This window comes from Miscanthus floridulus, chromosome 8 (genome assembly GCF_019320115.1).
Source record: "Miscanthus floridulus cultivar M001 chromosome 8, ASM1932011v1, whole genome shotgun sequence".
In the NCBI taxonomy this organism is placed as follows: Eukaryota; Viridiplantae; Streptophyta; class Magnoliopsida; order Poales; family Poaceae; genus Miscanthus; species Miscanthus floridulus.
In genome coordinates this window covers 7,250,562-7,322,038 of record NC_089587.1, presented here as the reverse complement: position 1 = coordinate 7,322,038, position 71,477 = coordinate 7,250,562, and the positions used below count along the sequence as shown (strand labels likewise).

The 71,477-nt window shown below is 44.1% G+C and overlaps 3 protein-coding genes across 5 annotated transcripts; 1 reads left to right on the top strand and 2 right to left on the bottom strand.

The window, feature by feature from the left end:
* Positions 1–30,616: 30,616 nt before the first annotated feature.
* Positions 30,617–31,674, top strand: LOC136475608 (bZIP transcription factor 11-like). Its single transcript, XM_066473131.1, has one exon. It carries the CDS (start codon positions 30,750–30,752, stop codon positions 31,260–31,262), a length of 513 nt encoding a protein of 170 aa, XP_066329228.1. The 5' UTR covers positions 30,617–30,749; the 3' UTR covers positions 31,263–31,674.
* A 2,663-nt stretch (positions 31,675–34,337) lies between these two features.
* Positions 34,338–47,747, bottom strand: LOC136475607 (uncharacterized). Of its 2 annotated transcripts, XR_010763224.1 has the most exons (10): positions 47,328–47,747; positions 45,919–46,247; positions 45,719–45,804; positions 45,461–45,607; positions 44,948–45,050; positions 44,041–44,153; positions 43,792–43,904; positions 38,228–38,322; positions 35,587–35,692; positions 34,338–35,178 (listed from the first exon to the last, which is right to left on the bottom strand). XR_010763224.1 is itself a non-coding variant. In XM_066473129.1 (8 exons), the coding sequence occupies exons 2-7, from the start codon at positions 46,193–46,195 to the stop codon at positions 43,812–43,814; spliced, it is 819 nt and encodes a 272-aa protein (XP_066329226.1). In that variant the 5' UTR covers positions 46,196–46,247; positions 47,328–47,743; the 3' UTR covers positions 38,770–39,267; positions 43,792–43,811. The 2 variants fall into 2 exon arrangements, 1 of the variants encoding a protein (XP_066329226.1); XM_066473129.1 differs by lacking the exons at positions 34,338–35,178; positions 35,587–35,692; positions 38,228–38,322 and adding an exon at positions 38,770–39,267 and having other exon boundaries at positions 47,328–47,743.
* Positions 47,748–51,503: 3,756 nt separating this feature from the next.
* Positions 51,504–60,949, bottom strand: LOC136475606 (uncharacterized). Of its 2 annotated transcripts, XM_066473127.1 has the most exons (13): positions 60,499–60,949; positions 59,469–59,585; positions 57,352–57,416; positions 56,451–56,550; positions 56,292–56,363; positions 55,393–55,452; positions 55,107–55,236; positions 54,837–55,027; positions 54,540–54,724; positions 54,254–54,381; positions 53,726–54,069; positions 52,882–53,116; positions 51,504–52,492 (listed from the first exon to the last, which is right to left on the bottom strand). In XM_066473127.1, the coding sequence occupies exons 1-13, from the start codon at positions 60,790–60,792 to the stop codon at positions 51,726–51,728; spliced, it is 2,688 nt and encodes an 895-aa protein (XP_066329224.1). In that variant the 5' UTR covers positions 60,793–60,949; the 3' UTR covers positions 51,504–51,725. The 2 variants fall into 2 exon arrangements, with proteins under 2 accessions (XP_066329224.1, XP_066329225.1); XM_066473128.1 differs by lacking the exons at positions 59,469–59,585; positions 60,499–60,949 and adding an exon at positions 57,653–57,935.
* Positions 60,950–71,477: the final 10,528 nt, after the last annotated feature.

Sequence of the window (71,477 nt, the reverse complement as noted above, 5' to 3'; positions counted from 1 at the left end):
AAAAAACAAATTACTGAATCCGTTAGTAATCCGCGAGACGAATTTATTAAGCCTAATTAATCCATCATTGTAGCACCACATTGTCAAATTATGGACTAACTAGGCTTAAAAAATTCGTCTCGCAAAATAGTCTCAATCTGTGTATTTCGTTTCGTAAATAGTCTATATTTAATACTTCATATATATGTTAAACATTCGATGAGCAGAAGGTAGAATCAAACACCCTGCTAACACACGCACAACGAGAGGGGAAAGATGGATCGATCGCTACCGATGTCGACGAGCAGCAGAGGCAGAGCAATGGGCTTTTGGCGGCGACGGAGCAGCGGCTCTGCCTCTGAGCCGCCTCCACGTATGGTTGGCCTCGTACTCCATACGTGGGGTTGGGTACTTGGGTGCATGGTGGGGGCTAGCGGCTAAGTGGTAGCGGGTACGCGCGCCTTTGCTACACGGGTGGGGTCTCCGTCGGTCTCCAAGTCCATCTCCAGCCTCCAGCTCCAAAGGCGACATGGAAAGGGACGGACATGGCAGCATGGAGGCGCGGCTCCTACAGACCAGCAGCAGCTAGCGGCAAGCACGTCAATGGACCCCTGCCTGCTGAATCTCGCGCAGCAAAACATGCAAGCTGCAGACAGCTGATGCGGCATGCATGCACGGACGTCGATCGGAATACACACAGCGCACAGGCAGCGCAGACGCAGGTGCCGGCCGCGAGCGCCGGTTCGGCAAAAGCGGCGGCAGCGGCGCATGGGCGGGCGAGAGCTACGTAGCAACCTCCGTCGCCTAGTAGCTGCATGCGCTGCGCTACGGCTCCATCTCCATGCGCATCGCATGCATGAGATCGATGCATGCACCCTTGCTTTCCGCGACCGCGAGCCCTACTCTCCATTTATTTCCAGCTTCCTTCCGCGCGTCCGTCGTCCAAACACGAAAGGGTCTCGTCTCGTCACTCGTCAGCAGCAAAGAGGAGCGCACGCACCGGCCGGATCCGGATGATGAGAAAACAGATCGAGCATGCATAACTGACCAGCGGCGTATACGTGCCTGTGCTTTGGCCTTTGGGGATTCATGGGATGAGTTGCGCGCCATCCCAAGCAGGACAGGACCCACTACTACTATATATGCTGCATACAGTAGTGCATAATACTCCTCCGAGGCAAGCACTGGTTGCTTTCGTCGATCGCCGCCTATCATGCAAAGCATGCAGCGCTTCTTTTATTTTTGTCTAGCCATCTAGCAGTATATATATATATATAATTGCAACTTGGCTGTAGCGTATTTAGCACTGGTTGTAGCCTATCAGGCAAGTACTATGAGTTGCAAGCACTTCTACAACACAATTGCAACTTGGCTGTAGCGTATTTAGCATTGGTTGCAATGAAGGCAGTATTTGATGAAGTTTTCTTTTTCAAATACGTAATTGCAATATGTTGTACTATGAGTTGCAAGCACTTCTACAACACAATTGCAACTTGGCTGTAACGTATTTAGCACTGGTTGCAATGAAGGCTGTATTTGATGAAGTTTTCTTTTTCAAATACGTAATTGCAATATGTTGTATTATAAGTTGCAAGCACTTCTACAACACAATTACAACTTGGCTGTAGCGTATTTAGCACTGGTTGCAATAAAGGCTATATTTGATGAAGTTTTTTTTCACATACGTAATTGCAATATGTTGTACTATGAGTTGCAAGCACTTCTACAACACAATTGCAACTTGGCTGTAGCGTATTTAGCACTGGTTGTAACTCGTTACTACACAATTACTACTGGTTGCAACAAAGTTACTACCCGATTGCAAACCAATTACTACTGATTGCAACTAGTTACTACTCAATTGCAACACAGTTGCTACTCAGATATGATTGCAACTCAGAATTGCAACTTGATGTGATTATAGTGACCAGATACATATAATACACAATGTTATAACTAGTTGCAACTAGGTGGTAGATAGAGTTGCAATCGGTAGTACATTGACATGCAACTCGCTTAAAGGATAAAAAATATATCTATATTGGATCTAGTTTTGCTCAGAATATTTTTTTGAGTCGGATGCAACAAACGGTTTGTCAATCGGGGTTACGATTTAGAAGAAAATTTATTTCAAAGATTTAAACCAACAAAAAATTCCATGCATGCATGTATTCGCTTGGGCGCGTTGGTTGCTCCAAGTTGGTGCACCCACCGGCCTGGGTGCATTCTATATACAGGATGCACCCAGGTGTATTATACCGGTGCGCCTAGGCCAGGCCGAGCCACCGACCCATTTGCACCCAGGCCAAACGGCGTGCGAATTAATCAGCACCTCTTGACGGCGCCCCACCAACTCCCGCAGCAGTTCCTCTTTTTTCGCTAGTTCTTCTCTTCATGTCTTCGTCTTCTCTCTCCTGCTCTGTTTTTTATCTCTGCTTCTGTTTTTTCTCCGCCGCTTCGCCGCACGCGGTTTTCGGATTTCCGCCGCGCACTTGCTCCTCATTGTCGGAGAAACTTGTCGTCATTGTTGTTCGAAGGTCCACCCGGAGGAGGCTCTCGCGGTCGTGGTTCCCCTTCCTTCAACCCCACGGTTCGTGTAACTGCGCCATGGTTGGCACGGAACTAGCATCATGAGCAAGCGCCACCGTCGTCGTGGGGCGTCGTCGCGAGTTTCGCTGTTGTTGATGTTTCGATCATCTTCCTCAAGGTATTCCCCTTATTCTCCCTCATCCTGTGCGCATCATTCTGCCCAATCGGTACCTAGGGTTTTGAATAGGTTGCGAATTTGTTGTTCCTTTTTATGTGGATGTTCGTAAATTAGTCTCTAGTTTTAGTCTAACGGTACTGGATCCCTCCTTTTTATTGTCAATCTTAATGGTCTGTTCATTGGTAATTGTATGATGGGTACTGTATGTTTGCAATTTGTATGATGGCGCTGTGTGGTGTAGTGTTTTTTTTGTATGATTTTCCCCCAATGTGTTGTTCCTAAATTAATTTTCTAGTTTTATTTCTCTTGCTACTGGTTGCTTGTTTAGTTGCAAATGTAATACCATTTATGTTGCAATCTGTGTTGCAATTCTTTTGTACGTTGCAATGCTGTTGTCGTTAGTTTGCAGATGTAATTCCATGTATGTTGCCTGTAACACCCTCGGTGTTACGCCTTAATCAAAATATTAAACCATGTCATGAGCATCATGTTTAAGTATTATTGCATGTGGTAAATGAGAAATTAAATTTTATTGCACTAATTCTCAAATTGAGCTCTAATTTATTCCTTGTCCAAGTTGTCCTTCCAGCACGTCATCTCTCTCCACGTGAGAGCTCCATAGCCACAAAGTCAAATGATAAATTATTGTCATTCACTAATTATTAGCATACCACTTGGCAAGATTTATATCTCCATCAATCTCGCGACGCGCCACTGTCATCTATCGTTGTTCTAATTATCCCGCCTTTACTTCGCTTGCTAATCGCCTTGCAAAATTATCGGTGCACGCACCCTTTCCTCATGTTAGCTGTAGCAGCGAAGATTTTCCTCACGTCAGAACTGGAGCAGCGAAGGTTTTTCATACGTCGGCACTGTAGCAGTGCAGGAAACACTGTTCACGCGTGGAAAACCACTGTTCACGTGTGGAAATCACTGTTCACGCGCAGAAATTACTGTTTACCCGCGGAAAAATCACCGTAGCCGGTGGAACACGCTGTTTATCCATGCAGCACGTCGTTCCCGCGGCATTTTATTACCTTTAAGCAAGCTAGTTTAGCCACTAATCTTATGACGCGTCGTTGTCGCGTCTTTGTTTCTCCATTCCTGCGTTTCCTGTCTTTAAAAGGATACGCCGAGCTATTTCGCTCCGCTGCTCACTTGCTTCTCTCGAATCAAGTTTCTCTATTCTTACTCGTGAAAGCTGCGTCTATCGATTTCTCCTGAGCTGCAATAATCAGCTAAGGTAGCTAGTCTATAATTGATCTTTTCATTCTCTAATGTTTCCTTGACCTGTAATCTCCTCCTCAATTAATTCCTTGACCTGCATAAATAAACCAGCACCCCACCGCCAAGCACGTTCAGCCCCAAAGCCCACTCCAGTCCTGACATGCTCGTAAGTCCAAGATCACTCAAAGTCCATCATTGAATTAATTCTGTCATGACCAAGACCTCACCACCGCACACGGCACGAAGCCAGAGGACAACCCTGCCAACTCGTTTCATGCTTCCTGACTACTCATGACTACCCACGATCAGTGCTATATATGGCTCTGCTCCACTCCACGCAGGGCAAGCATTTGCTAAGCTTCCTGGTGTCTTTCCTCTTGCATTGCCTCCGCACATCGATCACCGTAGGTGGCACTTCATTCAATTCTGAGGTAGCTAGCCTGTAAGAATTCCTTCATTCTTCTTCTTATTTTCTTGACTCGCGGTCTCATCTAGTAATTCTAGACCCACAGTCATGTGCAAGTCAACAAGTTCAATTGCGTGATTAGCCTCCTCCAATAATATCATTTTCTTCATCTCTAGAGCTCATTTGAATTTATTTATTGATTGTGAAATAAATTTTGTTAGATTCCTAAATTCATGATCTATCTGTTAGTGTAATTAGTTCGTATAGTTCAGTGATACCTTTAGGATTACTTTATTATTTTGAAATGCTCGTTATGGTTATTTAGAGAATAAATTTTTATGATGCATGGTAGCTAGTGCACCTTGTTTTATTATATATATAGTAAATTGATATTAACAATAAGGATGCCTTTAGTTGCTAAGATAATACATGAAATGTTTCATACTTGTTTAGTGGGAATAATAGGTAACTTTGCGTATTAGTCATTAGAGTTAGCTTAGTAGCTTGGTAGATATATTCTTATTTTAAGAGTTGCGGTTGCCTATATATTAATTATTGCATCATCATCACTGCATACATATAGAGGACGAGCCACTGGAGATCGTGACATTCGGCGAGCAGGAGTACGACGAAGTCATCGAAGAGTACGAGGAGATCCTCGTACAGGAGGACGTTCCGGAGCCACCCGTCACTGACTTTGCTGACACCGCGCCTGCCCAAGGCAAGCCCCGGTGCATAACCCCTATTTTTAAATGATCTGAATATATTTATATGATATGCATTTACGTTACAGGCATTTTATGGAAGCTACATGCATAAATATATCCACCATGAGTCCTACTAGTATAGGTCGAGTAGCTGCTATGCTTAGGATGTCGGTAGCGTGAGTAACCTGTCGTTACTCGCAAATAGGTGTTTAAACTATGATATCATGATGAAATAATGGAAAGGAAAATGGTGACCGGACAGGGATGTGGATTTGGTACTGGTGGGTGTGAGGGGTTGTGTCCTACGGCCAACAGGGCATAGCCTGGTTACACTTTTTCCCTGTCTGTGTCGATTAAGGACCGGTCGTTGCATATGACTCTAGGCAAGTCACAGATTATTGTCCCGAGCACATACTTGGGTATGGGCGCAGGGAAGGCTTGCTGCTCTCTTGTCGCGGATCTGGCTCTTTCCGGACCGACTGATGGGAAGAGGAGGTGGTGGAGGTCCTTGCACCGCACTGAGTCCGGGACTCAGGATGTGGGGGCTTGGAGTCCAAGTTTGGACGGGGACCTGGACACCCGGGACAGGAGAGTGGTGGGTTAGTCCTGCTTGTGCCTGGGGTACAAGCGGGCGTGTGTCTTCGAGGCACCCAGCTGGGCACATTGATTCACGAATCGCCGGGTTATCCGGTACGGCTTGTCTGCGGTTTAGCACCATAGTAAGAACTGAAAGTTGAAAGGAGAAGAAATGGAACTGATTGCTCAACTCTTGCTTGAAAGTAGAACAGGCTTATATAGATTGACTAGATGAAAACTTAATACGGCTGATGATAATAATGTATCAATAAGGACTCACTATTAGTATTGCTTTTTGCTAAAAGAGAACCAGCAAACCATAAAGCCTAGCACATTCCTTGGAGTCGGGAAAGTATTCCCACTATCGGATAAGTCTTGCGAGTACATTGTGTACTCAGGGTTTATTTACCCCTGTTGCAGGTGACGCGTGAGGAGTTCCTTGTGTGGAGGATCCATCTGGTGGGCTCAGACGGAATCCTCGTTATCTTATCACTAGCTGTTATCTTTTAATATTCCACTGTTTATTATTTCGCACTCTGTATTTGGTATTGTAATAATGTACTTTTCAAGAAACTCTAATATATGAGATAGACTTGTGTTGTAACTCGTTTTCATTATTGGATTCTTGGGAAAAATGTGGATCTTTCGGGTTCTCCCTTGGGGTGTGCCCGACAGACACCGCTCGCTGTAGTTACTTTCGGGGTGCTTAGTGTCTGATGGAAGATGAGCGCCTTCGTAAGTACGCTATTTCGGGTGGTTCTGCCACAGTTGGTATCAGAGCCAATAATGGTCACGAGTTCCTCACTCTTTTACAAAACTAAAAGTGGGCCAACAAAAGTTTTGCGAAAAGTAGGATGCGATTAAGTTAAGTATAAGCCCTAGCCATATGGTATATCTAGGATAGCGGCACTGGTTTTATCTAATCAGTTTCTGCAGGTACACTGACTTACATGACGTAAGAAATCGCTTAGTATACGGAAAGTGAGTGTGCGATGTGCCGAAAATTTTACGAACGCCACTATATTCCGGCTTGAGTGAACGTATAGGTCGAAGCATGCATCATATAATAGCATCTTACTTGAACTAGGAATCCCCCTTCACGTATAATGAAAGTAGTAAATTGGTAGGACTAACTTAATGAATGCCTTAAAAAGATGTGCTGTCATTTCTTTAACCCCTGGATCCTGATCGGGAAGGTGTCCTAATGGATGGTTCATCTCTCTTATAGATGAATCTGAGGTCCAGACATGGGAGCACCAGTTCGGGAGCAGCCAATGAGGGCCATGGTGACAGTGCTCAGGCCTTTGAGCGTGGCAACGAGGGAGCTCGGGAGGTTCCACCCTTGGTTCCTCAGCCTTTTCCGCCACCGCCTCCGCCGCTGTCCACCGCGGAGGTCATGGTGGAGTTGTTGGCTGCTCGCCAGGAGTCAGCCGCTGCTCATCAGGAGACAGCTCGTGCCATGGAGATTATGGCACAGGCCCTCGCGGGTCTCGCCCGTGGAGGCCCCGGAGGCAACGGTGGGAATGGGGGTGGTGCTCGTCGTCCTGAGGGACAGTCCTCTTATCAGGACTTCCTCAAAACCCACCCGCCCACGTTCACACCGTCGGACGATCCGTTGGAGGCGGAGCACTGGCTTCGCACGTTGGAGCAGAAGTTTCGGCTGCTCGGAGTGGCCAACGAGCAGAAGATGCACATTGCGTCCCAACTGCTTTTGGGGTCCGCAGGTGCCTGGTGGGAGACTTTCTAGGCCGCGGAGCTGCCGGATCACCCGGCGACATGGCAGGAGTTTTCCACCGCTTTCCGCGAGTTCTTCATACCTGCTGGTGTTATCCACCAGAAGGTGACCGAGTTCATGGAGCTACGTCAGGGGAGCAGGACAGTAATGGAGTATGTGACCCAGTTTAACCACTTGGCTCAGTATGCTGGTAGTCAGGTGGACACGGATGACAAGAAGAGGGATCGCTTCTTTCGCGGTCTCACTCCTGCTCTTCAGGAGAAACTGTACCTGGGGAACTATCAGACCTTTGGGGCTCGGATGAACGCCGCCATTGCTCTTGAGGGTTTCCAGCGGGCATCTCAGGTGGATTGGAAGCGGAAGCGGGTGACAGCTGGATCCTCCAGCCATCCCCATACTCAGAAGGTGCAGATTGTTAGGCGGGGGCCCTATCAACCATCCGGTGGGCCTCCGTACCGGTCACCCCAGTAGACATCACAGACTTCTGCTACTCAGTACAAGGCACCTCAGCAGCAGGTGCAGCCCCAGCAGACTCAGGGACAGCTGGTTCCACCTTGTCAGGGATTCAGGAACAAGCCTAGTGCTTGTTTCAAGTGTGGCAAGGATGGCCACTATGCCAGGGAGTGTCCTCAGCAGCAGACAGCTCAACCGTCTCAGCCGTCTGCAAATTCTAGGCTGATTAAGAGGACTTTCATCAAGAGGAAGGTGCCCAGCAGATCTGGTCAGGTGCACTTCATGGATGCTCAGCAAGCTATGCAGCAGGAGACAGTTATGGCTGGTATGTTTACCATCGAATCCCATCCAGCTTTGGTGTTGTTTGATTCTGGTGCATCGCATTCCTTTTTGAGCATGGGGTTTGTAGAGCGGCACAACTTATCACTATTGGCTATACCGTATGCCTATAAGATCCGTACTGCAGGTTCTCAGATGTTCATCAATACCCGCACGGATACAGTAAGTTTGGTATTAGCCACCCACACTTACCGTCTACAGTTCATGATAATGCCTGGGCAAGGCATTGATGCTATTCTTGGAATGAACTGGTTGTGGTTGTATGGGGTAGTATTGGATATGAAGAGAAGAAGTGTAGAGTTATGGCTTCCATTTTCTGAGGATAGGATGTCTCTCATCATACCCTCAGAACCGGTCTTACCTGTTGCTGCCCATGCTGAAGCCGTTCCTGATCTTACCTCCATTCCAGTAGTATGTGAGTTTCCAGATGTTTTCCCTGAAGATCTTCCTAGATTGCCACCAGACCGTGAGGTAGAATTCTCCATTGAGCTTGAGCCTGGTACTGCTCCTATCTCCAGGCGTCCGTACCGCATGGCTCCGAGAGAACTGGCAGAAATGAAGAAGCAACTGGAGGAGTTGATGGACAAGGGTTTCATCCGCCCAAGTTCTTCACCATGGGGTTGTCCAGCGATTTTCGTGAAGAAGAAGGATGGTACTCTGCGGATGTGTGTGGATTACCGCCCCCTCAATGCGGTAACAGTTAAGAACAAGTATCCTTTGCCCCGCATAGATACTTTGTTTGATCAGTTAGCTGGTGCCAAGGTGTTCTCGAAGATAGATCTCCGATCGGGCTACCATCAGATCAAGATCAGGCCATAGGATATACCAAGGACAGCTTTCTCTACTAGGTATGGGTTGTATGAGTACCTAGTGATGTCTTTTGGTCTCACCAATGCCCCGGCTTTCTTCATGTACCTGATGAACTCAGTCTTCATGCCGGAGTTGGATAAGTTTGTGGTAGTGTTCATTGATGACATTTTGATCTACTCCAAGAATGATGCAGAGCATACCTGTCACCTCCGGATAGTCCTGACTCGACTCAGAGAGCACCAGCTGTATGCTAAATTCAGTAAGTGCGAGTTTTGGTTAGATCGAGTGCAGTTTTTGGGACATGTGTTGACACCTGAGGGCGTTTCTGTAGATCCCAGCAAGGTGCAAGATGTGTTAGATTGGAAGTCTCCTAGGTCTGTGCACCAGATCCGTCAGTTCCTTAGGCTAGCTGGATACTATCGACGTTTCATCCCTGATTTCTCCAAGATAGCCCAGCCCATGACTAAGCTGCTCCAGAAAGAAGCTAAGTTTGTTTGGGGTCTAGCTTGTGAAGAAGCTTTTCAGTCCCTGAAGACTTTTCTGACCACTGCTCCTGTATTGGCTCAACCTGATATTGAGAGGCCCTTTGATGTTTACTGCGATGCCTCGAAGATGGGATTGGGGTGTGTGCTTATGCAAGAGGGGTGTGTGATAGCTTATGCTTCGCGCCAACTGAAGAAGCACGAGGTGAACTACCCTACCCATGATTTAGAGCTAGCTGCTGTAGTTCACTCTCTGAAGATTTGGAGGCATTATTTGTTGGGCAACAAAGTGCATATCTTCACTGACCACAAGAGCCTTAAGTATATTTTCACTCAGTCTGAGTTGAACATGAGGCAAAGGAGATGGTTAGAGTTGATCAAGGATTATAATTTGGAAGTCCACTATCATCCAGGAAAAGCCAATGTGGTAGCTGATGCCTTAAGTCGTAAGTCGCATCAGGTTGAGGATATACCCTTGTCACTTCACCACACAGAGGTGCTAGCTCAGATTGCTTTGACCTCAGAGCTGCTGGAGCAAATTATTCGGGAACAAAAGGAAGACCCTAAAGAGATTCCTCACATCAAGAAGTTGCTAGCTGAAGGACGTGGACCTCATTTTAGTATTGATGAGCTGGGAGTCGTGAGATACAAGGATAGGCTTGTGGTTCCATCCAATGAAGAGCTGAAAAGAAAGATTTTAAAAGAAGCCCATCATTCCAAGCTGTCTATCCACCCTGGTAGCAACAAGATGTACCATGATCTACGCCAACTGTACTGGTGGTCTTACATGAAGCAAGATATCACCCAGTTCGTTGTGGAGTGTGACACTTGTGGTAGAGTCAAGGCAGATCATATGCGTACTCCTGGATATCTACAGCCCTTGCCCATTCCTGTTTGGAAATGGGAGGATATTTCCCTGGATTTCATTGTGGGTTTACCCCGCACCTCCTCGGGCTTTGATTCTATTTGGGTCATTGTGGACCGTCTCACCAAGTCTGCCCACTTCCTTCCGGTGGACACTAGATACAATGCCAAGAAGTATGCGGAGTTATACTTTGATCGGATTGTGACCCTACATGGAGTTCCTCTCACCATCATCTCTGATAGAGGGTCAGTTTTTGTCTCTCGTTTTTGGGAGAAACTCCAGGAGTGTTTGGGTACTCGTCTTCTCAGAAGCTCGGCATACCATCCCCAGACTGATGGTCAAACTGAAAGGGTGAACCAGGTGCTCAAGGATATGCTGCGGGCTTGTACCATCTCTTTTCCTGAGAAGTGGGATCAGTGTTTGAAGCTAGCCGAATTTTCTTATAATAATAGCTATCAGGAGAGTATCCGTATGGCACCATTTGAAGCTTTATATGGACAGAAGTGTAGGACGCCACTAAACTGGGTTGAGGTAGGAGACCGTGGGTACTTTAGGCCGGATTTCATAAAGGAGGCTCGAGAGAAAGTAAATATAATTCGTGCACACTTGAAGTCAGCTCAGAGTCGACAGAAGGCTTACACAGACAAACGAAGAAGACCTTTGGAATTTGCAGCTGGAGATTATGTGTATCTCAAGGTATCTCCTTTGAGAGGGGTACATCGGTTTGGTGTCCATGGCAAGTTAGCCCCTCGGTATGTGGGTCCATACAAGGTGTTGCAGCAGTGTGGTCCCGTTGCTTATCGTCTCCAACTCCCTGAAATTCTCTCGGCAGTTCACAATGTATTTCACGTCTCGCAACTGAAGAAATGCCTACGAGTTCCTGAAGAATCTGTAGAAATAGAAGGACTTCCGCTCCAACCTGATCTGTCTTATGTGGAGCATCCTATAAAAATTTTGGATGAGAAGGAGAGAGTGACCAGGAACAGGGTGATAAAGTTTTACAAGGTACAATGGCAAAATCATTCTGAGGCTGAAGCCACGTGGGAACAAGAGAGTTACCTATTGAAGCATTACCCCCATCTCCTCAATGGTTCTGATAGTTAGTTGCTACGTCGAAATGTATTTCCTACCTTGTTCTCACACTAGGCACATGAAATCTCGGGTCGAGATTTTGTTTTAGGGGGGTAGATTTGTAACACCCTCGGTGTTACGCCTTAATCAAAATATTAAACCATGTCATGAGCATCATGTTTATGTATTATTGCATGTGGTAAATGAGAAATTAAATTTTATTGCACTAATTCTCAAATTGAGCTCTAATTTATTCCTTGTCCAAGTTGTCCTTCCAGCACGTCATCTCTCTCCACGTGAGAGCTCCATAGCCACAAAGTCAAATGATAAATTATTGTCATTCACTAATTATTAGCATACCACTTGGCAAGATTTATATCTCCATCAATCTCGCGACGCGCCACTGTCATCTATCGTTGTTCTAATTATCCCGCCTTTACTTCGCTTGCTAATCGCCTTGCAAAATTATCGGTGCACGCACCCTTTCCTCACGTTAGCTGTAGCAGCGAAGATTTTCCTCACGTCAGAACTGGAGCAGCGAAGGTTTTCCATATGTCGGCACTGTAGCAGTGCAGGAAACACTGTCCATGCGTGGAAATCACTGTTCACGCGCAGAAATTACTGTTCACTCGCGGAAAAATCCCCGTAACCGGTGGAACACGCTGTTTATCCATGCAGCACGTCGTTCCCACGGCATTTTATTACCTTTAAGCAAGCTAGTTTAGCCACTAATCTTATGACGCGTCGCTGTCGCGTCTTTGCTTCTCCATTCCTGCGTCTCCTGTCTTTAAAAGGATACGCCGAGCTATTTCGCTCCGCTGCTCACTTGCTTCTCTCGAATCAAGTTTCTCTATTCTTACCCGTGAAAGCTGCGTCTATCGATTTCTCCTGAGCTGCAATAATCAGCTAAGGTAGCTAGTCTATAATTGATCTTTTCATTCTCTAATGTTTCCTTGACCTGTGATCTCCTCCTCAATTAATTTCTTGACCTGCATAAATAAACCAGCACCCCACCGCCAAGCACGTTCAGCCCCAAAGCCCACTCCAGTCCTGACATGCTCGTAAGTCCAAGATCACTCAAAGTCCATCATTGAATTAATTCTCTCATGACCAAGACCTCACCACCGCACACGGCACGGAGCTAGAGGACAACCCTGCCAACTCGTTTCATGCTTCCTGACTACTCATGACCACCCACGATCAGTGCTATATATGGCTCTGCTCCACTCCACGCAGGGCAAGCATTTGCTAAGCTTCCTGGTGTCTCTCCTCTTGCATTGCCTCCGCACATCGATCACCGTAGATGGCACTTCATTCAATTCTGAGGTAGCTAGCCTGTAAGAATTCCTTCATTCTTCTTCTTATTTTCTTGACTCACGGTCTCATCTAGTAATTCTAGACCCACAGTCATGTGCAAGTCAACAAGTTCAATTACGTGATTAGCCTCCTCCAATAATATCATTTTCTTCATCTCTAGAGCTCATTTGAATTTATTTATTGATTGTGAAATAAATTTTGTTAGATTCCTAAATTCATGATCTATCTGTTAGTGTAATTAGTTCGTATAGTTCAGTGATACCTTTAGGATTACTTTATTATTTTGAAATGCTCGTTATGGTTATTTAGAGAATAAATTTTTATGATGCATGGTAGCTAGTGCACCTTGTTTTATTATATATATAGTAAATTGATATTAACAATAAGGATGCCTTTAGTTGCTAAGATAATACATGAAATGTTTCATACTTGTTTAGTGGGAATAATAGGTAACTTTGCGTATTAGTCATTAGAGTTAGCTTAGTAGCTTGGTAGATATATTCTTATTTTAAGAGTTGCGGTTGCCTATATATTAATTATTGCATCATCATCACTGCATACATATAGAGGACGAGCCACTGGAGATCGTGACATTCGGCGATCAGGAGTACGACGAAGTCATCGAAGAGTACGAGGAGATCCTCGTACAGGAGGACGTTCCGGAGCCACCCGTCACTGACTTTGCTGACACCGCGCCTGCCCAAGGCAAGCCCCGGTGCATAACCCCTATTTTTAAATGATCTGAATATATTTATATGATATGCATTTACGTTACAGGCATTTTATGGAAGCTACATGCATAAATATATCCACCATGAGTCCTACTAGTATAGGTCGAGTAGCTGCTATGCTCAGGATGTCGGTAGCGTGAGTAACCTGTCGTTACTCGCAAATAGGTGTTTAAACTATGATATCATGATGAAATAATGGAAAGGAAAATGGTGACCGGACAGGGATGTGGATTTGGTACTAGCGGGTGTGAGGGGTTGTGTCCTACGGCCAACAGGGCATAGCCCGGTTACACTTTTTCCCTCTCTGTGTCGATTAAGGACCGGTCGTTGCATATGACTCTAGGCAAGTCACAGATTATTGTCCCGAGCACATACTTGGGTATGGGCGCAGGGAAGGCCTGCTGCTCTCTTGTCGCGGATCCGGCTCTTTCCGGACCGACTGATGGGAAGAGGAGGTGGTGGAGGTCCTTGCACCGCACTGAGTCCGGGACTCAGGATGTGGGGGCTTGGAGTCCAAGTTTGGACGGGGACCTGGACACCCGGGACAGGAGAGTGGTGGGTTAGTCCTGCTTGTGCCTGGGGTACAAGCGGGGCGTGTGTCTTTGGGGCACCCAGCTGGGCACATTGATTCGCGAATCGCCGGGTTATCCGGTACGGCTTGTCTACGGTTTAGCACCGTAGTAAGAACTGAAAGTTGAAAGGAGAAGAAATGGAACTGATTGCTCAACTCTTGCTTGAAAGTAGAACAGGCTTATATAGATTGACTAGATGAAAACTTAATACGGCTGATGATAATAATGTATCAATAAGGACTCACTATTAGTATTGCTTTTTGCTAAAAGAGAACCAGCAAACCATAAAGCCTAGCACATTCCTTGGAGTCGGGAAAGTATTCCCACTATCGGATAAGTCTTGCGAGTACATTGTGTACTCAGGGTTTATTTACCCCTATTGCAGGTGACGCGTGAGGAGTTCCTTGTGTGGAGGATCCATCTGGTGGGCTCAGACGGAATCCTCGTTATCTTATCGCTAGCTGTTATCTTTTAATATTCCGCTGTTTATTATTTCGCACTCTGTATTTGGTATTGTAATAATGTACTTTTCAAGAAACTCTAATGTATGAGATAGACTTGTGTTGTAACTCGTTTTCATTATTGGATCCTTGGGAAAAATGTGGATCTTTCGGGTTCTCCCTTGGGGTGTGCCCGACGGACACCGCTCGCTGTAGTTACTTTCGGGGTGCTTAGTGTCTGATGGAAGACGAGCGCCTTCGTAAGTACGCTATTTCGGGTGGTTCTGCCACATTGCCATTGTAATATCATGTATGTTACCATTTTTTTCATGGTTCTGGAGCTCCTTTTTTAGTTGCAAACTTAATGCTCTGTATGTTGTAATTTTGTATGATGGTACTGGACTGCCTGGTTAGTTGCAAATGCAATACCCCTGTATGTTGCAATTTGTAGTTTCTAGTTACTGTTTGATGTGCTGGAGCTTTTTGTTTATGCGTATGTTGCTTTAATGAATCTCTAGTTTTTTGTCCTGTTTTGTTGTTTGCAACTTGTGCATGCAATTGTTATTTCATTGCACTCCCTATCATCTTTTTTTTAAAGCAGACACTAACCTTTTTTATACATAATAGCGCTTAGGATGGAGCCTCAGGGTCGTCCCCTCGTTTGAAGACGCTACACAGGGGGAGAAATCTTATGCTTCCTATTCCTTCGCAGCCCCATCCAAGTGATGACGATCTTTCCGATCATGTGTTGTTCCTAAATTGATTTTCTAGTTTTATTTCTCTTGCTACTGGTTGCTTGCTTAGTTGCAAATGTAATACCATTTATGTTGCAATTCGTGTTGCAATTCTTTTGTACGTTGCAATTCTGTTGTCGTTAGTTTGCAAATGTAATTCCATGTATGTTTGCCATTGTAATATCTTGTATGTTACCATTTTTTCATGATTCTGGAGCTCCTTTTTTAGTTGCAAACTTAATGCTCTGTATGTTGCAATTTGTATGATGGTACTGGACTGCCTGGTTACTTACAAATGTAATACCCCTGTATGTTGCAATTTGTAGTTTCTAGTTACTGTTTGATGTGCTGGAGCTTTTTGTTTATGCGTATGTTGCTTTAATGAATCTATAGTTTTTTGTCTTGTATCTGGTTTTGTTGTTTGCAACCTGTGCATGCAATTGTTATTCCATTGCACTCCCTATCATCTTTTTTTTTGAAAGCAGACATAGACCTTTTTTTATACATAATAGCGCTTAGTAGCCTCAGCGGTCGTCCCCTCGTTTGAAGACGCTACACAGGGGGAGAAATCTTATGCTTCCTATTCCTTCGCAGCCCCATCCAAGTGATGATGATCTTTCTGATCCTGCACAACCCTTTGTTAGTGTCGACGATCTTGATGATGATTTTGAGCCAAGTCCAATCGCAACAATCCCATCGCCTGATCGCCGTGCCAATAGAAAGAGGCATCGTGGGGAGGGCAGTTCCACCATATCTCAGGCAGTAGATACTGCTGAGGTAAAAAAATTGATGTACTTTTTATTATTATTTTTTGTTTGAATATTTTATATTTGTTTAGTATTGCAATCATATTTGTTTTTTTTTGTTTTTTGCACAACCTACAGATAACAAATATCTATCCTGTTAAGAGGGATAGGGCAGTGTCGCTTCGTTGCTCTCCTAGAAAATTTGTTGATCTTGTTAAAGCAACACCTGATGAAATTAAGGACAGATTACGTGCAATGAGTTTTGGCGGGTTGTTGGAGTTTAAGCCTACTTTATTGCACAGGATGCTGCCTATATGGCTCATGGATAAATTCAATCTAGAGTCTATGTCTCTGGAGCTCGGCATGGGCAAAGTTTTTGAAATCAATGAGCATGTCTTCTGGTGTATATTCATGCTGAATAGAGTAGGAAATGACCGCCAAACATGGATATGGTAGAAGCACGGGAGATGCGCAATGGTTTGAGTCTTCAGGTACATGGTGTAATGGGCAATAAAATACTTCCCAAGGTGATTAAGAAGAAGATCCAGTTTCGTACTCTCTAGGGAGATGTAGCAGTCAGGTGTTGGTTGATGCATGCATTCTGCACGTTACTTTTTGCAAACACCGACAACTATATTAGGCTTGATGATATCATCTGGACTGCGGATGTTCGTTGCATCAGAGGAATTAACTGGTGAAAAGCAGTTGTTGACGAACTTCGGCATGCTGCTCGGCTGTATAGGCATGAATCTTTTGTGAAGGGGAAAATCGCACCCATCGATAGTTGTGGAATCTTCCTTGTCGTGAGTTATCTAATCATTCTCTTTTTTCCCTCCTTCTATCCCCATTCATGAAATTGGGTTACATTTATCATTGCAACTGGTGCAGAGTTATAGTTGCAATTTGCCTTTTCTTTTTTATTGTTTCAATCTTTTGTTTTGTTTTGAGGTTTGCTGGTTATATGGAATCATTGCAACTAGTTTTTCTTCTATAGCTTTGCAACTATCCCTATACCAAACTTAGCATTTTTCTGGTGCATCTTCTTTTTTTAGAGTTGTAATTGGGATGCTTACATTTTTTGTTTTGTTTTTAATTATAATTGCAGATGTTATATCTTGATCACCTCCAGCACAATCTGAACATAGATCAGGCAATGTTACCTCGTTGTTCTTTGTTCGATAATATGTTGATTGAGAAATTAGCAGTGTTGGATCGTAGGGGAGATGTAGCTGGTGGAGTCGTCGAGTTTGGCAACCTCCAGGTGATTTCTATTTTCACATGTAAATAATTGTTTTGCTGCTTGGCTTTGCATGTTGCAACTTGCTTTGCCTTTTTACAGTTGCAATCTGTTTTTCCACTCACGCTCCGTTGTCCCTCTGTGTGTTTTTATTGTCTTCAGTTGAGGAGTCTATCAAGCACGTGCTACACTCCTCCACCTGCTGTTGTACCCTTACCCATCATGGCACCTACCGCAGCACCCGCCCCTGAGCCTGCACCCTTCTTTGCCCCATCTGCTGCTGCAGCCGCTACTAGACCTTCTGCTCCTTCTAGTAGCACGATGGGCGAAAATGTTTTGTTCAACTATCCAAGTTTCTTCTCAAGTTTTGGCTAGGAGCTATTCAATTTAGTTGGAAGAAGCAAGAAGAGCCAGGCTGAGAAAATTTTGAAGAGTTTCGATGCTAGTGCTGTCGAGGCTCAATCAATGATGAGGAAGGCTCATGATCTAACAAGGAGCGCTGACGAGCTTATGGGTAAAGCCCATCATGAGTGTTATGTTGGCATCAAGAAACTCTTGGATGATGCCCGTGCTCAGAAGTTTGCAGCGAACTTGAAGAGGATGAAGAAGGGCAAGAAGGGTTGTTTATCAAGACCGAAGAGACTTCGGTCGGAGTGTGGCGAAGCATCTGCTTCAGGACATGCTGAAGGTGAACAGCGCCCCTCGAGCACAAACCCTGAAGTAGATGTTTCGATGCAAGACCGTCAAGAAGTGCATGATGATTTGCCTAGTACTCCAGTGCATGATGATTTTGTCCCGCATGATGATTTGACTAATACTCCAGTGCATGATGGCAGTACTGCACAGCAAGAAGAAGAGCACTCCCAGCCGCAAAGTAAGGCTGATTTGCCATGTAACCAGTTTTTTTAATAAATTTCTTTAGTAGTTTTTGAATCACAAAAAAATTCTTACACATTTTTTGTCTCCTTTTATTTGTATTGTTCTTTTCTTTGCAGCACTGTGTGCATTACGTGGTGAGTCGCATGCTGTGGATGACATAATGGATTTGTTGGAATCTCCATCATTGTCCCATGAACGTGCTCCACAACATGCAGTTGCCAATAGGAATACCTCTGCAATCTCTGGTGATGAGCAACAAAGCCAATCCGAGGTAAGGCCCTGGTGCCTGTCTGTGTTTTGAGTTGCAACCAAGCTATTTTATCACTGTGCAATCACACACTCATTTATGTTGCAACTCCCCCCCCCCATTGCACATTGAGATGCAACTAGTTTCCATTCACATTAGCAACTAAATCGTAATTACTAGTGGGCAAGTCCATTTTTTTTGTTGAATCCTTTTTTTGCATGCACAGACTTTTTATTTTTCATTTGCATACTGAGATGCAACTGTGACCCATCAAGATTAGCAACCAGTGCATTCGCATTGTTGCAACTATCACCATCCATTACTTATCACAGCTTTCTTTTCTACACTTTTTAGGGAGATGCTCATCAGGAGGTAGCGGAGCATGATGCGTCTGATGGAAACCAGATTGACCAAGAAGAACAGATTCCACATTTGGCTTCAGACGCACCTGTACATGAGCAGGAAGTACCGGTCAGCTTAAACTTGATTGATGTAGGTGTTTTTTCAAAAGCTGCAATCCATATGAGTCTTTAGTTGCAATCCAGATTACAGTCGTGTTGCAATCCATATTGTTTTTCATACATGTTTTTTTTCTCTCAATATGTTTTTAGGAAACTCTAGCAGAAGAGGTTGTTTGCCCCTCTACACTTCCTGTTGCAATTGAACATGTTGTGAGCATGCATACTCTTCCTTTATAATTTTTTCTCAATTCAATTGTTATTTGGGTTGCAATTCATATTCTTACAGACTTTTTTTCTCTCAAATGAAACAGGAAGTTGATGCTTCACATGCCTCAGCTGATGAGCAACCAGTTGCGTCTGATACAGACACATGCAGAAAAGGAGGCAATGTTGATTATGTAGCTGGCCTCATAGGCGATGCTCCTTCCCATGTTGGTCCATAGGAAGGTGGGGTACTAGAAAATCTAGATGTCCCGACGGTGCATGAGGTTCCACCTTCAGCTGCTGAGCCTTCAATTACATACACACGAAGGTCTTCACGGATGTCTAAGGATGTTGAAGCTAAAAAGATGGAGAAGAAGCAGGCTGCTGTTGGGAAGAAGGCAGAGATTGATGACCAGAAGAAGCAGGTTGGTCAGAGCAAGAAGGGAGACAAAGAGTTGATGAAGCTTCAAGTTGAAATGGATAAACAGTTAAAGCGCAATCAAGATGCTTTGAATAAAGACACTGTGCAGGCTCAGGAAGCTGCAACAAAGAGGATCAGTAAGATGTTGGCTACTCAACTGGGAAAACAATATGCTGCCAAGCACAAGAAGTATGAGGAAGATCTAGACAGGCTCCGCAACGAGGCCGATGTTGAGCTTGCTATATTGCACTCTACTATTCCTGAGGAGGCATGGTCTAGCTCATCTGCTTCACAGATTTAGTTCCCTGTAGAGTCTGAAGACGAGATTAGCAACTTGACACCACCAGTAAGACACTCGTAGGAAGAAGTATCTGAAGGGTTGGTAGACTTCAGCGAGGTTCAAAGGTTAATTTTCCAGCGCCTTGGTGATAGGCTTTTGTTAAAGCCGAGGAAATATCTATCCCCTTTCGTTATCCGAAAAAGTCGGCCTGACGTACCTCTTGCCAAGGTGATTGCATTGAGGAGGAAGATCGATGTTGATGAAGAATTGAAACGGTATGCTCGTGCACTCTGTTTCTCTTTAGTAATTTATTTTTTGTATTCTACCATCATTAGTTTGCATATTTAGTAACATATATGTTTCAAATGTAATGCCCTTTTATGTGGCATTTTGTTATTGTACTGGAGCCCCTGAGTAGTTGCAAACTTAATGCCCTGTATGTTGTAATTTCTATGATGGCACTGTACGATTGTAATTTTTGTATGCTTTTTTTCTAATTTGTTGTTCCTAATTTGAGTTCTAGTTTTATTCTTGTAGTACTGGACTGACTGCTTTAGTTGCAGTTGTAATACTCTGTATGTTTTGCAATTTGTGTTGCAATTGTTTGTGTGTTTGCAATTGCATCATCATCAGTTGCAAATGTAATAGCTTGTATGTTGCAAATGTAATACCCTGTATGTTGCAATTATTGTCTGTATGGCACCGGATGCCCTAGTGTTTTGTATGATTTTTTTCAAATGTGTTGTCCCTTAATTGATTTGCACTGTATGATTTTTTTCTTTCTTTTTTTTTACAGTACTGTCTTGATCGAGTTTGCTCTTTTTCTGTACCCTTACTGGTGAGGACCTGCTTTCCAACTTTGCTGATGAAGCACAAGGAGAGATTATGGTGATCGACTTTTTGGTCCACTGCTTAAGACACGATGATATTGTTCACAAAGTGGATTCTGTCGGCTACAGGGTGTTCCTCACCACTACTTTCTTTGTGAGTTATTTTGATACATTGGTTTTCGTCCATCCGTATAATATTTTATATTTTTTTCTGGCAAAACGATGCCCTCTGATCGCTTAAATTATTTTTTCATTCTTTTTTTTTAGTTTGTTATTTCAGAGTGTCCAAGAATTTTGCATGATGATTCATCTGAGACGGCTGAGTTTATTAAAGTGTGGAGAACTCTTGAATCTCAGCTGCAGCACTATGATCTGTCCAAGGCAAAACTGGTAAGCAGTCTCCTACACACTCTACTTTTTTTGTTCAATACACTAGCAATCCAGCATCACTGCCAGTAGCAATTATTGTATGCCAAGATATGCAACTGGCATTTTTTTAAACTTTTTGTTTGTTGTTGTGTGCGCGTTTCATTAGATAATTACTCTGGTTATTTTTTGTAGATATTTGTTCCAATCAGGGATGGAATTCACTATTTTGTCTACTGCTTCAACATGTTGCACCAGCGTATAGATGTGCTTGATTCAAACGACTGCTTCTTGAACTGCACCGACAAACTTGATCGCCACGAGGCTATTTTTGCCAAGATCCCCATCATCGATGCTGCATTCCAGAAGGTCTCGAACCGGAAACTTCCTCGAGTTCACATATGGAAGAGGCCTTTTATTAATGTAACTAAGCAGGCACTCCTCAACGATTATATGTTCTTTATCTGGAATTACATGGAGTACTATGATGGGGAGAAGCTAACTAAGGAAATCAACCCAGTGAGCTTCATTTCTACCACTTTTTTTATCTATTTTTATTTTTGCATCTTTTTCAGCTTGTTTTGTTACCTGACATGTGTATTAACTTTTTCAAATTCCTCTGTTCTTTTTTTGTTTGGTCTTGTAGTTCAAGGGGACGATTTATAGGTGCGAGCTGATGCACTACCTAACGTTCCATCCCCTCAATCAAGTTGATCTTCCTGCCTCGCTTGATATATTTAGAGTTGGGGGACGACGGATTGAATGGGACAGTGGTAGTAGTCGGTAGAACATTTTCTGTTCGTTTGTTTTTAACATGGTGCATATGTGGCTGGTGGAAGTCAAGTTGTGCAGAATCATAGTTGTTGCTGAAAAACTATTAGAAATCTGTGCAGAATGTTAGTTGTGTATATTAGCGCTCTAATGTAGGTCGTTGTGTATACACACTTTGGTGATGTGCACTTTTGGGGGGCAGGGAACTATGTAATCACGTCTGGTACCAGGGCATTTTCAACTGGCGTAGCGAATCGTATTCCATCTCGGCTATTAAATGAGTCGCGTCTGGTACCAGCAGAGTTGCAATTTATGTATGATTAAAGTTGCAATCGGCTGATTGTCTCAGTTGCAACTGGTATGCAAACGCATGTGCAACCAGACGTCCATCATAGTTTTAATTTGGCTATCACTGTAGGCGCAACTGGCAACCACCATGACGGAAGTTGCAATCGGCTGACGGGTCTGCAACTAGCAGTTTTGCAACTGGCGTACCTAACCGGAATGCAACTGTCATATCACTCGATTTGCAAGTGGTATACAAACGGTTCAAGGGTTGAGTTGCAACTGGTATATAAACGGAGCTGCAAGCAGCGGTCCAGGGTAGTTGCAAATGGCCTACCCGACTGGAATGCAACTGTTTTATGACGTAAGTTGTAATCGGCTGACGGTCCGAGTTGCAATCCGAGGACATCTAAACTCATCATTTTTGCACACATTATAATAGTCACGGCTTGCTGTTTTGCAATTGGTATGACAACCAGAGTTGCAATTTGTAGGTTGTAGTACACGCGAATTCATTCAGATTCAGCTGCAACTTTTTTTTGTTACTGGAAAGAAAACAAAATAAATAATAACATTATTTATGGGGGAACATGTAGCTACATGATTTTTAAGTACACGTGGAGATTCATTCAAATTCATAGTCGTTGTCGTCACTGTACTCACTATGGTCCCCTTCTTGTTCTTCATTCTTTTCCCTCTGTGTTTTTAGCCAACCTCTCTTTCTCAGAGTCCCACCTTGTGTTTTGGCAGCCCTCTTTTTTCTGTTCTCTGCTGCTCTGCTCTTGTTTGGGTTTAGGCATTTAGTAGGCATGTTGTGTTGTAGTGTCCAGTAACATTGCATGTGTGGCACACTTTTTTCCCATAACTCCTCGTGTATGTGCTATAAGGATTATTAGTTCCCTTTATCTTTTCATCACATTGACTTTCCTTGCCAGATTTTCTACCTTTTGTGCGTGACACTGGTGGCTCAGCCAGTGATATACCAGCAAGGAAGTTTGCAGAGGTTGGATCAAGGTTGATCTCAGCCTGATTTTCATTTGTCTCCACAACAACTGCACTATAATCCAGCGTCGATGCAGCAGCATCAACATTCTAGATTGTATCAATAGCTTGCAACTCCCCACTTTCTGCCCCTGTCGAATTGGTTGGATGCATAGAAGAATCAACTTATGTGGCTTGGAGAAGCTCAATTCCAGGAGTGATCCTATCTAGATGTCTCACAGTTTCAGCATAAGCTCGATCTGTTTTGCTCCCTGCTCTGCCCAGCCTCATTAACTTGGATAGCAGTTTTGACATCCGCGACTGCTCTGTGTCTCCTCACGGCCCAACCTGCACAACATCATGTCTATCCCATGGAACCAGAGATCTTGCATCACGCGTGTATCGTTTGAAAATGTACTTTTCTGGTATGCTCTGCACCTACAGGTGGGTGAATGCCCTTATGATGTGCATGCAGAACAGCCCTGCATTTTTCTAGTATATTTTGTTTAATACACAGAAACACCCAGGTACATTTGATGTGCAACTGGGATAGGTATCAAGGTTGCAACCAGCCTGTGTGCTCCCACTGCTTGCATTCGCATTCATACACTCCTGCTTCCTTGTCAGCCACCACTTTAAATGCATGTTGCGCCTAGTAGAAGCTCCCCGCGCCCTTCTCATGCCTCACCAAATAACCATTCCTGACTTCTGGATCAGGATTAGGTTCTATGAGAAATGTTGTGTTGTTAGCATATTCCCTTTTGTATTCCTGGTACACAGCTCTCGTGTACACCCTGTTGAGCTGCTCATCAAACCTTGATTTGCAAGCTCGAACGACCTCAGCCTGCACAAAATTCTTTTTGTGATCAAGTTGCAACCAGCAGCAGGAATGATTTGTTATTTTTCTAAAAATAACATACCTGTGAGTAGTGCATCTCACCAGCATCCATGTGGTCTATGTGCTGAAGCGAGTCAAGCACCCTCTTCGCAAACGTGTGCAGGGTTGTAGTGTTGTTAACATAACCATCCTTCAGTACCATGTTCTGGCTTTCTAATCTCTGCGTGGATGTCATTCTGCCGCAGTACATCCCCTTGAAGTATGTTGCAATCCAGCTCTTCCTCTTTTCCCATAGTGCATTTATTGCTGGGTTATCAGCTATCTCACACTCATGTACCAGCTTGTTCCACTCCTCCTCAAACTATGTAGGCCCTAGTGGATAATTTATCAGAGATTCCAGCCTCTCCTTCAGATTTTTATCTTTGTGTTGTATATACAGTTTGTCGAGCTCGTATTCCCACGCCCTTGTAATATGCCATCTGCAGTTTCTATGTTGCGATTTGTCGAACACTGTCCTTATCGCTTCTCTCATTGCTGCATCATTATCTGTGGCAGGCACAAAAAAAAGATATATACAAATATATCTATCAAATAACAGTTTCCAAAATGAACCAGCAATACAATAGGGTTGCAACCCATACAACATCTAGTTTGCAACAGGAGAATCCAATTTATTGCATTTGTTCAATTATCAAGTTTGCAAACCAGGAATACATTATATGCGCAATTGGAGTAAAAGTTGTACCTGTCAGGATCACATAGGGCTGGTGCCCCCCATGTAGTTCTTGAAAGTTTCAAACAGCCATTTGAATGATTCAGGTGTTTCGTCCTGAAGCAGAGCTTGCCCAAAACTCACATTCTTCAGGTTGTTATTGGTCCCCCACAAACATGCCTAGTGGCATGTTTTTTCTGTTTGTTTTGTGGGTCGTGTCAAAGGTGATCACATCACCAAAGTCCTTGTATTCAGCTCTTTGACTAGCGTGGCTCCAGAATATGCTCCTAAGAACCTTTGTTTTCAGATCAAAATCCACGTCAAAGTAAAAGTACCCAAAAAACTAAAAAAGTTTCTTCAGATCAGCATCCTTTTCCTCCCTTGCTTGCTCAGCATTCCTGGAACATAAAAAGAAATTAGTAAATTATTTTTTTGCAGCTATGAGCATACTTTTTTTCTTTTGGAATTTTTTCTGGACTTAGCACACAGGGACATACATGTTTTTGACATCTTTCTTTGTGAATGGCCAGTTTTGACGGCCACCATATAGCTCGGACATGACATTCATCGTAGCCTGGTGCGCTACCCCATTCCTTGCCATGATAGCAAATAGGTCATCCAGCGCTGCGTCCCTTTGTTTGTGAATATGCATGTACCTGACCATCCTGGGCGACGGGTGCAACTTGTGGTTGTGTGCTTCCTCAACATGGTCAAAGTACCATTGGTTGGCTTTCTTATCTTGCTTTACCTTAGCATATGCACTCTTTGATGTCTTTTTAATCTGTGGTTCGTTATTCTCTTTATCTATTTTCAGAAACCCCTCTCGGTTGCAAACCCAGTCTGCAGTATCCTTGCTAGTTCTCTTCACCCTCACACTGAACCCAGCCAATCTTGCATAATCACAGTAAAATTCGTAGGCTTCTTTTTTTGTCTCGAATGTCTGCCTCACCCTTGGGATAAATACATCTAGTATGTTTGGATCCTGCAAAAAAAAGAAAATACGCGGTGCTAAATACAAATGAATTCTGGTGCATAACCAAAAACAGATAGAGTTGCAATTACAGTATCACATCTAGTTGCAATCAAACCAGAACTCATGTTGCAATCCTTCATGTGAAAAATCCAAATGTTGCAATCACAGATAAATAATGTTGCAATTCTCATCATTAGTTGCAATCACAGTACAACCCCTAGTTGCCCTCTCAAATAGAGTTGCAATCATAGTACATCCACTAGTTGCAATCAAACTATAAATAATGTTTCAATTCTCATCTGAAGTTGGAATTACCAGTAGTTACATGCATGTACGTCACAGATAGAGTTGCAATTGATTTTAGCCGATAGTTGCAATCAAAGTACAACTAATGTTGCAATTCTCATATGAAGTTGGAATCAACACATCTGAAGTTGCAACATACATCAGGCACAGTAGTTTATTGTAATGACAGATAGAATTGCAATCACAGTGCATCCACTAGTTGCATGCATGTACGTCACAGATAGAGTTGCAATTAGTCCCTAACCATTAGCTGCAATCATACTACAACTAATGTTGCAATTCTCATATGAAGTTGCAATCAACACATCCGAAGTTGCAACATACTTCAGGCACACCGGTTTATTCTAATCACAGATAACAGCGCCGCCAGATCAAAAATCATGTGATCCAGGAGGAATCGGGGGTGAAAATTGCAGTTGCAATAAGAAGAGATGCTCATCGGGTGGAATTCTTACCAGGATCAAGAGTGGTTAATGCTCCAGGAGGAATCGATGCGGGTGGCATCAGATTAGTCATGTGATGCAAGGCATCACCCGATCCGCAGGGGATGTCCGCTCTTGCGACGGGCGTGCTCGTCGGCGGAACCGGAGGAGTTGCGGCCGCAGATGTAGCCGGCGTCGGAGACGATGCGATCAGATCTCCACCGCTCGCGACAACAATCGCCAGCTGCTGATCCATCTGCTCTGCTGGAAGTGGCGATTCAAGTCGGGGTAGCGATGGCGGGGCCATGGGCGCAGCGCAACTTGGGGTAGCTACGACGGCGGCGAGGGAAGTAAGTGGGTGAGATTTGGCGGCGACGGTGGCTCTGTTATCTAGGGCGAATCAAGGGAAGTGGCGAAAATTTGGAGGCTCAATTTGAATTTGGAGTCCGGAGAGGAAAAGGGTGGTTTCCTTTTAGGAGGCTCTCGAGACAGCTGGAGTCTGGTAAGCCTCGCGCTTGCCGCTCGCCACGCTCCGCGCGTCTCGCCGCTCACGCTCGCATGAAGAGTGCACCCGCTTCACAGAATGCACCCAGGTGCATTTTAGCCTCGTCCTATATATATATATATATATATATATATATATATATATATATATATATATATATATATATATATATATATATATATATATATATATATATATATATAATGTGTTTCTTTGGCCTTGGGGTCAGCGTCACTCCCTCCAGAGAGTCTTCCATTCTACAATGATAAAAAGTGAAGCCTCCTAGTAGCTCTGATGATCAGGAGACTGTGTGTAGTGAGTGTCAGAGAAATTCCGGTTTCCAGCATAGTGAGTGTCACCTTCAAAGAGAGAGGCAGGCAGACGGTGAAGCATGCCCTCTCCTGAAGCCTTTTTTTTTCTTCCTTTTGTGCAGAGCTCCAGCTAGCCATTCTGCTGAGCGCAGGTAAGTATGAGATGCTATTTCTGATACACCTTGTAAAAAAAATATTTTTTGAGGCGCGACAATAGCATCCGTTGGGTTCTGCAACTTTAGTCGTTCATCAGTGCGCTGCTGTTTTTCTCCTTCCTCTTTGCATGATATTTTATCAGTACGACGGGCACTCAATCCGACCGCTGATTACTTGAGGTTTCGCCGCAAAACCTAACCAGCTCAACCACGTTCTATATATTCACAGACATCACTAGTTTTGAAGATAAATTTTATTGTATTTTCAAAGTGTATATATTTAGTGTGAAAAATGCCGAAATATATATTTTGAATTCTGACTCATAAAATTGTAACGACATTTTTTCTGATAGAGGAAGTGTACTACCACCTTGACTCTTTCGGCACTGCTAGTGCCCGGACGTCCAGACGGATGCCCACGTCTCGTTTTCGTGCGTCCACGCATGGGCCCACGTCGTCCGAACGTCGCTCGCCCGCGCCTACGTCTCGCGCACCCATAGGGGGGCCGTGCCGCCTGAACGTCACCCGCGCCATGCGTCTGTGGGGATCGTTCGCACCCCCTCCCGCTTCATCCCATATGAAACACCCGATCTACTTTTAAAACATCCAGATACAACACTTGCACATAAAAAAGATAGATGAAACACTAAACATGCGTATGACACACTTGAAACATGCGTATGACACACTTGCAAAAACACTTACGCAACATCCAGATAAAACATTTGCAACACATGTGTGAAACATATGCAACATCCAAATAAACACACTTATAACATACATCCGAAAACAGATGAAACATTAGGGATAGACGCTTGCAACATATGCAACATGTCAATCTAGTTTTGCAACATCCGTATGAAACACTTGCAACATACGTCCAAAAACAGATAAAACATTAGGGACAGACGCTTGCAACATATGCAACATGCCAATCTAGTTTTGCAACATCCGTGTGAAATAAATTGCAACATACCTCTAAAATATATGAAACATTTGAAATTGGTGCTTTACAACATGCATCATATCCTGGTTCGGCATCCTCCACCGTCTGCATTTTGGTGCCACAGAAGTAGCAGGAAGCGAGACCGATGGGTTTCCGCGCCAGGGCACGGTGCTTCTTCATGTGCTAGCAACGGCTGTCGGCGTCGTCGGGCGGGGCGGGGCTGGCAAAGGAGCAGCGGGACGGGTGGCAGAGCAGTGGCAGGTGCAGCGAGGCGGGCGCGCGGAGCAGCGGCCGGAGCAAGCGGGGCGGACGGCAGGAGCAACGGAAGGGACGCGGGGCGTGGGCGCGAAGCAGAGCGGGATATGGCCAAGTGCGGCGCCGCCACGCTGGAGAAGGCCACGGCGAGCGGACCCTGCGATGGAGGCTCCCGCGGCGGTCGCTTGCGTGCAGCACGATGGATGAGCTTGTGGTGCTCGCATGCGTGCGGCGGTAGGGGAAGGATCGCATGCGCGCGCCGGCGGGAAAAGAAAATGTCGCTGACCTTTTTTTCTTATTAGAGAAACCGTGCTGATGGTGTAGCGGAGTAGGCCTATTAGACCCGATCGCTGCACTGGCCTAGGAGCAGGGCGTCCGAACGGATGCGCTTGGACGAACGTCCTCACCACAGCATTACAGTAACTCACCACAGCATTATAGTAACTCTTCGTATCTACTTTATTTCTTTACGCGGCAACAGCATGTCGACATCCGCTGGATTTCTAATAATAATTCAATTCAATCGTCCATACCTACTACTATCGCCGGTAGCTCTTCTTCCCCTTTCCTTGCGCCTCTCTCTCTCTTTCTCTCTCACGTGCGCACACACCGACCTCCGATGCTGATTCGGATCGTTCGAGGTGAATTATACTATCCAAGCAAGGCTCGCTTCTAGGCAAATTGTGGCAGATGCGCAGGGTTATTACCAATGCAAGGTGTGACATTTTCCATAGAAATGAAATAACCAAATGTCCTCATAAAGTAGTATCTAAGTGTTCCTACAGCATTCGTCTACCATTTTTACATGCCAAAATGGGAATAAGTGTTCTTAAGAAAACATAATAAAAACATATCAGTATTCTCAAAGAAATGAAACGTTAACCAAAATGCAAGGCACGGCGTTTTCCATAGAATGAAATTTACCAAAATGCTCTCGTATGTTTCTACAACACTCATATACCATTTTCATACAGGAAAAAAATGAGAAAATGTTTTCTATTTTCTTAGAAAAATACGAAATTACAAAGTATTTTTAATTAAACAAGTAAAACGCTAAAAGTGCGTGTATGAGTGTGATTTAGTATATAAAAATATTAAAGTGATAATTTTTTATCATTTAGTTCAGTAATAATAAACCAAGCGGAGGAGCAGGAGGTTTTGCCGCCGCTGATCTCACCATCATCACCAACTGCCAACCGGGGGCTGCCTTTCCCGCCGCCCACCACGATCATCGTCCTGGAATAGGAATCAGAATCTCGCTGCTGTGCTGTGAACTTGTGATGCTACACTAATACAGTACAGGCCTCATTCCCATTCCAATTCCCATTCGCCTCCCTTCTGCCCTGTCCCGGAAACGGATTCCGCCGTCCGCCGTCTAGCAACCTCCCTCCCCTGTCCTCTCCCATTTTTGATTCCCACCTCTCCATTCCCAGCGGCTATAAATTCCCGCGTCGCCGCTGCGCCAACCCCCTCCCTCCTCTCCTTCCTCTCCTCTTCCTCGGCCGCAGATGCGCCAGCATCTCTCCCACCGGCAGCAGGAGGAGGAGCGAGAAGCACAGTGACACAGACAGAGAGGGAGCCCCGCACCTACACTAGCTAGCCAGCCACAGCCACCGCCCACTACCACCACCACCACCGATCGAATCGGGTGCGTGCTGCTCCGGCTGGCCGGCCGCTCGCTTTATAAACCAGCCACCCAGCCCAGCCCGATCGCCATCGCCATCTCCTCGCCTCCGTCCACGCACACCCGCATTACCAGTCGGCACCCCCTTCTCCTCCGGCCTCGCCGCCGCCGCAAAACCGCCGCCCGCCGCCGCGCAGGCCGGTTGCTCCGATTGGGAGTGCCAATCGGAGCCAACAGCAGGGGAAGCACATGCTGCCGTTCGTCCTAGAGTTCCTCATTGATGTCGCCTGTGATCAGTGAGATCCTCCTCTCGGGGTTTATGATCAACTCCACACTCCGGCGCCGCACCCATCTCGTCCAGTCCTTCTCCGTCGTCTTCCTCTACTGGTTCTATGTCTTCTCATAAACTACTCGCCCCCATCATCGCCACGCCTCTCTCCCACTCTCTGCTTTCCTCCTCTTCCTCTTCCATCTAGTAGCATCGATCGTCCTCATCTTCTCTTCTCTTCTCTCCGTGTCAGTCTCCGCCTTCGTCGTCGTCGTCGTCGTCGTCTCTGTTTCAGTCGTTTCCTAAAGCTTTAGCTTGCATGCACTTCCCTACTGCTGCTGCTGCTAGCAAAGACCTTTATTAGTAGTGTTATAAGTTATTACGAACAAGAAGAAGAAAGAAAGGAAGAAATCGAGGCCAAGAAAAAAGAGACCTTTGATTTCTTTGCTAGTGTGGTGTGGTGTGATCTTGGGTAGTAGTAAGGAAAGAAGGGATCAAGAAGCAGAGAGCTGCTCTGTTTTTTTTTTCTTGCAAGAAAGGGCGGTTCTTGTCGGACGGAACACAGGAAGAAGAGAATGGCTTCCTCCAGTGGGAGCGGGAGCGGGAGCGGGTGCTCGGGCTCTCTCTCGGCGGCGACGGCGGCGGGCACGGAGGAGGAGCTGCGCGCGCTCATGGAGCAGCGCCGCGCCAAGCGGATGCTGTCCAACCGCGAGTCCGCGCGCCGGTCGCGGATGCGCAAGCAGCGCCACCTCGACGAGCTCACCACGCAGGCCGCGCACCTGCGCCGCGAGAACGCGCACGTCGCCACCGCGCTCGGCCTCACCACGCAGGGCCTCCTCGCCGTCGACGCCGAGAACGCCGTCCTCCGCACCCAGGCCGCCGAGCTCGCCGCGCGCCTCGGCTCCCTCAACGACATCCTCGCCTGCATGAACACCAACGCCGCCGCGGCCGTCGGCGCCGTCGCCGTCTCCGTCTCCCTCACAGCCGCCGCCGCCGCCTCCTCCGACCCCTACCTCGCCTTCGACGGCGCCACCGCCTTGGACGACCTCCTCAGATCCTGCCCCGAGAATATGTACCAGCTCTGCTAGCTCCAGACTGAAGTCACCATGGCAGCACAAAGCATCGAGAGGAGGAAAAAGACATCTTTTTCTTGTTTTTTGCTTCTGGTGTTTCAGGTTAGTAATCTGCTAGTGAGATGGAAGAACTGAAGGTCAGATCAGACGTGGTGGTGAGCCATGAAACTTACTGTTACTGTACTGTGCTATCAACTGGTGGGGGGTAAGCAACTGGGGCACTGCACCTAATTAGCTAGCTAGCTGCTGGGGTTATGGTTAATGAACTACTACTAATTACCTGGTGTAAGTGTAACTCGAGGTCTACTCTTGTTACTGCTTTCGTGTACTGTGTCACTCCACTGTGTAAGAATCAGAGCAGTAATCCTACTAGTATCTCTGTCAAACAAAGGAAGTGCACCGTATAATCTACAATTTAATTACTCTACCTGTGTGCCTTGCATTAATCTTAATGTTCTGTTCATGCCTGTCAGTTTTTCTCTTTATTTTTTATGAGCAAGATTTATCTTTTCCTGTGCCTCCGAATTATGCTGTGCTACTGTGCTATATATAAATACTGTCAGGCTACAGAGCTGGCTTGGTATGCTGTCTGGCTGTGAGCTTCAGATTTTAACAGCTCTGGTAGTACATTTTTCTGATGCCCATGGGCAAGTGGCGGGAATAATCAGAGTGACAACAGCCACTCTTTTATTGCCCTGTTCGCTTCGCTTATAAGTCGTACTTTTTTAGCCAACGAACAATATTTTTCTCTCACAACAAATCAGCTAACAGTACTTTTAACCATGGCTTATCAGCCAAGCGAATAGAATAGAATGGAATAAACTGGCCTCATTTTCCTGTTTCACTTTTATTTCTGTGGATTTGGTTGAGTACAGTATCGATGGCCATTGTGCTTGGAGAAAGAGATTCTCCAAATTACCCTCTTTGTTCTCTTCTCCCCCACTCTCAGCCAGCCAGCCACTGTGCCTCGTGTTCCCTTGTTTTTTTCTTGAGAACTTGATTGTACCAGAAGACCACTTTCTAGTTGTCATGGTCTCATGGACCAGCACTGTTGTACATTGGTACTGCCAGTACAATGATCCCTCCCTGCAAGCTAATGGCAGTAGCACTAGTGCTACCCTAGCCCTCAGTGCCATCTATGTAGCTCTGCTCATCCCAGGCTCTCAGTCTCTCATTCCCACGGCACACAGATATTTCAGTTCATTGCATACACAGCTCACATGATCTCTCTCTTGGTACCCACCAAGCCACATGCTACCCTCTGATGATTCTGCTGCTGCTGCTGCTACCACACACACACACAAATCTGATTTTCCAGTGGCTATAACTGGAGCTGCAGATCACCAACTACCCCATCCCCAAATGGCCACTGGCAAGTATGATGCATGGTGCTCTTGTATGGTCACCATGGCATTGGCATGGAATGGACCACTGGCACTGCCTCTGCAAACGCAATTGGTGCAATGGACCTGCAATGCCTGGGGCTGGGAGGTATAGCAGCTACATTGATGGAATAGAGTAGAGCCAGCCAGCTCTCTCTCACACACAGGGGAACAGGGGAGGGGATTGCTGCACAAGCCATTCTGCAAAGGGGAGGGAATCAAGGCCAAGGATGTGGTCACCTCCTGTTCGCTTGGAGGAATTCTGGAGGAATTTGGATGGTTTGGAGGAATGCCGGATGAAAAAAGAAGCGGATCAAGCCGGATTTAAGGGCACGCGAACGGGGCAACCCAAGCCGCCACCTTTCTTTGTCTCCATCCATCCATCCACACAGAGGGGGATATGTCAAGAGCCGCCCGGAATATTCTCCATCCCCGGCCTGGCCATTGTTGCCGTCGAGGTGGTCTGCCGGTCGGCGGCAGATGCGCCGACGATCATCTGAAAGCCGGTGGATGAGGAAAGGACCTCACTCTCACTGCCGGTTCAAGGTTTCAGACTCAGCATCAGAAACGGTGCTAGCTAAATGATCTACATATATGCAATGTTATCCTAAATGGTAAACGGTAAACAACCCGTCACCTTCCATTTAGCTACTATTCAGGTAAAACGGCCACTTAAACGACTAAAGTAGCCAGCATTTAGACAGTGTGTAAACGGGCTAAACGGTCGTTTAGACAAACAGTGCGTATATCTAAGACATGCACAAATAAAGCCCTCGTGATATGGTGGATGATAAATAAATGGGTACATTTTCTCAAATTTTCTTCTGCTTAGTAAAGCGAATCACTCACCCATCTTTCTGCTTGATCTGGCTACCTGATGTGCATATGTTTCTGCATTTCGTTTCTCTATAAACAAAGTGCATGTTGCTTGCAGGAGGAAAACTGGGATGCCTGAAGATATAATAGGGAGTGACACCCCTTATAGAAGTAGAACAAGAACAGTGGAATTTTGGTTTTTCTTGGTGGTGGTAGTATCTCTCAAGATTCTAATTCTTCAGGTACTCGATGGCATGGCACCAGAGTCACTGCATTACTTAATGATATTTTGCCATCACTTGGTGTGCCAAAGTTCTGCTTGTTTGTTATATAATAAAGATGTGTGGAGGGGTGGAGAAACCAGAGAAGATATTTCTCCTTGTTGTACTATGTACCCTAACATGAGTTACCTCTGTTCTTCCACATCTGGCACTTGTAATTTACACAAAGAGTAAAGCAAAGAGCAGAATAATCATTTTTTTGTAACGCAGGAGAACTGTGTGCCATTGCATAGAGGAAAAGAATCCCAATGCCGGTGATTGTTGCTTTTGGATCATAGTTTCACTTGAGTCCAAAGGCAGGTCCATGCAGTACACACTACACACATGAGATGAGACTAGGGAAACCTGAGAAGACATTGCTCCAAAAGCTACAATCAGTGGCCAGGAGACTAGGGAATTTCATTTGCTTGTGGGGTTGTCAGGTTTTTCTCTTGGTTATATATTTGCAGAGAAATGACTAATAAGCCTAGAAAATATCTTATCTGGAGATGCAAAGGTTATGCAGAATAAAAACTTTTCAAAAATGATAAAATTAGGTAACCGAATAAGATTTGGAATAAAGGCCCACAGAATAAAGAGCAAAATTTATATAGCACAAAGCGCGCAAAATGCGGTATAAGACTGTTTCTTGTCAATGATAAGAATTTCTTAACAGTGTATTAGTAGCTCAGATCCTATCAAAGCATGGTGGCATGGTGATTCGTGTACACACGATCTATCACGCGTAAATATGCCCTGAAAAGAGTTAAATATGGTCTCTTGATTCCTTATTGTGGAAACCAAGGCAGAACTGTACTTGTGCCCGTTTGAATACTGCTTAGGACATGGGTTATGCATGCACTAATCTGTCTGTGTCGCCTATGCCCATGTGGCCGGTGGTGCCTGATGCTTAGCACTCATACATATGGGGGAGGCTTGGAGACAAAGGCTGCTGTGTTCATGTTCAATCACATTGCTCCGTCAGTAGTTTGTACAGTTCCCCAGATCAGATTCAGTCATTGTTAACTGAATCCTTTGAAGGACTAGAAGTTCAATTTACAAGCTGTGGAAGTGCTTAATATGAAATGTGGATGTAAAAGGATTTTCTGAATCAAATTGATTGAAAGGCGCATTTTGTTAGGTTTTTAAACTGAAACAAGCAAGGAATAAGTTGATTGAAAGATGAACCGTGCTTTATAAAGATGATCCCCAATTAATCCCCACGTAGAACTGCACCAGATGCTGAACTGAACTCTGACGAATTTTATCCTTTTCCCACAAAAGCATAAAGCACCAAGATTAAAAATTCCCAAGACCCGGACCATTTGATTCTACCTAAGAATTGTATAGACAATTGGCAGAATCCGATTACATTTGTCTGCTTCCCTTGCATTCCATGTTGCAGGTAACCATCAGCAACAGAGAAATATGCGTGGTCGGCCGGCTTTATCTTTGTTTTTGGCTCCACCTTTTCTGCAAACGGAAAAGATAAAACCAAATAATGTACACACTCACATGCACATTGCATCTTGCCTTTGAACCAGATGTAGCTGATACTGCATACATACTGCTCTGTAAAGCACCTATGCTCCTCTCCCCACATATAAACTTACCTTGGTTGGTCTGTTACCCTCCTGTTTTTTTTCGCCCTTTTGTATAGTTTTGACAACACGCTATGTGCACAAATGGAAGGTGGAAATGCGGCATTATTGCGCCGTTTCGTGGTGAAAGAGTCTTGCCATGGTCAGTGTGTGAAGAGCTAGGGTTTTGTTTCTAGTGTTCAAGGGGGGAAACGGAATGTGCAAAAGCAGGCAGTTGCAATGCCATAAGAGTGGGGGCAATGTGCATTCATGGGGCCTGAAGGATGGGGTAGGAATTTACCTGGAAGAGCAAGTAGAAGCGACCCTCAGAGTCAGTGCTCTATTGCACTTTGCAGACATCTGGAGACCAGCCAATGAAGATCATGGCCTGTGACTGGATGCACGAACTGAAAGACAAAAGTTACACAAACCAAGTCCTGGTTACAAGAATGCTTTTACCTTCTTGAAAGGCTGTTCATGGTATTTTCAGTAATAAAGCTAGTGCATTCAGACAACGGTCGCTCTTCACATTCTAGAAATGGAGGGATTTAGTATTTCTGGGTTGGTTGGGAGGATATGATTGGGTATAACTTTAGCTATTTTTTGGAGTATTTCAAGCTTCTGGGTATCCATTGGATGTGACTACCATTGCCTGATTCATATACAACAACTGGCTCGAGGCATCGGTATCAATTCACCAATTTGACTCTATTATGGCAGCGTAGTGCTATGCCGTGTGGTGAGGCAGCTGTTACCTTACCCTGAAAGGATTAAAGCAACACTATCAGATTGTAAATGCGTTGTTCCATCCTTGATCTCCATTCTGTTTCAGACCTTTTTGCAATCCCTTTTTCGAAGCATTTTCGATCTTGAGAGGAAAAACCAAAGGGACTTGTCTGGCTTACCTGGTTAAGATTCCTTAATCTTTCAATAGTTCTTTACTATGATACTAGTGAAACAAACACTAACACTTTCCCCATCAATTAATTATTTCTGATGAATATAGTTTAACTGATTAACTGCTTGCAAATAGTAATTTTTATGGACTATGGACACTACCTCTCTAGATGGTTCATTTGATTATATGTTCCATCTCTGTCTCTCTTCACATCAATATGCAATACAAATAAGGCCCAGGGATTGTAAAACCTAGAAAACCAAACCCATTGTTGAACTACAGTGCTTGAAAGCTACATATTATCCCTCATTGAGATAAGCCTTCAACAACTCAATTGGGTGTTTTCCTCAAAAAAACAACTCAATTGGGTGATTGAAGAGATGTACAGGTCAAAAGGAGTACCAGATTGTGATATGACATATGTCATGGCTGGCTCTCCAAAATGTCAGTACTCACTGAATGAATTTTTTTTTTTAGGGATCAGGAGGGGCTTATGCCCCTACTGGACTGAATGAACGTTTCATATCACAATCATGCCTCTAGCAACGTACTTCTTGACTTTGCTGCAACCTTTTCACTCCCAGCTATAAACCAATCAGGTTTTTGTCTGTTTGTCAACCAAAGTAGTTGTTGGTTGACCAAAGTAGTGCTTGGAAAGCAGCTATTGAAGTGCATGAACCGTGACTTGGGGCCCTTGGTGGATTTCAACTCTAGCCTACCCCAACTTACTTGGGACTAAAAGGCTATGTTGTTGTTGTTGTTGTTGTCAACCAAAGTAGTACGCGTATATCAATATGTTTATCGAAGGAAACTGAAGGTACATATATATGCATCTTAAATTTGCTTGTAAATTCATTGAGTATTGTTATATATGGCATTGTAGCAAAACAGTTTAAAGCAATGGACCTTGGCCTTTGATTATGTGATAAGATGACCAGTGAAGAGGCACTGCTACAAACAATTGAAAAAGACGGGCGCATGCATCAGAGGCGGGCGCAGGTTTTTTTTTCCTCTCAAATTTGCTTCGCCGCTTTTTTTTCTAGGGGCAAAAACATCTTTTTAACAACCAGTTAACACCGTTAGCTAACGGATTTGACGGTAGTATCAAATTAGGGATGAAAGTTGAAGTGAGTGTCAAATAGGGAACGAAGAAAATTTCAGGGCCAAGAAAGGAACGACTCATTTTCCCAGTGTCAGATAAGGAATTCTCTCTACTCCAACTGGGTCTATTTTTGCCATTGGACTGGACATGTCACTGTCTGTACCTCACATCCATCACCAATCTCACGCTGTCATGCATCATCATCAGTGTCATTCAGTTACTACATGCTTGCATATCATGGAAAGTAATGGTAGAATCTCTTTTTCTCTTGCCACATGGTTGCTTGCTTCCTGGCTCTTGCCACAGTCAGCTTTAGGAACCCCATTAGTGGGTCTTTAACCCCCAGCAAAGGCTTGAATCTTGTCTTAGCAAGTTCAATTAACTTGGACTCGAAGTAATAAACTTCCTTATTGATGTGAAAAAAACGAGAAAGATTCCCTTTTTAAAAAAATTGTGGTGCACGTGCTGATGATAGAGCATGATAGTTTTGTCAAGAGCTAGGAAGTCAAGCAAGTTTTTGGCAAACTCGGTGCAGTTGACCCAAGAGACCTTACATAAGAAACTAGAAGATTGGATCGGTGTTCATTTGTTTTGTTAGGAAGCAAGAGTCAAACATAACGTTGCTTCTTCAGCAACCCAACCAAGCTTTCCAGAAGGAGTTTTAGTTCAAGGATTCATTGGTCATGGCCAATGGCGAAGCTAAAGCAAATTAGAGTGGGTGCATAGACGTGTCTCATAAGGGGTGCATATACGGTGGAATTCCAATCAAACTCATTGTTTTTGCAAAAAAAAAAAAAGTGTGTGTGTGTGTGTGTGTGTGTGGGGGGGGGGGGGGGGGGGGGGGGGGGGGGGGGGGGGGTGTGCGGTACACAAGGCAGCTTCGCCCCTGGTCTCATGGCTAATTGACAGGACTATGAATAAAGTTAGAAGAACATAACTTACAGTTGTCGTGGTGACATCATGGCATTTTCTGGAGAAAGTTCATGCAGATCCATGATGGTTATTCACACGCTTGACAGGCACTGAGGCAGCTCTACCTGGAATATTCTTTTAACAAGGCACCAAGGATCAGTTTCACTTTCACCGTCATTTAACAACATATTAATTAAATCTGAAGGCAAAAGGTACGATTACTAGTATTAATTCAAAACAGGCACCATACATATATTCGAAATTTAGGATCTAGATAGCTTTTGCAATGAGATGGTTCCACAGGATTGTTGATGATCACCACCTTCAGGTGCCTACCGTATTATTAATAATGCAAGCATCAAGGCAGGAGTACCCTCGCATGTTCCAGATTTCAGCAGCACATCCCAAGTCCCAAGGTACTAGCAACCATAGAAAATTGAGAAAAATGTAACAAACAATTGAAAAAAGATGCGCCCATGTGCAGACCAAATTATGATGGCAGCAAAGTCAAGCAATCCAGCACAAGCCCACATCAATTCCATTTTCTGAAGAGAGTTGCAACGCGTACAGACTTTTGAGCACCTCCAGCTCCAGGTTATATTATTTAGTTCATCGATTCGATCAAAATAATCAAAGGACAGGATTGCAAGTTTGGCAGTAAAGTTTTACAGGGTATGTAGAACCAACGAAGCATTTGCATCTTAGCTGTTATGTGTTTATTGTGTACCTGAAGCAAGGGAGAATAGAAATATGCTACTACTTTACAAAAATGTCCATTCAGACCATCATCCTAGCACTTCTACCATAATCTTCCTCCGTTGAGATGTGTGGCGATTAATGTTATTATCTTCTTTGAGAGCTATCAAACCTACATTGGAACCAAAGAATCTTCAAATAGTGCTCTTCAAATGAGCAAGTGTGTTTTGCGTCTCAAGAATTTATGGGCTATGCAAAGGCCCATTTTGCACGTCTCACGTCTCCAGGTGAATGGAATGATATTTGTATTTCTTGCAACATCAACCTAGGATTTGTTTCCGGTATGCTTTTCCCGATTCATCATCAATGTTTATCTGGAAAAGAATATACAAGAAAGTTAATTCAAGATTGAGTGCCTGAAACATTTAGAAGAGATCCGCACATATTTTGAGGTAGTTAGGCAGTGTGACAAATGTGATTTCCCAACAACACAGCATCATAACTATCCCAGCCCATTTCTGGTAACTTCAACAACTATAGATGTGTGACTTCTATGGATGAATCGAATGGTAATCAGGAAGGTGAGAGCGTTGAATCTCAAATAATTATCCCAGCCCATTTTTGGTAACTTCAACAACTATGTCCATCCTTACACAGCTGTCTATGCAGTAGCAATCCAGCAGCTTGTACTAGATAACAGAGGAAGTAGTACCTCATCATGAACCGTTGATTCAGATGCATCAACACTGTATCCCAACAACATTAAATGACATGTCTACACACAATAATTGCACCGACCATGACATGGTCCAGCTGAAAATAGCTGCAAGTGAAAATAGCAGCATACACCTTTGACATGTTCTTCTGTTTTAATAGTTCTTGAATGTTCACACTTATTGGACATCATTACTGCTGATACTTCAGACTACAATTTACACCCATCATCTTTGTTTCAAGGGGGTAAAAAGAAGAAAGGGAAAGGGAGGGATATTTAGTTTCCTCAATTGTGGTCACTGAGGCACCAAAGTTCTATTGATAAACAGTGGTGAAGCTAGAGTGAATTAGAGGGGGTGCTCTTGCCTTGTGGATGCAGTGCATATACAACAACAACACAACAACAACAAAGCCTTTAAGTCCCAAACAAGTTGGGGTAGGCTAGAGTTGAAACCCATAAGAAGCAATCAAGGTTCAGGCACGTGAATAGCTGTCTTCCAAGCACTCCTATCTAAGGCTAAGTCTTTGGGTATATTCCATCCTTTCAAGTCTCCTTTTATTGCCTCTACCCAAGTCAACTTCGGTCTTCCTCTGCCTCTCTTCACGTTACTATCCTGGCTTAGGATTCCACTACGCACCGGTGCCTCTGGAGATCTCCGTTGCACATGTCCAGACCATCTCAACCGGTGTTGGACAAGCTTTTCTTCAATTGGCGCTACCCCTAATCTATCACGTATATCATCGTTCCGAACTCGATCCCTTCTTGTATGACCGCAAATCCAACGCAACATACGCATTTCCGCGACACTTAGCTGTTGAACATGTCGTCTTTTCGTAGGCCAACATTCTGCACCATACAACATAGCAGGTCTAATCGCCGTCCTATAAAACTTGTCTTTTAGCTTCTGTGGTACCCTTTTGTCACATAGGACACCAGACGCTTGCCGCCACTTCATCCACCATACTTTGATTCTATGGCTAACATCTTCATCAATATCCCCATCCCTCTGTAGCATTGATCCTAAATATCGAAAGGTATCCTTCCTAGGCACTACTTGACCTTCCAAACTAACATCTTCCTCCTCCCGAGTAGTAGTGCCGAAGTCACATCTCATATACTCAGTTTTAGTTCTACTGAGTCTAAAACCTTTGGACTCCAAAGTCTTCCGCCATAACTCCAGTTTCTGATTCACTCCTGTCCGGCTTTCATCAACTAGCACTATATCGTCCGCGAAAAGCATACACCAAGGGATGTCCCCTTGTATGTCCCTTGTGACCTCATCCATCACTAAAGCAAACAAATAAATACAACTCCTTGTTCAACATTTGATTTGTAGCTGTAGTATTTAGGGCATTACCGTCCTTACCAGATAAATAATTGAAGTAATAGTTCTTTTTTTTTTTGCAAAAACAGTATTCGTTGTAAGCGTTATACATGGCCGTCATATGTAGGTTCTGCATATTTGAATTATCAGGCACTCTTTCCATGACATATTGACATACAAAAAAACCAAAGTACAGAGTATGTCTGAATAAGCCTCAGCAAGCATGCTTGGAACTGGATCAAATTGCTTTCCGGATATGAAGATGAAAGGTGAAACCCAACTCTGTTGACTACATCCCCCCCCCCCCCCCCCCCCCCCAAAAGTTTTCCCTCGCTGTCCTATATTTGTACACCTGATTCATGAAACCAATAGGCCCATCTCTTATTTCCTACCTGCAACATGCCTATGCATATTGGAGGAAATCAAGATTATTTAAATGATATTTTTGTTGAGATATTTCTAGCCCTGTGCTTCTCCTGTAAAATCTACTTCAGCTTGTTAGAACGGCTCCTTATGGCATTCAAAATCGATGGATTCAAGATGAGCAACTCAGTGAACATACATAACCACGGAAGGAAATTTGGAGAACCTGGGCTCCACCTCACTGCATTTTTTTTGGGGTGTTAGCCTTCACTTAATCATTGTTGGACTGCTGACTGTTTGGCCAATCATGGCCTTAATCACCCTATGTGCTGCCCACTGTGTGATCAAGAAGAAAATGTGCAACACTTCATGCGTGTTCACAAGAAGTGTCTGGGTCTCAGTGCTATCCTTGGTGGGATTGCAGCAGCTAACTCCAGGTTCAGATGATCTTGTTTTCACCTTGTAGTGGCGTCAAGCCTTGCAACAAGTCCCTAAACAGCAGTGCAAGGGCTTTTAATTCATTGGCCATGTTGGAGGAATGGTGGATATGGAAACAGAGGATTGGTTGCATCTTTGAGGGTGTGTCACCTAATTTTAGCATTGTCATGCAAGGCACTGGAGATGAGGATAAAATGTGGTGTGCTGGGTGGGTGGGTGGATGGGAGGAGGGGGCACAGGCCTTAGTAGCATATGGCCGTGAGTGTTTTGTTTGGTTGATGGTTGTAATCTAGTTTTGTTCGGTGAGCCCTTATGTATACCTCACCCAAATGGACAAGGGACTGTACAAGTCTTCTTAGACTCATTTTCTCCTCCTTAATAATAATGGCGCACAGTTCTGTTGCATGTTCGAGGAAAAAAAATGCATTCCTAGTACTCCCTCCATCCATTAGTCTGCTTCGTCTAAAAAAAAAAAAAAACTCGTCTAGGTTTCTCTCCCCTATTTTTCTTCGTTTACTGCGCTCAATACTCCTCGTATGCCAAGCCGAATAAATACGTTGCCGCACTCCCGTTGAGATCTGTTAGCTTCCCTCCGTCAAGTACGCTTTTCATGCGGAGGCATGCAGCATGCAACGATTGCATGTGGGATAACAGCATTTGCATCTGTTTAGCATACTTTACTACTCAAGAAAACAAACAGATGCCGGGCATTAAAGGGAGAACTGAGATTAAAGGAAAATATGCACGCCACAACTCTTCCTTGGTCATTGTGCATGAGACTTATACGATGGAGACTGATGGACAGAGGGAGTACAACCAAACAAGTGTTGTGTCACTCAAGTTACTTCAATCCAGATGTCACATGCATGGCCCAATGGATAATGCTCTGTAAATAAGTTATTGGATCCAAGGAAAACCACAGGTGACCTGGGTGCCATTGGTAACACATGGAATCCACAGAACACCACCCCTAAGCTTTGTGTCCAGTCCATAGAATAACCACAGTGGAGCTTTTGCTTCATAGTTCATATACACTACTAACCTCTTCCCTTATCTATTTTTTTTTTCTCAACCAAAAAACGTTTGTCCATTGAATGTTTTACCCCTGGCTCGAACATAATACCCACCTGACTGAACTCATCACACACTGATGCAGATGTGACTGGATGCCCGGGAGCCCTTTATGTATGCCTATGACCATGTTTACCTGGACATGTATGGTTGCATGAATGTGGCTAGGTTCCATTAATAGTGTGTGATCTATCATGTATTTCTTAATTAAAATGATATGTGGCATGTATTAATAGTTGATTGCTATGATTGCAAAAAGGGCACGTTCAATTTTATTGTCTCCATCCACAGATATGAAAAAAAAAGTCAAACTATGTTTCACTCCATCCTGGTGCTCCAAAGCATGTTGCTAATAGGTTGGACTGAACTGGATTAGACTTATTTCTAGACAGGGCAATAATCCAGTCATATCAGCTTTTGAGCTGAAAAAAATTGAAGTAGAGAAGATAAGAGGATAACGGCGTAGTATGGGCCAGTTATAACTTTTGAGTGGCATTACATGGATGCCAGCCTTAGGAGTGGGTATTCTGTGGACTCCATGGGTTCTGGGTGGTATGGTATGAATTGGCCCCAGTGAACATTGCAGACCTATCACAATGAGCACCAAGGTTCGCTAGAGCCACAGGAAGAAAACATGGGAGAGAGCTGAACCTATTTGTATTGATTGTTTACATCAAAATTCCTGGATGTGCAAAGGAAAGGACTCGAGAAGTACTTCAGATTTTAGGAACCATGAAGATATTCACGAATCATGGTGGTTGACAATTTAGGCAACACAATCAAACAAAACTGTAGAAGCTAACTGATTATGCAGGCTGAAGAAAAAACTTGAATGAGAAACATTTCCCACTTCAAATTGATTACTGTTGTTTGAGAACTTTAGTACACTTCCACCTACATGCTAAAAAGAGATACTCTTCTATAGAAGTAAATAACAAGAGACCACGTAAGTAAATATTTTAAAGAAATAAGAGCAAAATTGCGTACCTGGTGTTATATGCAGCTGTTCAATATAGTCCTAATATCTTCAACTCTGTAACATGGTTAGGATCAAGGTCTGGCACTTGGTCAGCTCCTTCAAGATCCTCTACAATATACTCCTGACAGCAACGGAATATCAAATGTCAAGCAGAATATTTAATACATGTTTTATGGGCTAAATGAGAAAACAATAAGCTATAAGGAGAAAAGATAAATCAATCCAACTTGCTGAATTTTCCTCTTGCTTTCACAGACCTTGGTTAACTCTTGCTTTGCAAGAACATGGTAATGCCGCTCAGTTATCCTCTGTCCACATATTATAGCAATGAAGAACCCATACAGCAAACCAACCAAAACAATAGCCAATACTGCAATTTGAACAACTTTTCAAACATTAATCTTTTTCCTTGACAAGCATTTCATGTGAAGTACAGGTAAAATTTTAAATTCATGTAAACATACAGCAGTTGACAAGGTACAGATGCATATCAGTGCTTCTACAATCAAATTTGTTCAGTTATACTCCTAGTAGATGACAACAAAGGAGAGACATATAGCATTGCATTCTCAACCAGTCTGCCAGAGATATAGCTATGTGCCTTGCATACTTTTCAAATGATCTAACCTATTCATCACTGGTTTATCTTGAGCACATAAAATTGCTGTGTTAACTATGTCCACCTGCAATTATGAACTGCCAAAAAAGATCCATAGAGTTCTAACTAGGTTGGTATGCAATTTGTGGAATCATACAAGATAGTGTCCATGATTACACTAGTAATACTGTGTAACCATAACACATTAACATGAAACAGAATGAATGATCCTTTATCTTTAAGGTTCAAAGATGCTATATCATGAACTACACCAAGATAGTACATGTCCCCAGTCCTCACTTCTCACAATGGGTAAGAGACATAAGGCAACATTAATTACAAATCATATCCAATAGTAGCTACATGAAACATATGGCATTGAAAATTGAATCTAAATCAGCATTAGGCAGTTCCAGTAAAACAGAATACAGAAGTATTGGCTCTCATTCAGCTTCAAAGTAAAGCAGCTGTTCAGGAAATTTCCCAAACTAAAGTTGAGACCAGAATACAATATGCACACTATAGATCTGTAGATGTCACTATGAAAAATCATTAAATTAACTTACTCGCCATAGCATAGAAAGCATATGGGTGCTCTTCATAACCAAACATTTCTCGCAGTTCATCTCCATAAAATCTGTAAACCACCATACCCATGAAAGCAACTACCTAAAAGACAATAAGAAAAAACAAGATTATTAGAGCGAAAAAAGATGTATATAAGTGTGCAGTTCACTATGATCGTCCAGGCCTCTTTCTTGATCATGTAAAATACTGTGTGTTGGTCTCCCATGATGTAATCATAAAGAATACCATGTTCTTGCTCAAAGTAACCCACAAGGATGAAAGGGAAAGGAGATGAACTGAGTGTAGATAACCACACTGCAAATAGTTTGGATCATGCATGATGCTCATTTTTTAAATAATGCAGAAAACAGAAAAATTGATATGTATTTGTAGCTGCAGCTAAATCAATGAAATCTGGAAAAGAAAGAGAAAAGATGATTCAGCTCAAAATAATATTAATACAGAATCACTGAATCTGTTGCAATTATCTATAAAAGGTGTGAGTATCTTACCAGTTGCACAATAAAGAAGATCAATGTGTGATCCCTAACAACCAAAAGTTGAAACTTCAATCTTAACCACCATCGATCTGGAGGAACATTTGCACGAAGAAAGAATGCAGCTCGACATTCAGTGCAATGTGAAAATGCAAAACCTTCCTGGGTGATGAGTTACAAACATACAAGGTTAGAGCCAACTAGACTAATAATGATGATTAGAAAGTGTCTAAGTCTGTGCCGTGTAGAGAATAGATGCTCTAGAATCCAGACCTTTGTTGATCTCCAGTTATCAAGACAGGACCTATGGACATACTTCTGTGTTCCCTTGCAACGGCAGGGCGCAATCAAGTCATCACCTACTCCAAGCGGGTATGCAACAAAACAAACACAAACTAAGTATTAAAAAAATAACAAGGCATTTCAAATTCCTTAACAACTGTCTGTCTAAGAAAAGTTCTCATGGAGTAAACCTTCATTATCAAGGCAAATCCGGCACTGAGGAACGTCTTGAATAACAAGGTGAGTTTCTTCATTGGCATCAATATTTTCATTGTCACCATCAACACTAACTGGATTGATTTCAGATGAGGCTAGATGCTCCGTTGATCTCTCTATCAGGTTTAGTTGTGAACTTGTTGGCTGCGAATCCGACACTTCTGCGTGATCACAGTGGGGGACAGACTGCATTGTTTCTTCTGTTTGAGTGCCATGAGAAGCCAACTGCATGATAAACAACACCCAAATCATAGCCAGACATCACCAAGCAAGCATTTTGCCAGGCATTTGATAAAATCAGATCCTGCAAGATAGTAAATGGCAGGTAAGTCACGTATCAATAAATAGCATGTGCTGAAAGGTTAGAACAGATAAACTACAGGTTAAATAAATCAACACCATGTAAAAAATCAAGCCAATTAGAAGAAGATGCACAGAATTTATCGTGATGGTTTTAAGTATGGCTAACTGAAAACTAAAGTTTGGTCTGTAATCAGGGGCTCAGGGCTATCAGTCTCAGTCTCTCAGATATGGAGATGATAAGTTGTATATTCAATAACCTAGTATATGTTAATCGCTTAATCAGAGCAAGGATTAGCCCTCATGCTTTGATTAGCTAGTTTTTTCAACATTTATTGGGTAAAACCATTAGGTTTCAACTGGTTTTGTGTTACTTGGTTTCAGATTTGATGTCTGATTGTTCCATCTGCTTTACGTTGAAGTTTTGTGTTACTTGGTTTCAGATTTGATGTCCGATTGTTCCATCTGCTTTACTTCGAACAGTTTTGTGTTACTTGGTTTCATGTTTGATGCCTGATTGCTCCATCTGCTTTACTGGAGTTGACGGATAAAGCAGCTATATGGTCCCATCCCAATATCCCATGTTGGGAGCCTATTTTACTGTTGTTTATAGTTTTGGTTCAATAAGAATTAACCAATTCTGCTGGATTCAGCGTACTAGATTTTGTCAGCCACAACTAGAAAATGCTGCAAAGTTGCTACACGGGGACCAGTGACCAAGGCGAGTGTCACCTCAACCCAGCCAGCATCAATGGATGGAACCAGGAACGGAGGGAATCAAATTCCAACAGTATATCTGCTCGAACCAAGTATCTCTAGCATACCACCACCGTATCTAAAACCCCACAAAACCCCCACGGCTCCAGATACCCATATCCCAGTTATACTGTCCCGATTCCCCCGCTACCTATGACGCAGCGCCAATCCCAAGCCTTCAACTGCTGGGTCATGCCTGCGCATGGGTGGGTCGAAGCGCCCTCCGGGTCCGGGATGACTACCGTACCGAGGAGCAGAACGCGAATCGGCGACCCTAAACGCCGCGGCCGGGCGAGAGGACGGACGGAAGAGGCGCAAGCGTGCGTACCTCGTGCGCCCACCAACGCAGGATGGGTCTCCCTCCAATGGGGGTGGGTGGGTGCGGGGGGATCAAGCGGAGGCGCGGCGGAGATCTGAGCGCCGGGGCGAAGGTGACGAATAAGCGGAGTAGCGGGACAGACGGGAGAGGAGACGATTGGCCGGAGGTATGGACGGGTGCGGCCGGCGGGGGGCGGCGGCGTCAGCTGTCTTGTTCTGGAAGGGAGGGATCGAGACCGGAGACTTGGAGACGAATGGGAGACTGCTGGAAGATTGGGAATGGAAAGGGTTGGTTGGCTTGTCCTGTTGCTCGTCTTGTTCCCTTCTCCTTCTCCCTCCGCGGCTCCGCGCCCCCCTCTGCATTGACCTTGACGCCTTCGGTTTGGCTTTTGGCAGGAAGCAGCATCTTCAGGATCCCACGCATTGTGCTTGTGCAGCTGCAGGTAGGCTACACCCAAGTTTAGTGTTAGGGTCTTAGGGAGTAGGGATAGGAATAGGATTAGCGACTTAATGACTAACCAGATGCAATCATAGAAGTTGCTTTATTCTTGAGTACAATATGATATGAGTATGTATTCTTGTTGGTTGTTGTTTTGTTTATACTTTATGCTAAACATAAAACATTTTTAGATCACTTTTAGTTCAGTCTACGAATATATACACATGGATCTCGATCTAGAGTCACGTCAAACAGACATCTAACATAAATAGAGAAATAAAGAGATCCAACCTTTGATAACCAGAGCTTGTGTCATCCTATCTAGTCTCAATCATGGAATTAGTCGCTTGTACATCATCATCAAGGGTATGGCTATCGTTGTTGTCTTTTTGTAAAATTTATCATGTATAATTGCCGTCGTGTTTTTCTACTTAATAGGAGGTAAAAGTGAAGGTTAGAGTTTCAATTAAGCGCATAGCTACATTGATGATCTTGTCCTTTTCCTTTAGACTGACTCACCTCTTTAGACGCGGGATAAATCAAGATATATAAAGACAAAGGTGCGTGGGAAAAAATAGTACAAGTACTTTTAACATCAGAGTACATTGTTCTTTGCTATAATATTCACAATCATATGATCTATAGTAGGAGAGTTGTTGACTATACTAAAAAGAAAAAAAAAACCTAGATTGGGCTATACAACTGAGCAACAATGGCCCTAAAAAGGTTAAGCAACAACGGCAACGACAACAAGCTAGGCTAACAACTAATAGCAACTAATCATGGGCCGGTTAGATTGAGACCTCAACACGTACCAAACAACATCACTCGTCAAAGCTCTATACCACTCCACTCAACACAACTTCTCTCTATAACCACGGTCACGCCGCAAAGCATCATCCACCATCAGTTAGCTTACCACACAGCACTCACCATTGCTCTTATTAGCCCGTCAAGGCAAAAAGCCATCACCACCACTTGCGTCGTTGTCAGCAATGAAGTCCCTCGCTACGCTAGTCATCGTTATGTAAGACTAGACACTACAGTCCGTTGCAAGCCATGGTGCTGTCACGCCATCAACTCTGCTTGTGCTGCCTTGTCCCACACCAGACTAACCTCTGCAATAGGGGGTTTAGTCACTGTAGTCCACTACGAACCATGAAGCTAATATGTGAGCAACAACCTCTGACAAATGCCAGGTCGTCCACTCGTCCTTGTCCCCTAAGGTTCTGCCACATACAACGTACTCCCTCTGTTCCAAATTATCTGTCGTTTTTTTTTGTTTCTGTGCCGTAAGTTTGACTCGATTTGTAGAAAATACGTGCAATATTTGTATCTCCAAATAAATTTATTAAAAAACTAGATTCAAAGATCTTTCCAATGATACCAATTATGTACTATAAATATTAATATTTTTAATATATATTTTGTCAAAGTTGTTTCTCGAGAAACGAAAATGATAGATATTTTGGGACGGATGGAGTAGCTCGTAGCGACCAAGTTGCCTCATCATAGAAAGCAAAAACATGACACGGAGCGCCTCTAAGGCTATCTCCAACGAGAAAGACCCATACCAAAGACCCATACCGGGATTTAGGTGACGCACAGTGAATGAGTGAGCTACCCAAATTCCTCCGTTTCCAACGGCGAAGGCAAAATATCTTCGGTCCTCTCTTTCCTACGCAGCTCTCTTCCTCTCTTCCTCTCTCTCCCACGCGGCCGTGCAGGGCATGGCGACGGCGACGACGTGGGGCGACGGCGCGCTCTAGCGCTGGCGCGGCGCCCGGATCTGGCCCCCCTCCCTCTCCTTCTTCTTCCCCGAGCCCGGCGGAGCTCGCGCCCGCGTCCGGCCCCCCTCCCTCTCCTTCTCCTTCTTCGCGCCCGCAGTTCGGTGGAGCTCACGTCCGGCGGAGGTCGCGCCCGCGCCGGCGGAGCTCGCGCCCGGCGGAGCTCGCCCCCGCGGCCCGGCCGAGCTCACGCCCGGATCCGGCCCTCTCCCTCTCCTTCTTCTTCCCCGAGCCCGGTGGAGCTCGCGCCCGCGTCCGGCCCCCCTCCCTCTCCTTCTCCTTCTTCGCGCCCGCGACTCGGCGGAGCTCGCCCCCGTGGCCCGGCCGAGCTCGCGCCCGCGCCGACGGATCTCGCGCCCGGCGGAGCTCTTGCGTCGTCTTGCCCCGATGGCCGCGCCCTGCCCCGACGGCTCCTACGGGCCCACCATTTGCATCGTCTCTCTTCGAAACGTAGATTTGCCTTCCCAATCGCAGAGGACCCAGAATGGGTAGCTGGTTTCGGTCCTCCGTTGGAGGGGTGTTTTGATACACAAAAACACTGTGCAGAACGTATTTTTGCGTTTAGGTCACGTCGTTGGAGACCGTCTAAGTGCCAATAGAAGACCTTGCCACGCAAGCCACTCAGCAAAGCGCTTCCGCTGGCCCACATTCCGCCACCACTGACACCCACACCTCGACTCCACGCTACCTGCCCTCCACCTAGCTCAACACAAATCCGCTGAGACCATAGACATCACCAATGCGCACAAATGTTGCCATTTCCTATACATCAAGCTCTCAGTATCACTCTGTGAAACAAACTCCTGAATCTCCGGCTCCTACTCAACACTAATTGGGCCTGTCTTACAGCATGATCTGAGAAGAAGCCAGTGCACGCAACGAACGTACTAAACCAGCGCAAGGGAAGCAAGGATGAACCTCATCAATCACCTCTTCTTGGGACGAGCTCGCTGCAGGTTCCTGCTCTGCTCCTGTGTCAACACGCCACCAGCCATGCAGGTTCCTCTCGGAGGCGAATCCATCGTCCGTCGAAGCCAAAAGCAGTAGCAGCCCTGCAACCACACAGATTCCGGTGTCGGACGTGCTACAGCACCTCCACCTCCGTCTCCGTGCGGCGGACAAGGGTTCCGAAGGCACTTGCTCTCCCGCTACTCCGTGCGCGCAAAGGTACGGGACGGGGAAAGCCAAAGGGCGGCTAAGATGTGGTCTCTCGGGAGCGAAGCGGAAGAATTGGACTGACGGAGAACTTCTGATTTATGTCTGCGGCGGGGAGAAAGAAAGGCAGCGGAGGATCTCAGGAGTTAGAGCTCCACCTGCAACAATCACTCGATTGGGAGTACGAAAACCGATCCTTCTTTCTGGTTTGGAATCCAAGAAGCTCAATGGGCTAGTTTCAAGTTCGATCAGACACGAAATCTGGTATAGCCACCAGGCTAGATGGAACTGGCGGGGGAAGAAAAACTAGGAGCGAGCCACATCGGAGATGCTCTAACATAGTCACAAGTTAGACAGCCTGTTCGCTTGATCGTATCAGCCATACTTATCAGCCATGATACAGTGTTTTTCTCTCATAACAAAACAGCATCAGCCGGCTTATAAGCCACAGAAACGATCAAGCGAACAGGATGCCATCTTTAACTTGATTTGTTGCTATAATTGCTCACGGTCAATGGTTATTTAGCAAATTCAGTTTTGTTATACTTGAGAGAGAAAATGAATCTGCTGTCATCCATTTATTTGCTTCTAGTATTTGTGAAGTGAATAACGCTGATTTTAAGAAGGCTAAACTGTAATTTTGTTTTTTGTGGGAGAAGTACTCTTATTTTGTTTGATCTTTATTCCAGTCATCCAAATATTTTGTTTGATCTTTATTCCAGTATTTGATTTTCCTGTAAATCAGGTCAGAGGATTTTTTTTTTTTTTTTTGGTAAAACTAAGGTCAAATGCCACAAAACATTGCTTCATCTCTTTCTATCAATGGGCAGTGTTCCAGAAACTGCGTTCCACTAGGAACTACAAATATTGCATCATCTGTTAGTCAGCAGTGTCTCGTACAATTTGCTCAAAACAAAATAGCAGATCACAAAATTTTCATTGGCATGTCAAAAATGACAACCATTGCCATTAGTCTAAAAAAACGGACGGAGCCATACATAAGTTACAAAACGAATTGTTATGAAACCTAATCAGAATCAGGGTCCCCGTCGACAATATCTGGCAGCGAGTCTTCAGACTCTGACTCAATGCCAGACTCCGAACCAAACAATTCCGCAAAGCTGGTTGAACGGGCCTCAGGTGCTTGATGGTGGCTTGAACCAACACCTGGAGTAGCAGAAGGTTCACCTGAAGTTCCCAGCATGCTGCTGGATGGCAGATGGACAGCTGCTGGGCTTTTGTTCTCATGAGGACTAACCTGCTCAGGAAATACCACATGCTTACGTGAATCAAAATTTGATGTGCGCACTGGAGAGGCACCAACATTGGAAATCGACATATTCTCCACTGTGTTTGGCTTAACAGTTTCGTCTGCAGCTGCATCAACCATCTTGACATCAGTCTTGCTCGATGTTGGTGCATCTTGTGCTACATCTGTGATTCTGGGTGGGTCAACTTGATCTTCTGCTATGGGATTGAGCTGCTTTCCATCCTCCACCAGCATGACATCTGTACTTGCTCCTGCAGCACTATCGTTCACTGGAACCTCTGGTTGTTTCTCGTTGTTGGATGTCAGCCAGTCATCGTACATGTCTTCGACCTCCATTGCCTGAGGCTGATCGCTGAATCGTGAAATCTGGTATGTTCCAGCACCAAAAACTGCCTTTCCCAGTGGCCCAGAGCCTACAGGAACTGTTCTTTCTAGAGAAAGGGCTCGAGTGTGGACAAGGACATCCAAAGCAAGCAAAGCATGTGAACAAAACTCTGCAAGCTTAGTGCCTATCTCAAGCTTCCCTGTGATGAACAAATTATACAAATTATAATTACATATGGGGGTGGGCATTATTTAGAAGCCCAGAATCCAAACCAAACCCTGCAACTCGCAAGGAAAGTCAAACTTGAGGTCTCAAGTATCATTCCAAAGATGTGCCAGCAAACAGGGCTCTAGAACATGCTTAGTTAACACTTCATTTTAAAATCTAGCTTATGGTCCAAAATAAATATAGTAGCTAATTGTTTTTTGAACAGGAACTGTGCATTGGCATCCCTATCAGTCAAATATTTTTTCAGTAACATACCAATTGCAGTTAAACCTTCGTTCAACCAACTGCATGCGTTAATTATAAACTAAAATTTCAATAACCCGTCCAAAATCCAATAAATAGCATGCTGAAAGATATTACCTTTCCTGAAGAGTTCAATTCCTTTGGCTAAGTAAGGAGGACGGGCATGAGGAGAAGAAAGAAAAGATGCCAACAGGCCCTTAAACGAAGCAAGTTGGAGGTCTGACATGCTTGGCTCCCCAAATATGGAGGGCTTTTGCTCATAACTCCCTCCCATGTTGCAAGCACTTCTAGCCACGTTAATTAAGAGCACGTCCACTTCTGACCTCCAGCGATCCATCCGCAATGAACCTCCCTGCTCGGTGATAAGTTGATAATGTCATAAAAATCTATCTATAATCTGAATTCACATACTAAGTAGATATATTGATTAAAATAACAATATATATGCTGGTTGCATAACCAATTCATATAGCATGAACACAATTTGTTCCTGTTCACCATGAAAAGTTAAGGTAAGTTTGGTACTTCTTCCTCCGTAGAATATAATCATTAAAAAATAGCTGTAGCTACTATTTCAGCTATGGTCTGAATATACTTATCCATGAGCACCAAGAATTCTTTGTTTCGATACATGAAGTGTACAGCACAATGTTGTACCAATTTGCTTCAAAAATAACTTCAATCATTCAATCATTGAAACTTGCAAAATATCTTATCCATTATCCAATTTGGTTCATTGCTTGAAACTTACAACAGGTGTATATATGGTGTGATGAACTTTGAACCTTCTTTATGAAGGAAAAAAAGTCGTTTTCAATGAGCTTTCCAAAGTCATTTTTGCTATAATTGTATCCAGACCAATATGAGAACAAGGATTCAAACAACAAATATCTGGCATGCAGAAAACAAAAGACATGCAGAAATAAGAGGATAATGAGAAATAAGTTGGATTTAAGCACACCACATTCAGAAGAATTTCCAATGTTTCGAGTGCAGCTATTTTGACAGAAAGTGGAGTTGATAGTCTAACATCTCCTATACTTTCAGGGGCCACTCCCTTTGATGCAATTGGTATGGAAGAACCTTTTCTTTTCCTTGGGCTGATTGCTACTTTCTCTGAACCTGAGATGGTTGAGTTTTGCATCTGTGGTTCTTGCTTCCTCTTCTTCGAATAAATTTTTGATGATGATTCATTTGTCAACTGTGATGGATTTGTGTTTATTACAGTCATGTCACTTCCACCATTATCATTTAGATCAGCAATTGCATTGCTGACTATTGCCTCAAGCAGGTGCAGAGACGTCCCTGACAAAAACAGACCATTTAAAAGATCAGGCATTCAAGCACAATTCTAGCCTGATATGCTATAACAGTATTACTGTGACAAAGGTGAAACTACACTGACAATAAATTATACTCAATTGTACTATTTCCAAAGCTACAATCATAACTGCAAAGTAATATATAAAAGAAATAAAGAATGACCTACCAACACCCATGGAGGTCAGCAACAGCTGCAAAATGCTATAAGCTTTTGTCCTCAAAGTAGGCAGTTTTGCTATTTTGAAGTACTCTGTTATAAGCCGTATGATACTAGCACCATGAGGTAAGAGTTGGCTGCAGGATGATAGACTAAATCAGTCTTTTTCTATCTAGGTCAGATTTTTCTATCTTAGTCAGATTCAAACATTAAAATGAAAGAGATTCTATAGAGGTCCAATTGTTTGTTCCAAAATTAGTGACAGCTAACTAGTCTAATTGAAAATGCCAGTTACCTTCGCATTCCTTTAATAGTTGCATTGAGCAAATCCAAGAAAGTTGAATGTAGCGATGGAAGCTCAAAACAAATAAGCTCTTGATGCAATGAAGTTGTAGAAGGGAACAACTTGTTATGCAATGATCCATCAACTAACAGCACTCTTCGCATCAAAGCCATCAAAGCATGAATCGGAACATTGACCTTTTTGCCAATAAAAGAGTAGGACGAAATTAGAATAAATTTAATTTATACCTTACACTAGTAAGTTATGAGCATTAGGTAATAAACAGAAATGTTCTGATTTTGACAAAACCTGAACTGGATAATAACTAGTCAGCATCACACTGCAGCAATGTGTAAGAGCTGAAATGGTAGGAACAGTAAAGACACGAAATTTCTTCATGACATGAACATTGCCTCCAGGCATTACTTCATCTCCCAATGTTGGTAGAGGATCAGCTCCAGGTGGAACTAGCAGCCGCATAATATCATGGCCTTTCTTTTCTGTAACAGTAGAATGGTTAAAAATTAACCCGAAATGGTTGAACTGAAACAATATTAGCAGCAAACTGCTATATTATACCTTCTTCAAGCCCAATGAAAGCATCATTCAAAAGATTGTTTACCATAATCAATATCCTCCGAATCATCAGTGACCAACTGTCCTCGGACACTCGGACAGAAGGTAACAATGCTAAGGTTCTCGCAAATTTCTGGAGCATTTGAATAGTATATATATGACTTGGGGAATTCTTGACAACGATCAAGAAAGAAAAGGAAAGAAAAAAGAGACGTGACGTGCATAGGCTAGTGTGTGCTCACTATTGAATTCTCATTACACAGATAAAACTCAAGGCAGCACCCCTCACCTCAGATGGTTTTACATTGATTCCCGTACTCATAATCTTTGCTGCAATAGTAGATTCAACCTGAAATTTGCAAATGTAAGTACAAAACTATAAGAACAGAACAGTTCGGGTGATAGAAATACTATATACAGATTACTATCATGTTTACTTCTATAGACACAAGCAATTAGTGGACTTCTGAAAAATCTGCATCGTATATTTGGGAACTTGGGGGATTCAGGGAATAGAAACTTAAATAACAGCCAACATGCATGGAAAACATGTGTGGCACCGCTGTGTTAAGTGACAGGACCTGTGCCATTTTTCCCACTTCCTTTTAAATTTAGGAATTTTGTTTTTTTCCAGGGGATGCTGGAGAGAGGGGGAGTGTGGGAAAAATCACAGAACAACTCGATCCCCACTCGAAATCTGCATTTCCAATATTACGAAAATAACAATCAGCTGAAAAAATATCTAGAGCTCTAATAGCTGTTCAATTCTGCAATCCATATAGATTGAGAAGATAATCAACAAGCTTGTATCAAATTCCAACTTCTACAATACAATCCTATCAGGAACAAAAACAAAATGCTATGAACAGCTAAACTTTTCTTTCTATTTACTCTGGAAGAACCTTCCTTTTCTCTCTGGGCAATAAGCGCTACTGTCATGGGCCTAAAACATCGCTCCCTGCGCCTCCCTCTCCGTCTGTGCCAACGCCACCCCCCCCCACCCCTGTTCTGTGCCGCTGCCGGCCACCCTAGCCACAGGCAACAACAGGTTGTCGCCAAGTCCCTGTTCCTCACCCTCCGACCTCCTTCCACTACAATCTAGGCTTACCACCCCAACTAATATAAGCCCATGATAACTACATATTAACCCAGAATAGGAAATGATTAGAAAATAAAAATAAGATGTACTTTATTGTAGTGCCGGTTTACAGAGGATGGGTACAATTTAAGAACTGTCCTCAGCAAATCAATTGCTTCGTCCTGCAGAAATACATATAATTACACATATTACCATTGAGTTGTTGAACGCAAACAATAAGCCATAAGAATGAAACAAGTAGACCGTACAGCTACTAGACCATTTTCATTTAAAAGCCGCAGCGCCGGTTCAACAACCCTTCCAGCAAAGGATGATCCCTCTTTCTTTAAGTTCAAAAACTTAGCCAATCTAATCAGAAAACGAATTATGTGGCTTTCAGTGTAAATAAAATAGACATGCAGAACAAAACACATTAAGTAAAGTGTCAAATTTTAGTGTTTCAGCAATCAAAACTGCAATACAAAACTGATATACCTTTACAACTTAGAAATAATGGAACATATAAATTATTAGTCTGCAAACATGAAACTTGAAATTTGGATCTGTCTTGAAGATTGGAAGTTCAATTCACAAATATTCTTCTTACTGCAGGATAGTGTGCAGTCATGTCATTAGTTCTAGTTACTTAGCTACTTCAGAACTAATTAAATGGCCTATTAGAAAACTACTAAACAGAGCAATACAAGGTAAACTTAAATAATTCTGAAAAAAATAAAAATTTGACTTGAATGCAGTAGTCCACTTTTACAGCCAAGCAGAACTAAAAAAAGAATAATAAACAGTAAAAGGGTTGAATTCAGACATCAGAACCATATGCAAATTCCTTGCGAACACTAAGAAACTTTATCAGGTGGTAGTTCAAATGATAAAATAACAATCAAAGTTTAATTGCATAACTATTAAACATAGACAAAAAAAAGGGCAGACCCAGTGCCGGAGGCTCCCACATGAGTGGGGTCTGGGGAAGGGAAAAACCGAGGCAAGCCTTCCCCCGCAGATCTACGGAGAGGCTGCTTCGAACCCACGACCTGGTGACTCAGTGAGACAGCTCTCACCACTGCACCAGGCCTGCCCTTCTATAACTATTAAACATAGACAATCCAAAGATATGCTTAGCGGCTTAGATAACAATAATCTTCCATTACTTACCTTACAAATAAATCAGACATGGAAGTACAGGAAATAACAATAACAAGTTGAGAGCTAGACGATTCCTGCAGCACAGAAAGGATAATACATCAGTATAACATTAAGGTGTGACTGGCAAAGATTCAGATATATATGATGATGTTTAAATTTAAATAAACAATAAACAATCCATGTCTCGAGGAGCAAAGGTTCAAGGAGAATGTCGATAGATCAAATCCTCAGAAGCATAAGTTCTCTACTTTTTCATTCATAAGTCCACTTAGATGGCCTACTCAGCAATAAGTGTTGGGCGATGCCCTACCCTTTCGCACCCCCCCTTCTGTAGGCGAAAGGACAGACCGATGCATTCGCCGGACGATGTCTCGTATCATCAGAGCCAGCCAAGTGATGAAAGCATTTTCGCCCAGGAGGGCGAAAACCAAGCCTAGCGCGAATGGAGATTGCCTGTCTAAAGTTCTCGTAGCTTGGATTGTTCGGGTTGCACAATCAGTTTCCTTTTTGTCTGCAGGACCGTCAAGAGGTGGCATGTGTCTTTTCGTTGTTAGTGACGAAAAGAAGATGAAGGATTCGTCAATGGCAGGGCGCCTCGGCGCCGGCACAAGGGGACCACGAGACCGTGAGAGGGCGTTGCAACCGGAGGAGGCTGTACGTGGGAAGGACCAGAAGACCCTCAGCGAACAGGAATATTCCCTAGGGTTGGAGTAGTTGAAGGGGCTGTATCCATGTTGTAAAGGAGGAAGAGGGTGAAACCCTAATTCTCACCAATGAAATGAGATTATTGTCGTTTTGATAGCCCTTTCGCCATCCCTTTTTCCGTTCGTGTGCTTGAGTGACAACTTGGTGTTCAAAGCAATAAGGTACTAGGAGCCTCCCTGCTGCCTGCCTAGCACCTAGCACCTTTTGAAACCGCTGATTTCTTTTTGGAGTACACTCATTTTATTACTTCATTGCATAACACTACTGTTAGGACAGATAAAGGTAACTGGTACTATAAAAAAGTCACAGCTGAAATACAGACTGGAAAAAAAGGTAAAAAGAAAAGGAAAATATTGCCGTAACTCATACTGTTTGTCGATGACTATTCATTCTAGGATCATATACTGAATGAGATGGATGACATTACATGATGAACCATAGTTCAAGACTGATTTGTTGTGGCTTACGGACATTAAAAAAGAGGTATTTTGAAATGAATTAACATTCAAACAGATTATCAATTTACAGAGAAGTATACTGAACATGAAGTTTCAAATGGATTGATCCTTCATCCAAAGATGCTAGACAGACCAAAACTTAGAAGAAAATGTTGGCTGGCATGTTCTCGTTTAGATTTTTATTTTCTTGGTGCTTTGTCTTATATTTGTGACTTGTGAGTTTAAAACAAGTAATATGTATCAGAAAACAAACAAAAATATACAAAATTAGCAATATGTAAGAAGAAATAGAATAGTGTTCTGACCAACCAAAAACAGGACTACCTAAGAACGCAACATCAACCAAGAAGAATTAAGTAAGATTCAGCTACAGAAAATCAGAATGAGTATTACTCCCAAGTAGTGATACTGCAGAGAAGCATGCTGCACCTGTTTTTTCAGAGGTATCATAAAACTAAAGATTCTATGGCTAGTCTTATTCCTGAAGCACTTGAAAACCTAGTACAACATCAATATAACTCCTACAAGGTAAACCATGTCTGAAATTTACTGGTTCTCTATACAGCATGATGGACTTGCAATAGAAGGTTTTCATTCCAGTAAAAGAAGCCCACTTTAGCAAAATACAACTGAAAATTTGCAAATCACTTCAATTACCTCCCAAAGACACAGTATCAGTTTCATGGTGTATCCTCCTACTGAAGTTTAATTAGCAAGCATTTGAAAGATGTTAAATACATCTTCGACTAAATAGTGGGATTGCCCAGAAATTGAAATGGCATTTTTCTCTCTAGAAAATGCAGAGAGATGTGCATCAATGCAAGGAGAAGAACATATAAGAATACAATGCACACACACAACAGCAATGAAGAAAAAGAAAAGGCAAACTAACTTCTGAGGATACTAAGTTAGAAATTTGTGAACAAACATTCTACATAAATTGCACGAAATTATATCCATCACCTGCAAATTACCCAGAATCTTCTCAAACCAAATGGAGTGCGATTCTGCAAATCGCTCATTTCTGCACTCTTGGAAAGTCACACCGAGAAAGCAAGTACCCAACCAACAACTGTATGTCTAATGAATTATCAAACAGAAAGGCAAGTATATTAGTAAAAGCTCTGTGCTTCAATTCTTCTACAATAAAGCATAAAATGTGAATGCAACAAGGGCATAGCTGTAGATCAACAGATACTATTTTCAGACCTAACTTGCAGTAAAAAACAGCAAAAGGACAATATATGCAAATAAATGAAGTTAAGCAATGTAAACAGCATTTCTATTGATTTTAGTAACAGATTGGCATAAATGTATGTCTAAATGTTTGTCATTCAACTTTAGTGGTAATTTTAGTAACAGAAGAGAAGTGAAAAGTAGAAACTTCACAGATTGGCAATTCTATTGATTTTGCAGCCTCTACCTAAAATGACACTAGTTAAATAGTATGATAGCATAAATGAAACACAACATGATCAAACTAACAGAGGCTGAGATGAAATGTGTCACGTATAGGCACTAACAGGTGTGGAATGGGTTATCTGAAATGTCATAGCACAATCAAAGAAATGTAGAGAAACACTCTACCAAATCATCTTTTTCAATTTACAAAATGCCAAATACAGTAGGGTACATCCTTGTGAAGTGGGAGTTTTTATTCTACACACAACACATTTAAATACAGTGCTTCTGAACTACCAATTCAGTAAACTGTGGTAGGAGACATCCTCATTGGTGTCCTCAAAATTCTATTTGAAGCAGAGGAACCCTTGATTTCGCTTAATACATACAAACAAATATAAACCTAATTCCATCTGGCTGCAATTCATGACCATGAAATTTAATCTACTTCCGTCACACCACCCTAGGGGATTTCTCTACAGACAATTACCACACACACTAAACAGTAGCATATGTCCACGGAAGAAGAGGCAAATTTCATTTATCAATCAAGACAGAGGGCAGAGGGGGGATCACAGGGCCACCGCCATACCGAGTCGCTCTCCACCAGCGCCACGACACGCTCGACCCAGGCGTCGACGGCGGCGCGCCACGCCTCGGCGAGCTTCGGGCTCGCCGGCGCGCCGCGGGCCGGGAGATCCTCCGTGAGCAGGCCGTGAGTGTGGACCGCCTCGAGGATGGAGGCGACCTCCGTCGGCGAGAGCTCGGCGGCAGCGCCGCCAGGCTGCGGAAGGCGCTCGGTGACCAGCGCGCGGAGCAGCCGCGGCTTCAGCCACGGGTCGTTGACGTCGCCCAGAAAACCTCCGCCGCCGGAGCCTCCTGCCATCGGGGGCTCTGGCCTGGTAGATTCGGGCTGGCGGCCGCAGTTTGTAGGGGCGGGTAGGACGGGGGTAGGGGATGGGAGTGACGACGGCCGTTACTGGTCGGCGATGTTGTACGGGGAAAAGGAGGTTTAGGGTTTTAGGTTGAGACGAAAAAAGAGACGGAGAACGGAGAACGGAGAACGGAGAACGGAGAGGTGCGAGTGCGGTGCGGCCGCCAGCCGCCAGGGGTATTCCCCAGTGGCATTTCGGTGTAATTTCCTTACTAGCGCTGAGGCATTTCCGTCTGGGCTGGGCCTCCGCCACGAGAATTTTTTTTATTTTTAACATTTTTTTAAACTAATTTTAAATCTAACATTTTTTTTTCAAAACTAACACTTTGGCCGCGCCTATTGCCATGGCACGGTAAAAAACCTTTGTCGCGCCATGCATGGTGGCGCGGCGGGAGGATGACGTGGCGAAGACCGGGGGCTGCTGACCGATGACATGGCAGGGTCTTCCGCGCCACCGATCTTGACGCGACAGTGACGTTCCCTGATCGATGGCGCAGCAGAGCCAAATAAAAGGGCCGCGGCCCAGTCCCTCATGCCTGCCGCGCCCCCCACGCATTCGCTGTCTGCGCGCCCTCCCGCCACTCCTAAGTGTTGTCGGCGCCCGGTCCTTCGTTGCCGCCTCCCTCCCTCCCTTCCATTTCATTTCCCGGCCGCCTCCCTCCCTCCCTCCTCAGCCTCATTCAAGGTAATGACGCACTTTTTATTTTCGTTTGAATGGTGGATTGGAATATTATGAATGGGAGTTAAGGTTAGGAGGAAAAATATGTTTGGGAACTATGGGCTATGATTTGGAGAAATATATTAGTTTGACTTTGTCAATGTTAAGGTTAATTATTTAGTTAGAAGTATGTTTACCATGTATATTTTTATTGCTATAAGTGTTGGTTATATTATTTGAGTTGCAAAGCAAATGATTATATTTTACATTAATTTGCATTCGTTTTGATTGATGTTTAATTTGAACCGTTTTATTAGATGAAAGACATGTTTTGAGAGCAGTTGTGGCGAAAACGGAGTCATCCTAGAGAATTGTACCCCGACGAGTCTAGCAAAGATGCCCCCGTTCCTCCTGACCTTCCTATCTCTAACTGTGACTGTGGTCGTCTGGCCGACGTATTTCAATCAAAACATCCGGACACAGCGACTCGTTGCTTCTACACATGCAGTCGTTTTAATGTAAGTAATTGTTTCCATATATTTTTTTTTCTTCATTTGTATTACTAGGTTACTAATATTTTGTTAGAATTTTGTTGTGTAGGCCCATGAGAGGTGCTTTTTCTTTCAGTGGATCGACGGTGCAGACAAGTTTGACCCCAGGTACCTCCTTTTTGACGATTGGTGGAGAGAGCGACATCCACGAGAGCACTTCGAGCGGTGGGTTCCACCTCCCCCTAACACCCTTCCAATGATGGCTAAGGAAAAGCACTTAGCCACAGTTAAATGGCTCGAGAAATCTTCTCTGTGCGATTGCGGAGATCGAGCTATGATAAACCCTGAGAATACGTTAGAGTTTATGTGTCCAAACAAGCATGAAGTAAGTGCAAAGTGTATGTATTAAAATATTGAGCTATATGTGTTCATGTACTAATGTCACCTTATTTAGGTGTTTTCAATAGCGAAGTTTCGTTTCAAAGAGTAGTTGTATGGTCCTAAGAACCAATGGCCAAAAGAACCGCCAAAGACAAAGCAAAACAAGAAAGAAAGGTTAATTTACAAAGCAACTTCAGTCAAGTGTGAATGTGGTGTTAAATCCAACTACGGTCTAGTCCCTTCGGAACTTGGAATATGCCATTATTGCGGTCATATGGTTGACTTGATGAGGTTGGTTATTTTTGTGGTAAATATGAAATCGTATTTTGTTTCTTTTGCTAAGACATATATGATATAATTTTTCGTTTGAATAGAGCACTAGAAAAATGCAGGTGGGAATGTTATGATGGTCAAGCTAAGTTTTTGGATGAACTGAAGGGGAGGCAAGTAATTGCACGGAAGAGGGGATATGGACCTGACTACGTCAACCTATTCATTAAATATTATAAAGACAAGATGCGTGAGGTTGCTAAACAGCGTAGTATTTGTAACCCGATCAATGTTGGGCTTGACAAATAGGGATTGAAGAGACAGATGATGTTAGAGGGGGAGAGGACAAGGAAGGAGGCAAGGGAGGAGACAAGAGTAAAAATGCAGATCTTGAACGAGCATGTTGTTGCATTATGTGCCAGTGAGTGCTTGAAAACCTTTTTTCGTTGTCTGATTTTAAATGTAATATAATCGCGTTGCTAACTGATTATATTTTATACATAAAGGGATTGGATGCAGCGAGGAACATGCTGCAGAGGTGGCTCGTGCAAGGTATGAGAAAAAAAAGTTAGATGAGCATAGAACGCGATGCGGTCGCACCGTTGAATCACCAATTGTGTTATCTGCTGAAGGGGACGAGGATGAGGACGACACTACCAGACTGAGCGCACTCATCGCTCTTGCAGAGGCGGGCTTGCAAGCGGAGGTGGATGAAGACGACACTGGCAGACTGAGCGATCTCATCGCTCTAGCAGAGGCGGACTTACAAGCGGAGGAGGAGGATGACGCATTCTTCACTCAGGCTGCATAGGCCACAGATGAAGCGGAGGCCGCTTACTATAGACGAAAGATAGATCAGGACAATGCAAGTGATCCTAGCCACAGCAACAGGGTTGTGGTAGAGGATTGATACTCGGACGACGAGTTGCTTACTCAGTATGTTTCTGACTAAGGATTTTTGAATTGCGCCGTGTATCAGAACTTTCATTGTGTTGTCGTGTTTTCCATTTGAACTATTGATGTATTGTACCCATGTATCATGTACCCAGATTACCCATGGTTGATCTTAAGTGATCCCATCCATTTGTCACCCTCTGACCTATATGTTTATCGCTCTCCAAGTTTTTTAATAATAGTGAATGCGTTGAGAATTTCTAAAACTAACAAAATTGACGCGCCAACCCTAACCCTAGGTTCTATCTATGTCCAGGTTCTACCGCGCTATAGCCCACGGCGCGGCACTGACGCGCCAAGCCCCATGGCGTGGTAGGATCTGGACATAGACAGAAGCTGACCAACCTCAATTACAATTGGACAGGAGCTGTTGTCAGTGCTATAAACAACTACATGTGTTGCCGCGACCGTGCGCAAGTTGAAACGAATATGAAGCAAATAAATGGAGTCCGTGCGCAAGTTGACAAGTTGCCACATAACATTTTCATTGGTTCATGAGTCTGCAAGTTTCGGACGACAATATTCGTTCGACATAAGTTCGATATAACCAATTAAGTCTCAGGAGTGTAAGGATCCCTCGGATGCCTCTTGAAAACCTCATCATCATACTCCACCTCAAGAAGGGGTACATCTGGTGCGACGTGGGAGGGGCCATCCTGTTACAAATTGATAAACAAAGGTTTAGAGTATGTAAATTAACAATATTCAAATTAACATTATGTAACATTGCAAAATTTGAACTACTTGGTATGCAATACGAACACAATATAAAAGCACCTGCTGCCCTCGTCTTCTATGCCTGCTAGCCTTGTGACCAGGGTCTTTGCAAACAGAGCAAAGATTCCTGCCACGGGTCTCGTTGAAGTCTCCCCCTCCGTATATGTCTTCGTCGTACCCTCTCATAGCGTCCATGTCCCTCTTGAGTCGCTTCTTCTTCCTCATACCTTTCTCTACCTTCATTAGATTTGGATGCGGCATGTAGTCATAACCATTATAAGGTGGCCACTATGTCGGATCAAGGTATGGCTCGAAGCTCATCTCCCAAATACTAATGTTGTTTGAACGAAGATACAAGGGTGACATATATGACAGATCCTCATAATTGTACCCGTAAACCCTGCAGGCCGTGATCATATGAGAGCAAGGGGCATGCATGATCTGAGAGACGTTGCAACTGCAATTTATCTTTTCAAGATCAACTCGGTAGTTTCATCCACCATAATGTTCGTCGCCCAAGCTTATGCCACCCTTGCCCCGTACACTAAAGATATAGCGGCGGGGTCCATACGGCTCGGTAGTGTGCTGCTTGGCCAATTCCTCGGCCTCCTTCAAATGTTCTGCTCCGGCCTTTCCGAAACGCCCCTGCTCAGCTATATTCCTTCTGCGCACGTTCCCACCTCTTGACAAAATATTCGTTGCACTTATGAAAGGAGAACTCAACAATTCCAGACATAGACAACGATCGAACTCCGGTGAATGCATGGTTGAAGGACTCCGAGGAGCTAGTAGTCATGATGCTATACCTGAAACCCCCCTCGTCATATGCTAACGCCCACTGATCCTTCTGTTCCATCTACGCCTCTAACCAGGTCTTTCCCGCTTTATTACCATCCTGTATAGTTCTCTCTTTGTCTCCTTGAACTGGTGCTCTTCACGTACACAACATAGAGCCTTTACCTTGTCACATACCTCCTGCTTCCTCTAACGCCGCCAGAAATTAGCGGCAAAGTGTCTCATGAACCATCTATGCACTAGAGGCGGGAACCCATCTATATGCTCAGGTGCAGCATTAAGAGGCCCTAGGTGACGGTCCGAGATCAAACATATAGTTCGAGATGGGCCTAGCACTTATACACGTAGAAGCCACATGAACCATGACCATGATTTATTGTTCTCTCCGGCCAAAGCAAATGCCATGGGTACTATCTGGTCCTTAGGATCAACAGCAGCAGCCATCATCCAGGTGCCCCTGTACTTTCCTGAAAAGTGCCATCAACAAGTACAACTGGCCGATAAAACTAGAATACATGTTCCATTTGCACAAACGACCAGAATACACGATAGAGGACATGCCTCACCGGGTCCCGAAAACACATCCCTCCGATGTCCGCAAACCATTTAAAGCCAGGGTTGTAGTAACGCATTGCACATAAGATGCGGGGCATCCTATTGTACGTGTAACACCCCGGTGTTATGACTGCATTTAGGCATTGCTAATCATACATATCGTGCATCATCAAGCATCCTATTCATACATGCGTAATCTTGCATATAACAACTGAAACATTACTTCGAAACATACGAAACATGTTTGTGAAAAGTAAATGATGCATACACTTATTAGAGTTGTTTTGCTCTGATTCTTGCTTGCTAGTTGAGTAGAAACTGTTGGTTATGCTTGTAAATCATCTAGAATTATTTAGCAAAAATTTTGGAGCAAGGTTTGTATTCAAATTTATTCAAAATTTTGCTTCCAAAGTAATTTCCCAAAATTAGGGTTTTGAGTTAAAATTTAACTTTGATTCTATAATTTAAAATCCAGATAGAATTGGACTTTGGTCATAAAAGCAAAGTTGTAGGGAATTTAATTCTAAGCAACTTTCATTTTTGGTACATTTTCAAAAGAGGTCATTTTCTTGCTCAAAATAATGTTTGAAAGATGGCATTTTAAAATTTTCTTGAAAATCAATTGAAAAATCTTCATTTCCTTTTTCCTGGGCCGCCGCCTCGCTTCTGGCCTGCCAGCCGAAGCCGGCCCAGCGAGCTCCCGCGCGCCGCGCGCGCCTCGCCTCGCTCGGCCCAGCCCAGCGCCTCGCCAGCCCGGCCTGCCTCCGCGCGCCGCGCCTTCTTCTCCCGCGCGCCGTGCCCGTCGCCGCGCCACGTCCCGGCCGCGTCAGGCGACGCCCGCCGCGTGTCCGCCACGCGCCCGGCTAGCTCTGACCACGCAGCGTGCTGGCGGGCTTGAAGAGGAGCGCGCCCTGCTGCCAGCCGCACGCGCTCTGCCTTCACTCCTCCTGCACTGCACTTCCCTCCGCCCTCGCCGCGAGCCCCGAGCTCCGCCCTCGCCGCGCTCGAGCTCCACCGACGCCAAGCTCTCGCACCGCCGCGTCATTTTCCGATTGCTCGCGCCCACAGCCGCGCCTCGCCTTCCTTTGGCTCACGCTCGCGCTTGCGCCGCCTTCCGAGCCCTGGGTAAGCTTTCCCCGCGCCTCGTCACCGGCGTCCATGGCGCCGCCGTACTCGGCCGCCGTGGAGCGCCCTCTTCCTCCCCTTCCCAGCCGTGCGTAGCTGCCTGCTTGCTTTCGCCATGGCCTCGCACACCTATTGCGCTCGCTGGCTTGCGCTGCCATGGCCGGAGACGGCCGCCGGCCGCTGGCCGAGCCGCGCCGTCGCGCCAGCGCGCGCCCCGGCGTGTCGCCGTACCTCGGCTGGCCAGGCCGAGCCAGGCCGTGGGCTGACGCCCTGATTGGGCCGTCTCCCCCTCTCGCTCTTGGGCCGAGCAGGCCAGTGATGGCCATGGGCCAACTGTTCCCTTCGGGCCGGCCCAGCATTTCTGAAATGAATTGATTTCTATTTATTATTTGTTATTTGAAATCAAAAATGGTTTGAAAAATGTTTGGATGGTCAAACTTGCTCCAAATTTGTTGAAACAAAATTTGCTAGGTTCCTTATCACCAGATCTACTAGGGAAAATTTTTGCATGTCATTTTTGAGATACTTTTCTATAGGATTTTATTTAATCATGGATATTGCTGATGACTTGAAAAATGTGTATAAAAATGTATAGGCTTCAGAAAAATATGATTTCAAGTTTGTTAATCTTCTTAGGTCATGTACTTCCTAGGAAAAATATATTTCATGCATGTGCTGTGGGAAAATTTTGAAGTGTAGTTCAAGTACCTTTAATGGCTGATTTTTGTTATTTTTGCTAGAGAGCAAACTTTGTATAAAACATGCATGTGGTAATTTTTGTACAGTCATTATATGCTATTAAGAACCTAGGAAAAATACTACTTCTGTTGTTTGACACTTTTCATAGTACAAAGTAATTTCATGCTCATTTTTCTGCTATAGCTTGTCATTTTTGTGTAGGATAGTTTACTTATCCAAATGCTATGAAATTTTTATGGTAGTCTGTTTAGGGTAGTATTATGCTACTGTGATTTTCTCAGATTTTTAGGAGCATCAAAAATATATGTTGCTATTCAAACCTATTATTAATTAGGATGTAAGCAAGTGTCGCTTTAAGTGTGATTAAGAAAGTCGTAAAGCTTTGGTGTATCTTTGAAGCATTTCATAAGATAGGTTCACTTAAATAGTAGTAGTAGAAGAGAATGCAGTAGATGACATGTGCTTGTAGTATAGTTCTTAGATGATGTTGACTACCTTGCATTTCAACATATCCATTGCATGCATCTCCTTCGATGCACCGTTTGCATAATCCCTTACGCGCATTGCATCATACAGGATCGCAAACCGAGAACCCAGTCGTCATACCCGAGGAGCCCGAGGAGCAGTTCGAGGTGCAGCCGCAGGAAGTGCCAGAAGCCGACGAGGAGGGCGTTGAGGAACTTCCGGAGTGCCCCGATCACCGTCCGAGCTCCTTCGAGAGAGGCAAGCCCCGGAGCATTTTCTCCCGGTTTGCAATGATTTAATTAAATGCCTTACTTTAATTGATGCATTACGTTCAGGAGTTGTTTGCAACCGTTGCTGCATTATACCTTGCTTACCTTTGTTATACTATATCCTTGTTACCCTGGTATCCGCAGTCGAGTCAATGCTTAGCTGGCTTAGACCGGTAGAAGTCGGGTGATTTCCTGTCACCTGCGAGCTATAGGTGGTTACCTGGATCTGTTTGGATGACTATGAAGTCATGGTATAACTAAGTGTTAAATGAAGTTGAGACCGGACGGAGACTTGCAGTGTTTTGGACTGTAGTGTTTTCCGTCTGTGTCGATTAAGGACCGGCCGTTGTTGGGCCTCGAGTCATGTTGAACGCATGCCTTACATTTAGCTGGCCGGATAAAGTACCTTCCGACCGCGAAGCTGGGAGATTTTTCGGGCCGAGTAAATTGCCCGCAGCGCACTGTGCCGAAGCAGGTGTGGTAGGAAACGGGGGCGGGATGATAAGGCCAAAGTGCAGTCGGTCGGCCCCCGGGTACATGTGGTTCCTGGCAAACTCGAGGTTCCTGGAAAGTTGACTCGGTGATCAATATCTCACTTTAGCGGGTGAGTGAGATTTGTGTAAGGAACAAATCACCAGCTGGTTAGGAATCGATTCGAATCGCCATCGCTCCTGGATAGTGAGCACTTGACTTGAGTTACTTCATCGTAGTAAATGTTATGGAACACTTGGACAGTTATAATGAATATGACAGTATGGAAGTTGCTTAATGATCATTGGTTATCATTATCTGCTTAATCACATGTTTACTCTAGTATAGGTGTAAATCTAGTTGACAGGTTAATAATAATTAACTTGGCAATAATGCTTTTAGAAAGGTTCCTGGAAATGCTAAAAATGCTTCTTTTTGCAAATGAGTCAGCTACCCTACTATAAAGCCCTTCATAATCCTTGGTGTCAATCATTTTCATTTATGACGGGTAAGTCTGGCTGAGTACCTTCTCGTACTCAGGGTTTTATTCCCACTTGTTGCAGATGGGCAGATGTACTATGGCTACTGTATCAACTGCCTGTATCCTGCGATGGGTGATGCTTAGGACCATGGGCATGGTCATTCCTTACGTCTCATCTGATGCTTTTATTGGAGATGATCATTCGCTGGCACTATATTTGAACTCCGTGTGAGTGTGTGTGGTTTTAAACAAATGACTTCCGCTACTTTTTATTCGAACTTGTTTTGTAATAACTATGTTTAAACTCTGATGTATCTGTTATGCAAACTTTTATGTAATATGTGATTGGTGACCGCTAAACTTATTACGATCATGGCTGGGACATGAGTTGGTTTGAAATCCTTCGTGATTTCACGGACTACCGGGTTATACGGGCTTAAGTTTGCTAAAGCGTCTGCTCTGGCGGATGATTTTCTTACTTAATTTCGTATAATTGGTCGGTTCTGTTACAGCTGGTATCAGAGCATAGTTTAGCGTGTTACTGTTCACAAGTGTATTTAAAACAAAAAGGCATTTGAAAAACGTGATTTTTAAACTATAAAGTGTGCCAGTGATCATATCCTTTATGCCCAGTTAAGGACTTTAGGTGGCTTAACTAAGTACTGACTGGGGTTCTTGCATCATATTTCTCTTTCGTCGCTCATACGGCGTGCTATTGTATGAGTGCCACTTGGTTGAGTGGTAATGAATGGATCATTTGCCTCTGCGCCTCGGTAAGTGTGAGTTGTGAGAGCATGATCGGATACACCGCCGATCTAGGGTGAATGATTATATGATGCTGGAGTAATTACATGTTCTACGCATGTTTTACAAAGGTATCTCATGTATGGGTCTTCCGTCTGTTGAGGCGATGCCGTCAATAGGACGATGGTTCGGGTAGTTACTACCGTTGTACACATATCTGGGGATTCGTGTAGATCGTGTAGATAAAATTTTACTGCTTTATGCATTCATTGGGAATTGGGCTGAAATGAATCTTCTGCAGGTACATAACAGCGCTATCGTGTAGAACGTATTAGCTACGTATTTGAGAGATCGTTGTTATGCCACCGAATTCGTCGTTAGAAATTATTTATTTCCTAAGTTTGTGAGAACGTACGGCACGTACATACATCATGCTACTTGTGCATTTCATGCATGTCATGCATTCCTCCCCTTATAAATTGATTATCTCATTTTGATAAAAGTTGTATCACCTAAAATATGTGTCCCCGAAGTAATAAAAGAACTTTTGCTACAGATGGCCCGCACGAAGCAGACCGCCCGTAAGTCCACCGGAGGAAGAGCACCTCGACGTCCGTTGGCCCTGAGGGAGCACCGCACCACGGACACCTTCTTGAGCGAGTTTGGCATGCCGACCTTGCTTTAGAGAGTGCTCCATGATGTGGGGTACCCAGAGGGTCAGGAGCCGGTGTACTCTTGGAATGAGAGCCAGTTAACAGAGGATGGACTCGCGGTGGTGGAGATCACGGTTCCTGCTCTCGGTGATGCTCCAGATTGGGATGGTTGGCATTTGGAGTTTGAGGGTCGCACTCCAGCTGAGGGTGCAGAGGGAGCAGCTTTCCGTGTCATCAGGGACATTATGAGCAGATTTCCCAGTGAGCTTGCAGCAGCTTTAGCTGGTACTTTTCCTAGGGATGATCCTCGCGATGCCATTTGGGTTCAGCCTCAAGGAAGCGCATTGGTCAGAGGTCCAGCTGAGGGACAGGCTAGCGACAACCAGGCAATGAGTGCTATGTTCGCCGCCATCAGAGCGTATGAGGGTCTTGAGAGTACCTACTGGACTTTGACTGGCTTGCGCAGTGAGGATAAGCTCAAAGGGAAGAAGCAGAAGAAGAGACAGGCACGAGCTATAGCTAGCTTGCAGGAGCAGTTGGCTGATATGAACTTACAGCGAGATCAGGCGGTTGAAAGAGGTGATAGAGCTATGCAGCGAGTGCATACGTTGACTCAAGCCAACAACAATGCAGATCGCATGATTGGATAGTTGGTTCAGGAAAGGAATGAAGCCTGGAACGCAAGAAACCTTCTGCTGCAGAGAGTCGATGAGCTAGAGGAATACAACGGCAACCTGCACGAGGAGTTTCACGCGCTCTACAATGGGGCTGGCCCATACGCTCCGCCGAACGCCGCTGGCATGGACATCGACGATGACAACCAGAACGAGCCTGTAGTTTCACCTGGAGGCGATGGTGACGTCTCCGATCCCGATGATGGCCCCGAGGAGTAGGCTAGTTGCTTTGCGC

What these genes read in the sequence shown, in the direction of transcription:
- LOC136475607 (XM_066473129.1), bottom strand. Translation starts at nt 46,195, where the DNA reads ATGATTTGGGTGTTGTTTATCATGCAGTTGGCTTCTCATGGCACTCAA. An exon ending in TCTTCTTTATTGTGCAACTG is followed by an intron (nt 45,051 to 45,460) that starts GTAAGATACTCA and finishes ATTGTCTTTTAG; the next exon opens with GTAGTTGCTTTCATGGGTAT. An exon ending in TGCTTTCTATGCTATGGCGA is followed by an intron (nt 44,154 to 44,947) that starts GTAAGTTAATTT and finishes TTCAAATTGCAG; the next exon opens with TATTGGCTATTGTTTTGGTT.
- LOC136475608 (XM_066473131.1), top strand. Translation starts at nt 30,750, where the DNA reads ATGGCTTCCTCCAGTGGGAGCGGGAGCGGGAGCGGGTGCTCGGGCTCT.
- LOC136475606 (XM_066473127.1), bottom strand. Translation starts at nt 60,792, where the DNA reads ATGGCAGGAGGCTCCGGCGGCGGAGGTTTTCTGGGCGACGTCAACGAC. An exon ending in CTAGTTATTATCCAGTTCAG is followed by an intron (nt 54,725 to 54,836) that starts GTTTTGTCAAAA and finishes ATTGGCAAAAAG; the next exon opens with GTCAATGTTCCGATTCATGC. An exon ending in ACTATTAAAGGAATGCGAAG is followed by an intron (nt 54,382 to 54,539) that starts GTAACTGGCATT and finishes ATCATCCTGCAG; the next exon opens with CCAACTCTTACCTCATGGTG.